The following is a 72089-nucleotide window of genomic DNA, read 5'->3' on the forward strand; positions in this document are numbered from 1 at the left end:
GATGAACATATGCAAAGAGACTCTGAGGCAGGAGCAAGCCTGCACATTAGAGAAACAGCAAGGGGGCCAATAGGTTGCAGCAGAGTGAGTGGGAAGAGAGTTTAAAACATTGTCAAGGAAAACCATCTCTGAGGCTGGGCAACAGTTGAGGATGCAGAATGTACAGAGCTTTGTAGGAAATTCTAAGTTCTATTCTTTTTTTTTTTTAAAGATTTTATTTATTTATTTGACAGAGAGAGAGCACAAGTAGGCAGAGTGGCAGGCAGATGGAGAGGGAGAAGCAGGCTCTCCCCTGGGCAGGGAGCCGGATGTGGGGCTCAATCCCAAGACCCCAGGATCATGACCTGAGCTGAAGGCAGCCGCTTAACGGACTGAGCCACCCAGGCGCCCCTCTAAGTTCTATTCTTAAATGAGAACTTTGACTTTTCCTTCAAGTATGAAACCATGAGCAGAGGAGGTTTTGAGCAGAGGAATGACTTAAACCTACTCATGTTTCAGAAGACTCATTTTGTTCTATTAAGAACAGATGGAAAGGGGCAAGGTTGAAAGTGGGGAGACCAGTAAGAAGGCTCCTGTAAGAATCTAGGTAAGAAATGATGGTAGCCTGCACCACCTGTATGGTGGGGGTCATGAGGGGCGGTCATATTCTACATGAAATTTGCAAGGTGAGCTAATAGCATTTGCTGAGTGATTGGATACAGAGTGTGGGAAAAAGAGACAGATTAAAGATAAACTCTAGGGGCGCCTGGGTGGCTCAGTCGTTAAGCATCTGCCTTTGGCTCAGGTCATGATCCCAGGGTCCTGGGATCGAGCCCGCATCGGGCTCCCTGCTCTGAGGAAGCCTGCTTCTCCCTCTCCCACTCCCCCTGCTGTGTTCCTGCTCTCGCTATCTCTCTCTCTGTCAAATAAATAAATAAAATCTTTAAAAAATAATAAAAATAAAAATAAAATAAAAATGAACTCTAAGTTTTTGGTTTGATCCTCTAGAAATATGTAGATTCAATCCACAGTGTCAGGAAAAATTGTGAGGGGCTTTGAAACAGGGGAAAAAAGGTTACAAGATTAATGAGTGTTCTGTCTAATGCACTCATTCAGGTAATTTCTGCTTTCCATTGTCTTTCAGATGTTTTACAGTGATGCAAGTTGTAGAAAACTGATAATAATGTAAGTTATTCTTGTCCATAAAAAGCCCATTGATTGTGTTGAGCAGAATGCAGTTCATTATTTTCTGTAGAAAGATCTGTTTTGCTTGTATTTGTAAATTCATTTCAGAATTTCTCATTCCCTATATATGTCTTTGCTCTTTGAATGTGTTTTTAAACCAGTTGTAACATCTTACTATTTCCCTCATAAATTAATGAGTTAAATAAAATCTTTGACATGAGTTCATTTTATATCTGTATAGGTTTTATATCATTTTTTTTTTATGATTTTCTTTTAAGGACTGAGATGGGAAAGCCTGAGGAAAAAGATATTTGGGCTATGTTAAGTTTGAGATGCCTATCCAAATGAAAATAATAAGTAGCAAGTTGTGAAACCATGTCTGCCAATCAGGGAAAAGCATGAGATCAGATAAAAGCAACATGGGATTGAATGCATATAAAGACTAAAATATTCTTCTAAGGATTAAAACTTGCTACACTTCCTGGAAAGAGGGAAGGAGAGGAAGAAGCCACAAAGGAGACAGAAGGGGCATCCACTGGGAAAGGAGGAAACCCAGGTGACAGTGGTATCCTAGAAGCCAAGGGAAAACAGGCTTTTAGGAGAAGGCCATTATCTGCAGTGTCAAATTCCCTTGACCTGTCTGATGAGGAAGGCTGAGATTTACCCGTGGAGATTTATCAACATGGAAGTCACTGACAGCCTAGACTAGAGCAGTTTTGATGGTACAGTATGAGCAGTAGTCAGAATGGAGTTCGAGAAAAAATGGAAAGGGAGAAAATGGGGATCATAAGTACAAAAACCCTGTCAAACAGTTTTGCTGAAAAGAGAAGAAAAATGGCCCTGGAGAAGGATTTTTTTTTCTTTTAAGATGGGAGAAATTTCAGCAAGCTTGTGTTTCTGAGAATGATCTAGTGGTGAGAAGAAACTGATGATGCATACGAGAGAGGGGACAATTGCTGTATCCATGCCCCTGAATAGGTAGCAAGAGATGGACACTATACATGAATGGAGAGGACAGACTTTAAATAGGAACACAGAAGTGATAACAAGAAGGAAGACAGAATAAATGGACCCAGATGCAGGAAGGTAGGTGGAAGTGGGGGTAGGTGATTCTGGAAGATTTCTTCTTTTAATCCTATTTTCTCAGTCAAATAAGAAGCAAGGTCACAGCTGAAAGTGGGAGTTAGGGAATGAAAAATTGGAGACTTGGAGACAGAAGATATGAACTAGTATGTCTTTTAGGAGAATGGAAAAATACATGAAATAAGGAAATGTGGAAGCCAATCTACTCACAGAGGTGAAGGAAGAAAAGAGCAAGCATTGATTGAGCCACTAGATCAGACTTGGATCAACTTCCTAAGACTCTTTTTCTTGAGTCTAATAATGTCTTACATTGTTTTTTAAAAAAAAGATTTATTTATTTATTTTGGGGGGGGAGGGGCAGAGGGAAAGAATCTCAAGTAGACTCCCTGCTGAATGTGGAGCCTGACCTCAGGAGCTTGAGATCATGACCCGAGCCGAAACCACTCAACCCACTAGCCACCCAGCCACTCAATGTCATATTGTTAAAGCCACTTATTTGAGTATTCAGTTATTTGCAGCCATATGCATTTTAACGACTATTCCTAAATTCCAAAATGATAAACAACATTTTAAAAGTTGACATATAACACACAGTATGTGGCTATATAAAAGGAAGATGCAGTTCCTCCTTTCTTCAAAAATAAGGTATGCAAATTAAAAAATATTAAGATTCCACTTTGGGTACATATCCAAAAAATTGAAAGAAGGGTCTCAAAGATAATTTGTACACCCATGATCATAGCATTATTCATAGATTTTAGCCAGAGTGGAAGCAAACAAAATGCCACTGACAGGTGAATAGATAAGCAAATTGTGATATATACACACAATGAAATAGTCTTTAGCCTTAAAAAGGAAGGAAATTCTGACACATACTACAATGTGGATGAACCTTGAGAACATTATGGTAAATGGAATAAGGCAAATACTGTATGATTCCACTTATACGAGTAGAATGGTGGTTGCCAGGGGTTGAGGAGAGGGAGAAATGGGGAGTTGTTTAATAAGTGTAGAGATTCAGTTTTGTAAGATGAAAAAGTTCTGGAGATTGGTTACACAACGATGTGAATATGCTTACCACCACTGAATTGTCTATTTAAACATGGTAAAGATGGTAAATTTTATGTCATGTGTATCTTAGCACAAAAAAAAAAATAAAAATGAAAAATAGTACTGAAAAGAAAGGTAAGGATAACTCACAAATAAAACCATAAAGCTTTTGAAGCATATAGTATCTATGAAAATCAAACACAATAGAACGGGATTTTTTTTTATCATCACAAGGTTTCAGTGGTTTGTTTTTTTTTTTAATCATTCAATTGTGTGAAATCACTGGAGTACTACAAGAAGCAAGTAGAACTATGAATAAGTCAACCAGAAAGCATTGCCACGGATACCAGGAAGGGGTTTTTAAAAAATATGTCAGATCTGCATAACATACAAATTAATTTTTAGAAAACAGAATTGTTTAGGAAAAAATATGGAGAGAAAGTAGAGTTGTGAAATTTTTATACATTAGGAATCTTCTGGGTGCTGACCTCAACAGCATGTCCTTTAGAATATACTAATTTTCACTTCGTAACTGGAGCTGCTTAATATTTGTTGAACACCTACTACATGCTAGGTTTTTCACATGTGGTATTTTTTCTAATCCTGGAAACAGCTTCCAAGGCATATATTATCATCTTTATTTAGAGATGGGGAAACTGAGGCTCAATAAGGTTATGTGGCATATCCTAGGACACATAGTAAGTATGTGGGAGTCCAGGATTCAACTTAGTGTTGTCTGGTTCCAGAATCTGTACTTTATCTACTAAGCCATTCTAAATGCTCATTATCAAAGTCTGATCACAGGGAATAAGGATTTATATCCCCACCCAGTGGTACAGAGTCAATGTCTCTCTTGCCCCTGCTGGAGAGGTTTTCACGGACACTTGCTAATATAGGAGATCCAGAGTTCCATAACATGATACCCAAAATGTCCTGGACATACTGAACATGACTCATTAGACCAAAAACCAGGAAATCAACTTGCACCAAAAAAGAATCAACAGACACCAACACCAGATGACACTGCTGTTGGAATTACCTCACAAGCATTTTAAAGCAGCCATTGTAAAAATGTTTCAAAGAGCAATTACAAACACACTTGAAACAAATGAAAAAACCAGAAGAACACAGCAAGACTGAAGGCATCAAGAAGAACCAAATGGAAATTTTACAACTGAAAAATACAATAACCAAAATAAAAATCTCACCAGATGGGCATAATAGAAGAAAGGAAATAACAGGGGAAAGGAGCAGTGAATCTGAAGATAGAACAATAGAGAATTTACCCATCTGAACTATAGACTGGAGGAAGGAAGGAAGGAAGGAGGGAGGAGGGAGGAGGGAGGGAGGGAAGGAAGGAAGGAAGAGAAAGAAAGAAGAAGAGAGAGGGAAAGAAAGAAAGAAGAAAGAAAGAAAGAAAGAAAGAAAGAAAGAAAGAAAGAAAGAAAGAAAGAAAGAAAGAAAGAAAGACTGCAGTCCAAGATGTAATTTGGCACCACAGAAGCTTTTTGGTATCTGAGATCACGTCTCACAGAGATGGTGCCTCATTATAAAATATCTATTCTAAATAATTCCTGCTCCAGAGCTGTTGCAATTAATTTGTTTGAAGATAATTTCTCTCATCTCGTGAAGATATGATTTCTCTATGGCAGAGATAACATAAGTGGCTTTCTTTCAAAATGATTATGAAGAGAAACAGAATGTTTAAGCTTAAAAATACTTTTAAGAAATGTGTAAAAGCAGTTTATAAATTGTACTGTGTGAGGAATGCAAGCTGTTCATGTTTTAGTCCAACCCCTTTACTCTATACATGATGAATGTGAGGACAAAAGAAAATAAGTCACTCCCTTAAGGCGAACACCTAATTAATGACAGCCTTGGCACTGGATCCTAGGTCCAACAGCAACTAGTCAATAGACCACTCTTACTAAAATAAATTTAGAAAGAGAACTTTATCCATATGAAAAGAGATATGATTTTTAGTACCACTGTTCATTGGAAGTGATGTCTAGAATTCATGAGAAGTTAATTTTTTAAAAAATCCACAGCATTGTGAAAGATGTCAATGTACTATCAAAATATACCTAAGAACCTCATAATCAAGGTACCTTGCTGCTGAGCAAAATACAAACTAATCTAGAGCAAAACTTCCCTTGCATATCAGCTAATGGGAATTACGGAATCAATGGTATGATATAGCCTCACAGAGTGTTAGTTGCTTTCCATGGATATTGTCCTCCTTCATCAAGGAAAACAGGCCTTTATAGGAACGGGAGGTTGAGGGGGAAAACAATGGGTTGCTTCAGGACCCGAAAAGAGAAGTGACTGATAAGAAAACTAGATCTCTTGCACAGGTGGGGAGGCGCATCTGTTTTGTCTCCACACAAAGAAGAAGAAACAATTTCACAATTTCAACAACTGCGTTTCAGATTTTAATTCGAGCACATTTTCCTTTACCCGATTATGCCTCCAGCACCGGTAAATGAAAACACATCACACCTCTGCTATGTCACTGCCGGGCAGCTGAGTTTCATGGTTACAGCCGCGCAAACAGTCAGGACTAATTTGTAAGAGAGATCCTGAAGGAATGCCTGTAGAGAACACAGCAAATCAGAACCGGCAAAGGAATTGCCGTAAACATCTGCATTGGGGCGCATTGCTCAGAACGCCAGCAACCACCGACCTGCCGAAGTTTGTGATCTGAGAGCCGGGGCGCACTATTTCGTTCCCCCAGATTAGAGGCCGTGGTATGCCGCCGGGATTCAACCCGGAGAGGAATCTGTTTATCCCCTCCGCTTTAAACACCAATCAAAAGCACTGTTCCTCTCTTGAAGGTGCTGAAATGCAAAGCGAGCCCCTCGCTCCTTTTCTCTCTCTTGGTGGCATTTGAAAGTGTAAAGCTTTGAATACCAATTGCTTGAACTGGACATATGTGAATCTCTTCTAATCCTACTAATCCTGTCCCCGAGTGCTTCTTTGTATGTGGAGGCAGCACACATAGATCTAAGCAAAAGTGGCCGTAATCCTGGAAATGTGGAAAAATGTCCCAGTGTGAGAGATGCAGAGAGACCTGCTGAAGAAACTATTGTGGAGTTCAAGGAAAAGCGAAAATACGAAGGCGCCCTCTCACCTTTTCTGAGCTCCCGGGAGGAGAGCAAACCCACTCAGCGGGAGTCCTCCCTTGCACACAGCCTTGGTACACTTGAGCAAACTCACAGACCCGGGACTCACCAAAGGCTGAGGAATTCACCCGGGGCTGCTTTCTGTGGCTTGAACCCAGCAGGCCAGGCCGCTGCCCCAGAGTTTCCTTTACAAGGAGCCGGCCTGTTTACGGATTTTGGAGCTGGTGCTCCCGCGGCAAACCGAGGGGGGAAGGGCGGGACCCTCTGCTGAAAACCCAAGAAATAAAAGAATCCGGCAGACGCAACCTTGTCAAGACTTTTCAAATAGAAGCAGGAGACAGACGGCAAGTTTCTAAATTACTGTTTTGCCCAGACAACTCTGCCTGAGCCCTGCCTGCAATTGTCAGAAAGAGGCACGGCAGCTTTTGAACTTTCTAAAGGAACAGTGGCCGCTTTCGCATCCTCGTGAAGAATGCGCGAATCCATCCATTCACCAATAATAACTTGTGCAAACAGACTATGTTAAAGTTTGTGGCATATTTACTTACTGATTTTTTTTTTTGCATCCAGTTATCTGGGCAGAGTGCTGATTAACAAAAAGTGTTGCATTTTTTTTTTTTTTTTTAAGAATTGTAATTTTCAGTTGTACAAACCTGGTGAGGAAGATAATGTAGATACTGCCGTTTTCACTTGCAGGAAAAGGTATTATAATTATATTAAATACAGTTCATTTATGAATGGATACTTTTTCCCCCCACTCAAAAGAACCTGAAGTATTTTAAAAGATCCATGAACAACAACAACAACAACAAAAGATCCATGAACACAACACCCCATCCAGATGGTTGTTATAATTTAAAGTTGTGTCAGGAGATGCAAATCAAACATCTTTATTTCTTCTACTTTTTAGGTTCATTTTTGTTGTTGTTCATTTGTCATTTTTTAAAAGTATTAATTGCTATGGAAAACTATGTGAAAAATTTTAGGCAGACAGTATTTTCAAAACCCAAGACCTGGTAGGGAAATGGTCTTATTATATTGAATATTGCAAGAGAGAAATCTGTGCTGTAAGTAACTGAAATAGAGTATATAGTGTTTAATGTAATACAAGCTGAAGATATATAAACAACTGCAGAGATGTCCGGCTTCTTCCACACCTGAGAAGAAAAGTTGATATAGTTTTGAATAAAAACAGTAGCTTTGGTCATGTGGTAAAAAGAAAGCCAAAACCAAAACACAAAGGAACAACCCCCCCCCCCCACCCCAAGAGACCTATCTTAAAGGTCTTACCTACTTTAACAACACTTACTATGTGTCAGGCACTATTCTAAGAGACTTATAAATGTTAACTCATTGAAGCATCATAATAGTCCCATGGGATGGTTTTGTTATTGTCTTCATTTTACAGATGAGGAAAATGGTTGGGGGAGGGGGGGCAAGTATAACCTGCCCCAGGCCTGTAGCTCCTGAGCCAACCTGCGATGCATCCAGGCTGGCTGGCTCCTGGCTTCTCCTCAGCCTCCTCGGCTTCTGACACCCCTGTTCTGAACATATTACTGTCTGTGCTGTTGGATCTAAAATGTACAACAATTGAAAAAAAACAACATAAACACTCTCAGTGCATTAGTGGTAAGATAAACAAAATCAGAATGAAGACCATGATTGTCTGCATCTCCTGGTAACAAATTCCAGTATAAATGTGAATCTCAGGGAGCTAGTATCTGTGAGATTGGCAGAAATGAACCCTAAGAAAGCTCCCCATAAAGGTGATGACATTCAAATCCTGTTTAAGTCTTCTGCATGTCCTAAAAGCCTGAGAAATATTTCTCAAATGCATAGCTTCAAAGATCTCTACAAAGTAGAACACGGAGGCATTTATTTAGACCAGATATGTGACCTTGGGAGAACAGTTTCTCCAGTGTGTGCCTCAGTTTCCTTATCTCTAAAACAATCTAGAAGGTCTGGTCTATCTCTTAAATACTTGTGATTCTGTAACTTTAAAAAATTCAGATACTCGCAACAGTAAGCCCAGTGGGGGTGGTACAAAAATAAAGGATTTACGGGCTTAGGGGACTACAAGCTAAATAGGACTGTAGGCTAAAATTCAGTTATCTACGTCAGAGACCTCTTGTGCCTGCTCACATCCTCAGCCCACGTTTTTCTGAGACTTTTGCTGTCGGTAAGGGGCTTTATACATGGGCACCTCACACCTCTCAAGTCTCATTTTTTTTTGCACCACGGCTTCTGATGCCAGACTTGGTCTTGCACATGCATTAGACCCAGAAGGGTGAGGGACTTCACAGCCCATGATCAATGACAGCCCATGACCCTGGATCTATGAGGGAGGGGAAAATAGTGGATGGTGGTGGTACAAAAATAAAGGATTTACGGGGATACATGTGCTCTTCTTCTGTTCTCCAGCAGATGCTTCTGAGGTGCATTTTATTCAGCTCTTCAGAGGGTCTTGGATGGACAAAGCCCCACAGTGGTGACCAGCTGGAAAATGTACTCTGTACTGATTTTCCTTCACTCTGCTTTTTTCTTTTTCATTCCCTTTTCCCACTTCCTGGCTTTACTTCCCCAAATACACTGTCTGTGTACAAGCCTTTATCTGCATATAATCTCTATCTTAGGCTCTGTTTTCTGCAATAATCCTGGCTAACATGTCCTCCAAAACAAATGCAATCAGACTGTATTAAAGGGTGTATGGTGTTGGGAGTTAGGGAGATGTTGCTATATTCCTTCATAAACTGGTCAGTCCCCGTGTATAACTCTGTGTTTGGAATTGCCACTACATATGAAGAAAGCACTCGCAGGCAGGACTGGCTCAGGAGGATGTAGCCAGAATATGGAAAGAACTAAAAGCTATGTCGGAGAACTCAACAGGTTGAGTCTGGAGAATAGTATTCATCAGAGAGCATAATTTATATAATTAAGTGTTGGAATAATTTTTCTGTGGTCAATGGGGGGAAGCAAAAGAAAGATAATATTAAAATAAATTTTTAACAGAAACTTGCAAAGAGCATGGATTGCTTTGTCATGTAGCGTATATTCCAATCAGAATGAACTGAAGGCCTCTTGCAAGGAGGAGGGTGGGGGCTAGCTGAACTCTCAGAATAAAGTACAGGTGGGGCACCTGGGTGGCTCAGTCCATTAAGCGTCTGCCTTTGGTTCAGGTCATGATCTCAGGGTCCTGGGATGGAGCTCCACATTGGGCTGCTCCCTGCTCAGTGGGGAGTCTGCCTCTCCCTCTCCAGACTCTGTGCTCTCTCTAGCTCTTTCTCTCTCTCTCAAGTAAATAAATAAAATCTTAAAAAAAATAATAAAGTACAGGTAGCTATCATTTGAAATCTGACTTGGCAAATGTAGATCTGTGCTGGGTTCTAACATTGTTTCATGGAACTTATATGAGATGTGTAACATTGTAGAAAATTCTGACCATGAAACAAAACAAGAAAAATTAGATTTCTGATGAGTTAAATTCATATTTGCCACAAATGTCAAAAGTGAAAAAAATGGTCAATCACAATTTATTAAGAGAATTAATGAAGAAGTTAAGCTATCTGCCAAGTACCAGACTAGAACTGAGACTCAGCTGACTGCATTGGGTGGAATTTTTGACCAGACTTCTAGAATATGGAGGAGATTATTTGAGAATTAAAGGGCGGGAAGGAACTTTCTGAAATCCACCTTGCCAACTTTTTCTCATGCGCAGGACCCTGTGTGGTATGCAGATGAAGAAAGGGACTTGGCTTGAGAACTCCACCTACAACCTCATGGATGATGACCTTGTATTAAGCTGAGGGATATTCTGTCTCTGTTAAAAGAAATGTGATAATGCTACTTTAAAAATATTTCTAATGTAAAATACTGTTTAGGGCGCCTGGGTGGCTCAGTTGGTTAAGCGACTGCCTTCGGCTCAGGTCATGATCCTGGAGTCCCGGGATCGAGTCCCGCATCGGGCTCCCTGCTCGGCAGGGAGTCTGCTTCTCCCTCTGACCCTCCTCCCTCTCATGCTCTCTCTATCTCATTCTCTCTCTCAAATAAATAAATAAAATCTTTAAAAAAAAATTAAAAAAAAAATAAAATAAAATACTGTTTAATTGGGCATTGTGCAGCCTTGGAAAAATATATAAGCGGGAAAGTGATACTGATTTTCTTATTACCACCTTCGTTGTTGATTCCTATGTGTCAAAATTGAAGCAGTCTTCCAGCTGCAATGGCTAATGAATTCCAAGATCAAACAAGATCTTGCTAATTGCTAAGTTAATGAGTCCAAGTTCACAAGCAAAGTTATGTTCATAATGACATGTTTCAAAGCATCTTGAAGCAAAATAAGATCCTGATTTGGGCTCTAATACTCTATGCTTGGCCTCTCTTAGAATACACCAAGGAAGCACGTTTTGCGTGCTGCACACTATTAAAAATGTAAAATTTAGGCAGGATGATCCCTTAGTAAATTCAAAGACTTATTACTGTTAAAAAACAAGACAGCAGGGCGCCTGGGTGGCTCAGTTGGTTGGGCGACTGCCTTCAGCTCAGGTCATGATCCTGGAGTCCCGGGATCGAGTCCCGCATCGGGCTCCCTGCTCGGCAGGGAGTCTGCTTCTCCCTCTGACCCTCCCCCCTCTCATGCTCTCTCTATCTCATTCTCTCTCTCAAATAAATAAATAAAATCTTTAAAAAAAAAAAAACAAAAAACAAGACAGCAGGCTCCAAATACTGTCATTTATGCTAAGTCCCATGTCACTAAAGTAAGACTTAGCTTAATTACAGTTTTGGCTTCTCCCAGAAATGGAATGTTAAATGAAATCAATCAGGAATCACGTTGTCAGCTCTAGAGAGGTAATCTGCCTGATAGACTCCTGCTATCCCCTAAAGAAAAGTGACCTTGCCACAACCAGTCTGCTTTTTGCTAGTACAACTCCCTTGTCCTCGCCCTTTTGCCTGTTAAAGTCTTTCATTTTGTACAGCTCCTAGGAGCTCCTTTCTGTCTCCTAGATGGGACGCTGCCCGATTCATGAAGCATTGAATAAAGCCACTAAGATCTTTAACATTTACTCCGTTGAATTTTGTTTTCTAACAGGTTTGGTGGCAGCAGTGGGCTCTGAAGGAGACTTCTGATGGCTTCAGGGACCACGAGAAACACGGGCAGGGGTACCCATAAAACCCCTTCGAGTTGTCTTTTCTACCATTTCCAAGGGCCATGGGCAAGTTCCTCTTGGTTCTGAGCCCCGCTCTCATTGCCTCAAGCTCTTGATCTAATTGGTTCTTCAGTCCAGGGCAGGTCAGCTTGAGCTAGCACCCACTTTCACCTGGAACCCAAGCCCCAGCTCTTGGTTCAGTCTCCAGTCCCACATTGGGACCTACGAGTGGTATGCACCTAAGGCCTTCTCTTGGTCAGTCCTCAGTAACATTCTTTGGTCCACAGTTCCATATTCTCTGTTATTGTTGCTTTCGTTTAATGTGCGTTTGAAGAAAAGGCTATTGCTAATTGCAATCTCAGAAGGCAAAAGCTGCAAAGTTGGTGGGCGTGGGCTGAGCACTTAAAACTGTTAGAGCACTCCCCACTTAACTCTAAGACTCCCATGTCAGGATAGGTTGGACACGGAATGTGTCAGATTGACACTGGGTCACTCGCCATCCTCAAGAAAATTTCTATGCGGTGAGGTACACTGTAAAACACCACACAGTCCCCAACCCAGTGGCACATCCCTCTTAGGTATTAATTTGGCTCCAAGGGACCCAATGCTTAACTAAAGAAATGGGGTCCTCAAGTTCCAAAAATTGAGTGGGCCATTTTCTGGCACATCTGTTTACTTTATGTCTAAGAATTGTGGTCCTAGAACCTGTAAGTATCGAAATTTGACTTTCTTTTCTGTAATTCAGGTTTTTCCCCACTTTTTTTTTTTTTGGTACCTTTCTCAAGTGAGTGTCTTTTTGATATGCATAATTGTTTATGGTAAAGTTTATACGCATGTGTGCAACAGGTATTTTCTTTTCCTCCATTAATCAGTGCATTAGAAATATTTTAAATTCAACTCTTTTGTGAAGATATGAGTTCCCAAAAGGAAGGGTAACATCAGAAGAATTGTCAGAAGCTATTTAAAGTAGCTATACAATGATCTCTATCTCTGTCTCTTTCTCCAGTTGAGTCATAGCTTTGAACTTGTTCTTTGGAAGGTAAAGGAATACAGATACATATTTTTTTAATACTGGAAAAAAAAAATCAGGTTCTTTTTTTTTTTCTTCCAAATATCTTGGACAAATCACATGTTTAAAAGTTGTTCTTGTATTTATTGGTTTTGCAAAAGAAGGCGTTGTCTTACACAGTATTTGTAATCAAAAGAAAATCATTTGTTTCAAAAAAGGCAGTTTGCAAAAAATGTTTTTGGTCTTTTATAATTCTCACTAAAAGAATATCTGGTAAATTAATAAAAATAAAGTAAGAACTTGAAAAGTGGCAAAATCTTACTAAGACAACCTAGAATTACGACGGCCATTATGGGGAATATTCCAGTTAGGCCAGATTGTTGAGTGGCTCAGTCGCTTAAGTGTCCAACTCTTGTTTTCAGCTCAGATCATGATCTCAGGGTCATAAGACTGAGCCTGTGTCAGGCTATGCACTGGGCATGGAGCCTGCTTAAGATTCTGTCTCTCCCTCTCCCTCTGCCCTTCCCCCACCTCTCTCTCTATCTCTCAAAAAAAAAAGGTGCACTTGAAAGCAGGGGTTCCCAAATCAAACAAACAAACAACAAAATGGGATACCTATTTTAATCAGCATTCAGAAGCCTCCAAAAGCTTCAAGATTTCTAAATGGCTTCATTGAAAGTTTTGTTGCAAAATGCTAATTAAAATTTAAGGACACAGAGGTACCTAAAACAAGAGACAATTAGACTGCTGTGATGCCTCCAGCTTCCCTCTACCCTCCTCTACCTCAGTATTCATGTCCTAGCAGTCCTCTATCTGAATTGCCTTTCCACTCTGAAGAGACTATTAAATAATTTCCTTTTAAAATAAGATCACTTGAGGCTGCAGGCAATCTTCAGGTATCCTTCACATCTTGGTCAAAGACCAAACCAAGGGCCATAAAGAATTTCTTAAACCCAAGGAGGATCCCTAGAAGTTTCCTGAAGAGTTTAGAATCCTTCTGCCATTGAAAAATGGCAGAAGCCGGCTAAAGGTGAGAATTCTTAGCAGAATCAGCTTGCCTGGATATCTATCTGTAGTACCTGGTAGAGAAAGAAAGATAAAATTTCATATTGTCCCTTTCTTTCCAAATTCAGGCCCATTGGTTATTGATTCTCTCCTGGGGGTACCTATCACCTTCTTGCTTGAATAGTTTTACGTCCTGAGAATCTGGCTTGGCTTTCTGCCTGCCTGGGGCAAAGCAGGTTGTTGGTTCTTGTATATTCAGGCAGCTTAACAATCAGGTTGGGGGTGTAAAACTATGTCTGGACAGAAATGTGGGTTGCACTCCATTTGTGACTGGGGTCCTACCATCTGCCAGCTCTCAGGAAAATTGTCTAACACTCTCTTTCTTTTGGCTATTTTTAGGAGTGGCTCTGGATCTTGGGAGGGTGGTATATTTTGTACCCTTTTGGGGATGCCTCTTGTGTCCAAGGGGGGATGTTCAATACTGCCAGCAATATTTACTGTTGGTCCTGGCTGAAACCTAACAAGGTATTTGAAAGGATTTTTTAAGTAGCTCTGTGGTCAGAGATTGGCCAAATTGGAAGCTGGTATTCAAAGGTTGACAGGAACTTTTTTTAAAAGGCTTTTTCCAAGCTAAATGCACACAGAGGGAAAGAAAAACTCCAAAGTCAAAGCTCTAAAACTGGTACATAGGAATCCTTTTTATTTCCATCTTAATTGACAATCTCCCTGATATAGAGAAGCAAATTGAAGATTATGTGGTTAGATGGATGGTTCTCCGCCTTGATATTATTTAGGCTGCAATCCAATTTTGTGAGGAATTAAAAGCAACTGTCCTTATCTTATGAATTTCTGCAAAGCGAGGAATGCAGCTCTAGGAACAATTCAACGTCTACCTATCCTTCCTATCAGTCCTCAAACCTCACCTATTCATTTCAAAAGGCTTATAAGTATTGTAGAAATTCTGACCTTAGGAGATAAGAGTCCTTCTTGGAGGAACTTCCATTCTTTACCTGGGTCTTTGAGATGTAAATATCTACATGGTCTTTTCCAGGAACTCGTATGAGACCATCTCTTTTGAAATGAAGACTTGAGGGAGGTAATTCTCATCAGAAGGAAAAATAAAGGGAAAGCTATTTTGGAAACTAGGTAAAGAAAACAATTCTTAAGTGTCTTCTCCACAAACATTAGTTAAAACATTTAGCCATCTGAGCAGGTAACCTTATCTTATTCCAATTGCCAGAAACACAATTTGAATCCAATTTATGTAAATAAAGAGTTTTGTATTGTTGTAACTAATTCATGGCTAAAATTTTGGAACAGAAGCTCTACGTTCTCTTTTTGTGTCTGTCTGTATGTTTATGTGTGTCTATAAATGTATGTTGTAGATATGTGATATTTTTCTACCTCTGGATGGTATTGCCAAAATTAATTTGTACGAGCTTGTTTGGTTGGTTTCAAGACAAGTGCTTATATGGATTGAGTACTCCAACATTCTCAGAAATATAGAAATGAACCCATATATTTTTCAAGTTCGTGCAATTTAGAATTAATCATTAGTAAATAAAAACTAGTTTAAGTTTGTTGGTTTAATTAAAACAGGCATGTCTTTAGAGTTATCAACATTAAATATAAGACTTTTATTCTACTGAGGCATATTATACATCAAATAAGTTCTTTATCTTTCTTTATAAAACTTGTCAGCAAGAAAAATAACTTTGGATGACGGCTTACCTTGTCTAATGTCACATGAAGTTTTCATAGGTAGTCTAAATATAATCGCTAAGAACAAGTGACTTAAATAGATGTAAGTGGGATAAGAGTTTCTAGGTGAATTTTGCAGAAATAGTTATGTTTTATGGTATGTCTGCTTAAAAAAGAGTTTCCAAAAATCTTTTCGGTTACTTGAAACTTTAGAGTTTTGCTAAGTTAACTTAAATGATGGGTAGTGATTGACTATCTAGTCATTTCCAAATAAGATAAAATCCTGAAACATTAGTTACTGAACAAAGGTTTATCTTCTTTTGGCTTCTTATTACCAATAAACTTAAGTGGGTCTCTTAGCAAACATTTTGTGCCACACTGAAAAATTTACTATGAGGGAGAATGTACCTCTAGAAATGATAAAATGTATTTATAAGTCTGACAGTCTGCAGAATGGTAGTGCAAGAGACAGTCCACAATTGCTTACTCTTTTTTTTTTAAAGATTTTATTTATTTATTTATTTGACACAGAGAGAGAGTGAGTGCAAGCAGGGGGAGCAGCAGACGGAGAGGGAGAAGCAGGCTCCCCACTGAGCAGGGAGCCTGATATGGGGCTCGATCCCAGGATGCTGGGATCATGACCTGAGCTGAAGGCAGAAGCCTAACAACTGAACCACCCAGGTGCCCCCACAGTTGCTTACTTCTTAGTATTCACTAGAATTAAGGATTCTAATCAATATATGTAATTAAAACTACTTAGAAATAATAAGGGCAAAGGGAACAAATGTATATAGAAGTAGATAAGGAAAGTAGAATGACTGATTGTTCCAAATAGAGAAAAAGAAAAAAAAACAAACAAACATAGGACTAAACTGTAGAAGTTTTATGGAAAAGGAATCTTGAGAAAGGAATTTTGGATAAGCTGGCAAAGATTGAAATTAATTACTTCAAACTTTAAAAAAAATAAGTTTCATATCAAAGTATTCTAGTACAAAATTAGAATTTGGTTTTGTCTCTATTAGAAGGACAGTTTCCTTGGACTTTCTGTATGCTTTTGATAACAGATTGCGAAAAGTTTTTTTTACCTTTTAGCTAATCTGCCTAGATAGCAAAGATTTTGTGTCTGACCAAGATACAATAAATTATCTTCATGTTGTTTTTTATCACATCTTTGATTACTTAAAACAAACAAACAAACAAAACCAAAACAAGCAAAAAAAATATCTTCTCAATATTAAAGGAGATAAATTTTTCTCACAACTATGTAAACTTCTGTACTTGCCTTTGACATTTTCTATTGCCATTTTGGTTAAGTGGATATTTTTGACAAACTTCCCCCAAATCAAATTCTAAATAAAATCTTTTTGACCTCAAATTAACTTTGGGGTTTTCTAGAGGGTCCTTGAAAAAAAAAATCTCAAGCGATTTGTTCTTTCTCCTTATAAAAAGGGAGGTATTAAATGAATTAGGCTTATTTGATATGTTAATTACATGGGAAGCATTGTCAAATAAAAAGTAACACTAAGCCTTCTTTATGTTGTATTTATATAGGTATATGTTATAAGTGTTCCAAAAATTATATGAAATTCCTGAAGTCTGATATGTACTGGTATAATGTTATCAGTCATAATTCTAATTATCTTAAAATGTTGTATATTACTGAAATAACCAAATTTCCTTATCACCAATTATACTGAACTCTCATCAGATCTTCAACTATGGGCATTTTTAAGTTTTTTGCCATTTATGGGCAGTTATTGTTCTACTCTGATGATTTGGCAAAAGTGAGACTCATGAAAAGGACCCTACCAAGAGCTCTTGATCATTGATGCTGCTGTCAAGTTACAAGGCATTGAACCTTGGACGCACAGCTTACAACTGTAAAAAGCTCCATCTAACATCTGGTCCAACTCAGCCCCCCACTTTATTGTGTCAGACTCCCTAACCCTGGGGGTTTATTTACCTATCCCTCACAATCCCTAACTCAGGGAACCTTGCTTCCAGGCTCTGCACAAAGATAGGGACACAAGACAAGAGTAATCAGAATAAAATTGTGGTCTACAAACCCTGAAATTTTACTGGCCTTTATGGCTGTCACCTTTCCAGTCCTGAGCCATAGATTCAAACAGGAATTACTGGGAGGCATTCTTGATTCAAAGTTAGCTTCCCTCTGGGAGATCACTGCTCCCCTGGCTAGGAGTATGTGCAAATAAGGCTATGATCAGGAACCTCACCTTAACTCTTGAAGATATTGCAGAATCTATTGCTAAAGCAATAACTGCCCAACAAAAATTCCTAGATACTATGACCCAAGTTGTTCTTGGGAATAAGATAGCTCTTGATTATCTTTTTAGGAGAGCAAAGATGTGTTTTTTCTATGGCTAATACCACTTGCTGCACTTGGATTGACACTTCTGGGGAAGTTGAGATTCAAAAATCACTTAACAAATCAGTTGTCTTAAGAAAGTGATTCCTTCAATGAGGTGTTTCTTTGACTTATTTGATTCTGATTGGTTTGGGTCTTGGAAGCCATGGCTCTGAAGTACACTTCAGACATTGGGAATTATTCTGCTTATAATAGTCATAGTAGTCTTTTTGGTCTGCTGAATTCTCTCAAAACCTTTAAATACGATGTTCACATCTGATAACCATCAAGCAAATGATCGCCCTAAGACTAGAACATCAGAAAGAGAATGAAGACAATGAGGACTTTAAGAATGTGAATTTGAAGTTGTGACCTGTGAATACCAAGAAAGATTCAGCAAAAAGATGTCACACCTGATTAGCAGAAACTGTGAGACCTTCAGAGGGGTAGTGGGGAGTAGCATTAATGCCTTATATTTTGATCACATCTCTCAGATTCAGAGTCTGATTAAAAGGGGGAGAATGGTTAAAAACAAGACAAAAGGCCCCAAATAGAGTCATTTATGCTAAGCCCCACATCACCAAACCTAGACTTAATTACAGTTTTGGCTTCACCCAGAAACGGAATCTTCAACCTCTCAATCAGGAATTACCTGGTTAGTGCTAGTGAGGTATCTACCTGATAGACTCTTGTTATCTCCTAAAGAAAAGTGTCCTTGCTACAGCCAATCCAGTTCTTAGTAGTATGACTGCCTTGGCCCACTCACTCTTTTCTGCCTGTAAATCTTTTATTTTGTACAGCTTTTCTATGCTCCTTTTTATCTGCTATATGGAATGCAGCCCAATTCATGAATCACTGAATAAAGCCAATAAGATCTTTAACATTTACTCATTTGAATTTTCTGTTAACATTACAAATTACCTAGAGCAGAAAACTCAGCCCATCATTACCTTTGTAAAATGGTAGAAAAATGGGCTTAATGGAAGAAAAATATGACATTTAATGAATGGAATGGAATTAAAAGCCAATGGGCATTTGTTTTCTTTTATCCATGCTCCTTACATGTAGATGGGAAAATAGCTCATGGGAAAGTTCATCCCATTGCTCCCTTTCTTGAATTTTCTTTTAGTTGCCCTTATAAGAATGTGAAAGCACTGATCCTCATCCAAGACACTTTATTGTTTTTTATCCCCTAAGCAAAACTCACCAACAATCTGAAATGGTTTAACACCCCTTGTTGCCATTATTTGGGTATTTCTGAGAATGCTAATGAACAATTCATTTTGGCACTTTAGACAAACACAATCTGGTAGTGTTATTTGGCTATTATTCACATTTGCTAATGATTGACTCTCTTGGGCTTTTATGTGCTGGAGTCCAACCCACCACGTTTTCCGGGGGCAGGGCTGAAAGCAAGTAACTAGCTCATCATAGGTGAAACTTGCACGCTTGAGGTTTAAACTGGTGGTTGCTTAGACACTACCTACTCAACACAAGACTAAATGGAACAAAATAAAGTCTGGCATGTTTGTCAGGGCCGCCATTGTGGTATTTACCAGGCATTCGTTTGTACGGAGCACTGTGTTAAATACATTACCAGGCAAGGTAAACAGACATAGTCCTTGACTTTCTGAGGTCTTATAAACTAAAAGGATAAGGGCAGTAGAGATAAACATATTAGTGATTAAAAGCAAATATGCTGTATTCACCCTTGTTCTAGTGCTCAGCAGATAGAGGTGTGAAACACTCTTAACATTAATCAAGCACCTGAAGACAGTTTCTGTTTCTCATTTTTTAAGGAAAAAGACAAAAACCAAGCATAGTTGTCCCTTCCCTCAGTTTTCTAGGTGGAAAATTGGGGCTTTATCAACTATATTTGGTTAATTCCTGGTCACGTAGTTCCAGAGACCAGCTTTATCTAGAAAAAACCAGAAATCAATGACTATAAAAGTTTATATAAGGGTGAAATTGTTGTATTATTAGTTTTGCATAAAGGGCTGCATTATCCTGACCTTTTTACTTCCTCAGAGCAGTCTCTCTGTGACCCTCCACTCCACTCCATGCTTTTCTTATTTTTCTGTCTAAGAAGAAATCTTTAAGGAATATGGAGTTTACAGACATTATATCTCAACAGTACTTTTGTGCTTTGGGTATTTGCTGCCAGAAATTATTCTTGGGAAATGATAGCTCTGAAAGGGTCAGCTGACCCTAGCCACCACCCGTCCCCATGGTGGAGTTGGGGGTGGAGAGCTCAGTGTTCCCAGATGTAGATGGATGAGCAGGGGGTTAATCCCCTCTACAAACATTATATCCTCTCCTGACCCATGTATGCATTGGAATCAAGGGTAAGAAGTTTCAGTTGAAGCTTTTCTTTCCTTCTTCGTTTGTGTACCTCTGAAAGTAAGCTACTCTCTGCTTTTCGATGAGAAGTTCCAGTCCAGCCAATGGGAAAGATACTCAGGGATTCTAGCAGGTTTCAGTACCAATTCTTCCCCAGGCAATAAGGGAGAGTCAGTTTTGTGTGGGTTTACAAGAGCCTGAAGTCTGGGATTACATAATCTTCCCCTTCTCGCTCTCTTTTAAAGACTTTGATTTAAATAAATAAAACTGATAGAGGGCCACTGGGTGGCTCAGTCATTTGAGCGTCCAGCTCTTGATTTCAGCTCAGGTCATGATCTCAGGGTTGTGAGATCAACCCCACCTGGAGCTATGGACTGGGCCCAGAGTCCACTTGAGATTCTCTCTCTCCCTCTGCCCCTCCCCCCGCTTGCACACTTTAAATAAATAAATAAATAAATAAATAAAATCATTAAAAAAACATAAGATTGATATCTGGCCTAAATAATATTACATTATATTAATTAAAATAGTAAATAAATAATAGTCTGACAGATAACTCATAAAGATACTATCTCCTGATCAAGTATGTTAGCATATTAAATTGTTGAATGCTTTTTTATTTTATCACAGATAGTGCTTTGATGGGGACAATGGAGTGAAACCCTCACAGCATTTCGAGTTTAAAAAAATCTCATTACAGGAATGACTATTATCAATTATTACAAAGCAGACCCAGTAAATTCCGCCGGCTACTCATTTTCCAAAACTTGATCACAATGCTTTCAAGTGAAAAAGAAAGGTTCTTTATCTCTAAAGCCATTCGTTTTTTACCATATTAGCACAATTTATTTGTGATGTTGTTCAGGCATTTGTGTAACGTAAACTTTCTAGCAATTCATTTATAGTTTGCAAGCCATAAACAGGCTGTTGACAGCAACTTTTGTGGCACTGGGTATGTGAAATATACATATAGAATTAGGAGATATTAATATTGTTTAAACTGTAGTATAAATTATTTAGATTTTAATGTCTTCATGTGCCATTGTAGTCACCTGAACACACTGTTAAAACACGATGAATTGGGGCACCTGGGTAGCTCAGTCGGTTAAGCGTCTGCCTTCGGCTCAGGTCATGATCTCAGGGTCCTGGGATCGAGTCCCGCATCGCGCTCCCTGCTCAGAGCAGGGAGCCTGCTTCTCCCTCTCCCACTCCCCCTGCTTGTGTTCCCTCTCTCGCTGTGTCTCTCTCTGTCAAATAAATAAAATCTTTAAAAAAAAAAACACGATGAATCCAGTGGCGTCTGGGTGGTACAGTTTGGTTAAGTGTCTGACTCTTGGTCTCGGCTCAGTTCATGATCTCAGGGTCATGAGATTGAGCGCTGGGTTGGACTTGTGCTCAGCGGGGAGTCTGCTTGAGATTCTCTCCCTCCCTATTTGCCCCTCCCCCATGCTTGTGTGCACTCTCTCTCAAATAAATAAATACAACTTTAAAAAAAACATAGTGAATCTATTGTGAGCCATGCCAACAGCTTTTTATCAACTCTGTTTTAGAGGAGGAAACTGTAACCCACCAAGTTAAGGCAGGGTACTTGGTGCAGAGAATAAAAAGCACCCACCCTGTCACAAATGAAATTAAACTGTTCACAAGTCAAGGAGAGAACTGATCCTTAAATTCTGACCCTTATAAACCGTGCTGAACCCTGGAGAGAAAAAATATTTTTGAGCAGTATTTTTTCACACCAAATAGCAAACATCACTCCATTATTCTAGAGCATTCTTCAAAGCTTTTCTTTACTTAAGGAAAAGATAAAGCAATATTTTGCATATGTAGAATACTCCCTAAATCCTTTATGAGTCCTATTAATCTCACTTCATAGGTGGAAGAGCAGATTCAGAGAAACTTGTTCATGAACTCTTCACAGCTGGTAGAGAGGCTAGAAAACATCATCACCATATTTAGTTATGGTTAAAGGGAGGTTGCTGATTTTCATTAGATTTGCAGTTTCAAGTGGAGGCATTTGCTGGTGGGATAAAGCCACTTAAGACAGTTAAGGAAAAGATGGTAGAATTGAAGGGATTCCCAGCTGCCACTTTGAATAGGGATTTCTGGAAGCTTCTCAGGCTTTGGAATATCAAATGGCACCCAAGTGAGTGGTCTCAGTCCAGTTATAGAAATGAAAGCATGGGTAGTCCTTAAGTGTTACTGAAGAATCAAATAGACACATTGGCTCACTTATATTATTTCTTGATTATAGGTTCACTTCAAATAAAAATATTTAAACTGAGGAAAATATGTGGAATACTGAATGGACTATCACACAAGACATTACAGCTCTTTCCACACCGTTTGATATTCCTAGCATCTAACGCTTATTGAGATTCTCTCTGTCCAGGTCAAAAGAGTAAAAAAGATAGCTCTTAATGATCACAGCTGCTAGATTTTTTAATTGCTAATGTTCTAGAAATAATAGGCGAAATCTTTTGCTTGCAAGTAGTTCCCTCAGTATTTTCCAAATGAAAAAGTTTTCATTTGACCCACCTATCACAAACCAGTTATAGGATTTAGCCTTGGAAAAGTGTCTAACTTTCAAAGCTTGTTATTCAAGAACTTTTAGGAGATCACTGTGAATGTTTTGAAGTAATTGTGAATGTTCTGATTTAAATTTTTAATTTATTTTTTTATTTAAATTCAATTAGCCAACATATAGTACATTATTAGTCTCAGATGTAGTGTTTAAAAAGAAACATGGTACCCATGAGCTGAGACAACAAACCTTCTCACTTAGTTGAAAAAAGCACTAACGAAGTGCATTCCAGAAAGGGTATTCACTGAGACACCTTCTTTCCAATTCTGCCTGCTATTGAGTCTCTACAGGGTATTTCAAGAGGCTCTAAAATGATTTTGTCATCTAACCTCTGGAGCTGACCAGTTACCACTGGAACTCCTGTTCCGGTCAGAGTAAAGTCAGAAAAAATAATTATGCAGGGCCAAACTGCTAGGAGGGATGTTAGGGACAGTGTCGATTCGCAATAGAACATTGATATCACAATAAGAATACTGCAATGGATAGTAACATAACCCCAGCCACTGGTCTATACTAGGAATCTGCCCACATCAGCCTTAAATTACACCCTACTCATCTTTTTAAGTCACATGGATGCTGGCGTCTTTTTTTTCCCCCCCTTTGTGGCTATTTTCTAGATTTCCCTAGATTTAGAGTCTTTCAGTTCTGTCTCCATCCAGCTTTGATATTTTTGTGTGTTTGGTGTACCCCCCAATGAACTCTAATTATGTGAAAGAGAAGGCCAGTGGTGGCTGTGTGGATTTTTTTCCTCCCACTCCCCTCCTTTTTTGTCATTCCTTTTAGCCAAGGAGATGGAAGAGGGAGGAGAGAGAGAGACAGAGAGACAGAGAGATTAAGATGTAAACTGGGTAGATAAGCTGTGACTGGTTTATTACCAGCTCTGAATGAGGGTATAGGATCTAAAGGCAGCCCCACTTAATTAGAGCCAGAGAAAGGCTGGTGGGGGATCTGGTGTGACTGTGTGCCACTCTGAGAAAGGGTGTTTCAGTAATTACACATTAACACTGTTCACTGAGTAGAAGGTAGTAGATTAAAAAAATGCAGATGGTTCTGCAGCCCAGTAAAATGAGAACCACTCTTGATCCTGTCAAAAGAACATTTTGAATCCAAGGGGCTTCATGGGAGCTAAAGAAAGAGTTTTGTGGTTGAGTGCTATGGTGTGGACTTTTAATCATTAAACCCTTTCATAGTGGTAAAATGAACACTCATTGTCATGGCCACACCAATGAGGCCATCTGACTTGGAGAAAAGGGAAGATTTTGCTATGGGGGAGGGCACTAAAAGAAGGGGACAGGCAGGCAGCCCTGTGGCATTCACAAGGTTACCGCAGTGTGTTGAAAAAAGAGAAAAGACAGCCCAGGTTAATTTATTCACCTGGGCAACACTCTCTTACAAGCTGAGTGCGCCCAGCGCAATGAACATCAGTTATTTTACAGATGGTCCGTTCCTCTGTTTTGTTTCCGTACACTGTTTTACTGGATTAGTTTAGTTTTTACTGTATTAAAGTGAAGGTTACTTAGGAAAGCTGATTGGAAATAGCATTTTATTCTTTTTTTTTTTTTTAGAGGCGGGGGAGGAGCAGAGGGAGAGAGAAAATCTCAAGCAGGTTCCATGCCCAGCGAGGAGCCCGATCTCACAACCCTGCGATCATGACCTGAGCTGAAATGAAGGTTGGATGCTTAACTGACTGAGCCACCCAGGCGTCCTGGAAATGGCATTTTATTTTTAATCACTTTTCTACAGCTGTGGTAGAGCCATTAGCATGACCAGGAGGACAGAATTGCACTGTCCCCTCTCCCGAAGTTAGACTATCTGGTCTGAGCCAGGTGATGAGATTTATGAAGACATGGCCTCTAACTCCATTCCTGGAAAGGAGCCTGCATTTTGGATGACCTTATCATTATTAGCTCACAACCATTTTTTTTTTCTTGAACATTTCCCATGACTTTGAAGTTCCACTGTTCTTTTCTGCTACAGTTTTCTATCGAGACAAACACCTTCTAATATAGTGTTTTTTCTCTTTCATCTTCCCCACTTGAAACCGTGCACCCATTAAACACCAGCTTCCCAGTCCCCTCTCCCTGCAGCCCCCAGCAACCACCCTTCTACTTTCTGTCTCTACAAATTTGATGACTCCAGAATGGGAGAGAAATTCTAACCAACTAAAGTTCACAGAATATGGTTAGTCATCTGGGTTTAAGGCTTTCACCTTGTCCTCAATGGGAAGAAGTTGGAAATAAATATCAGAAACATTCTGCCACAACTAAACTGTGTTGCCTGCTCTGTGACGTCACCAGGGACCAGGGCAGCTCCGCCTTCCTGGAGAAGCACACCCCGCCACACTGCTAGGGCTTTCTTGCAGCTACTAAACACTCACCTCCAACGAGCCTTTCATGTGGCCCAGCAATTCTTTGCTTCTTTAGGCAACTCACTACTCAGATCTTTCTCAGCTACTGTTACATTCTTTCTCTACTATCCTCAGATCCCCAATACTTTCTTCTCATCCTCAATCCTGGCTTATGTCACTGACATAAAACGCAGCATTCAGAAAGGAAGGTCCAAAAGCTTCCACCATAAAATCTACCCATTCACTTGCCTCTGGGCTCTGGGCCCACAACTCTACCCTCATCCCTCTTGTTACTAAGGGTAAACCCTCTCTGCTCCGACCTCAGACCAACACCACTGCAGGGGAACAGCCCCCATCTCATCTTCCGTACATAGAAAATTGCTCTTTGGTCTTCTCCCCTCTCCCTTAACCCTTGTTTTTCTCTCTACTGAATCACTCTATGAGCATGCAAACATGTTATTTCTCCTTTTTAAAAAAACAATTCTCTTTTGACCTACACTCCTTCCTTTGGTTATTGCCAGATATTTTTCATTTCTTTGATAGCAAAAAAACTTGAAAGAGTGACCTGTAGTTACTGTATTCACTTTCTATCCTCTTACATTGATATCTTTCTTGAGCACACTCCAGTTAAGTTTTCAGAACTTCACCAAAACTACATTTACATGGATAAATCCAATGGCGCATTCTCAGTTTTACCTTATCTGACCCCATCAGCAGCCTTTGACCAAGCTCGTCACCCTGCCTTCATTGAACCTTCTGCATGTGGCTTCCAGGACACCACACTCTCCTGGTTTTCCTCCCACATTACTGGTCGCTCCTTCTTAGATCATTCCCCTGGTTCCTATTCACCACTGCTCCCTCTGAAATTTGGAGCAGGCTGGTCTCATTCCAGGGACGACTCCTGTAGTCTATGAGAGCTCATCCCCCTCAGCGAGCTCAGCCTGACTCTTGGCCTTTCAACCACAGAGCTGCATGTCTAACTTCCTATTTGACATGCCCCCCTGGAGGTGTAATAGACATGGCTAATTTAATATGCACCAAGCACAGTTTTTTTTTTTTAGATTTATTTATTTTAGAGAGACAGAGAGAGAGAGCATAAGTGGGGGAAGGGGCAGAGGGAGAGACAATCTCAAGCAGACTCCCTGCTGAGTGTGGAGCCTGATGCGAGGCTTGATCCCAGGGACCTGAGATTATGACCTGAGCCTGAGCCGCAACCAGGAGTCAGACAGACACTCAACTGACTGAGCCACCTAGGTGCCCCACACCAAACACAGTTTTTGAATTCAACCTCAAACCTGCTCATGCCTTTCTTAGCCATGCACTTCTCAACTAAGGGAAATGGCTACTTCTCACATGATAGAAACTTTATTCCTCTAGCTACTTAGCCTCAAAACTTGGAGTCATTATTGATTTCTGTCTTCCTTGCAGGCCTTACAGGACACTTTCGCTCCTGATGTTTTGTATTCTCCTTCTCTGATTTTTTTTTCTCCTTTTATAATTATGACAATCTTGTAGAGTATAGATTTCCTTATTTATCAGGTTCATAAGCATCTCCCCTACCCAAACGTCAGCATGAGGACAGAAATTTTTGGCTGTCTGCTTCACTGCGGTATCCTCAGCATCAAATATTCATAATAACAAATACTCATTTTTAACGTGTATACTATTGGCCAGTTTACCAGTCACTTTAAGCACCACTTCAGATTCTCCAGTCCCAACTTGCCTCATGTTCCAGTTGCTGCAGCAGCCCCACATACATGTGGGCTCTGGCTTCACAGTTGTGCAAACTAACAGTGCCTCCCTCACCTCACATCTGATCTCATGCACCTTTTGCTTCCCAGCCCAAGGTTCCCCTCTAGGTCCAAAGTATGAGTCACCCAAATACTTCTCTTGGTGCTCATGCATGCACCACCCATGAGCACATTCTTGAAACACCAGGAGATGAAAGCCATCAGGTTATCCCCCTCCTTTTCCCCCAAGGGCAGACTGTCTAAATGTAGGTTCTATCGCTTCTCAGAGGATGATCTCATGAGACCGAGCAGTTAGTTTCACTTAGCACTGAACAACTCAATAGTTCAGCCTTGTATTCTGCTTCCCTATGATTGAATTCTCTAATAAAGTTATGGCACAGATGTCTTTCTTCAACCTCTTCTCTCTGGGGGAACCGAGGTAAAAGTCTGGGTAGCAGGAGTGACCCTAGAAAACAGATGCTCAGAATGAGATATTGAACTGAATTGTTTGCCAGGTTGACAGCCATAAGGACCCCTTGTTGGGGTTACTTGAGGTAGTGATAACACCTGGCCATAATTAAAGCTTTCCTCTGGAGTTAATTAGGATGAGGCAGGGATGGAAGGTGATGGGTTGAGATGTGCACTGGCTTTAGAATTTGTTTACATGGGAGAATGCTAATTATATGAATTGTGGAATGAGCTGGCTTTTGTTAACATTACTGGGAACTTTGGAGAAAGAAAATGATGGGCTCAGAGCACCTACTGCCAACTCAAAGCTTGACATGAGATCCAGAGGACTTCTATGGAAGCATTTAAGGAGACACTCATTTTCTGCAGTGACAGAGATGGCTGTGGTGAAAATGAGGCCTAGGCTATCATTGTAAGTGTGGGAGAGCTGCAGAGAAGACAAAATGGGCAGCCTGGACAGATTTCCTATGTCAAAGTTGGAGTCTTTATAAGAAAAGAATGGGATCTTGAAATCTTGAATAGGGACATTTATTTGGACAAGCCTGAGCATAATAAACCCCCAGTTTCCACTGTAACTTCAAAACTGCCTCTTGCTTGGATGCAAAGATGGACTTGATACCTTATAGGTACTTCATAAAATAATGCTTGATCTTCTCAAGATCTTCACCTGCCATATGACTCATTGCCTTTAGGCCTATAGCCAGGGCCAGGTCTCCAGGTGGCCTGAGCAGAGTAGGTCAGTACTTATTCAAGAAGAAAATAGCTTAAATATCAAAAGAATTGCAAGATTTGGCTAATAACACCTGTAAGCACTGGAGGACTACAAGTGAGAAAGGATCCTGAGGGTTTTGGACCAAGAAAATGGGGGAGGACTCTGTATAAAGGTTAGACCGTAAAAATTTATTAGCATGAAGGTATTAACCCATGACTCAAGTTTCAATATTTTTAAAAGGCATGAAGCCGATCCTAATGATTTGTAGTATTAAATTCTTGAAGTTTAGAGAAAATAACAATGTGCTATTAATGAAGGAGAGGTGCTTAAACTTTCTTATAGTCTTATAATAATGAGGATGGATCAGAAGACTGGAGGAGGTAGGTATGTCAAAGTGGATTTATTATGTATGTCTGAGAATTCATCACTTAACTGTTCCCTAGGAGTACCCAAAATATATTCCCTTTCCTAAGGCAATAAGGAATGTGCTGCTGAGGGGGATGCTGGCAACTTTGAGAAGCTCATTGATGCCTCTCATCTGTAGGATATGGTTGATGGTGGGAGCCGAACTGGACTGTCTATTAACAATGAGGATGACAGATACTAGAATGCCAGAAACCATTCAGAGGGGAGGTAGATATAATCACCAGAGAGGGCAGCAAGACTCGAGTGAAAATGAGGTATTCTTACCGCAAAGGAACAGTGGCCATGAATAATAAATCATGGTGTTTTTAAGAATGAGATAGATAGAATGCTGAATAGGGTGTTGCTTGACTTGGAAAAATGAGAGAGATAGAGTTAGAGATAGTTATAGTCCTATAGGCAGAGACAGAAGGAACAAGGAGATGTCAGACAATGAATCGAAAATTGAAATCCCTCACCAATCTTCCAGATAGGAGCTAGTTCTCAGATCCAGACCTCATCAATTGAAAAGGAGTCTGGGTCCCCTTTAGGAAAGAGCCTTGCAGTGCTATTATAAGCATATGTGGTAAATATTGTTTCATCTTTTGTCAGAATAACTGGATATTGAAGAAAAGGGGAATACTCACATTTTCAAGGATTTCTGATGAGAGGTCAGAAATGACACTAATTCCAAAAAAATGTCATCCAGTCAGAGGGGTGGAGGCCAGGAATTTGACCCAAGTTTACTTCACAGTAAGTACAATGTGCCTACTAAGTGATGGAAGTTGGTTGCTACTGTGACAAATACCTAAACAATGTGGATTGCACTGTAATTGGACAATGGATAGAGACTGGAAGACTTTTGAGAAGCATGATAGAAAAAACTTAGGTTACCTTGAAGAGACTGTTGGTAGAAATATGGATGTCTAAGGTGTTTCTGATGAGTGATCAGAAGGAAATGAAAAACATGTTCTTAGAAACTAGAAGAAAAAGGATCCATGTTAAGTAGTGTCAGAAAAAATAGCTGAATCCACTGTGGCCTACAGTTGTATGGAAAGCAGAACTTGTGCACGATGAGCTTGTGTATTTACCTAAAGAATTTAATCTTTTTTTTTAGGATTTTTTTTAAAGATTTTATATATTTATTTGTCAGAGAGAGAAAGAGCACAAGCAGGGGGAGTGGCATGCAGAGAGAGAAGCAGGCTGTGCACCGAGCAAGGAACCCAATGTGGGACTCAATTCCAGGACCCTAGGATCATGACCTGAACCAAAGGCAGATGCTTAACCGACTGAGCCACCCAGGTGTCCCTACCTGACAAACTTTCTAAGCAGAATGTTAAACATGCAGCTTCATTTCCTCTTGCTTCCTGTAGCAAAGTGCAAGAGGAAAAAGATGAGTTGAGTGAAGAATTGTTCAAAGAAAAGAAACAAGGACTTGATGCTAAAATTAGGAGATTCACAGCTAGAGAAGCATGCTCTGAAGAGGAAGCTAAGCGTGGTATTGGACAATCATTAGCTAGTACTTTGAAAGGATAAAAAGTTCAGAGCATTCCCTTGCACACAGGGTCCTTGAAGAGATTAAGCATTTCACTCATGGATTCCTTAAACCACCTCAGCAGAAGCCAGAAAGAGAGCTGAGATAATCCTGAGAAGACCTGTGGAAGACCCTGTTATCTAATGATGTAAGTTCTCATGACATATATGGAAGTCCTGAAAGGTTTTGAGAATATTAAATTAGCAGAAACACTGCCAGCTGGGATGGAGAGGAACAGAGATGGACGAAATAAGAGATGAATGACTCTGAGGGCAGATCCATGGACCCAGATGGTAGATCTGCAGGTACAGAGGCTGGATCCTTGGACATAGAGGAGATATGTGGGCATAAAGGGTTATATCCAGGTCTGGAAACCTGGTGGTATTTGCCCTGCTGGATTTAAAAATTTCTTGAGACTAGTGACTCCCTTCTTCCTTTCATACTCTCCCTTTTAGAATGAGAATGTCCACAGCTGTTATCATATATCTGCCCCACCATGGTGTTTTGGAGGCAGATTACTTGGTTTCAGCTTCCCAGTCCACAGATAGAGAAGAATGTTACTCCAGGATGGATCATACCTAGACTCTCACCTATAGTCCAATTCAAATGATGAGATCTGGGACTTTTGAAATGGTGGTATTTAGATGAGATTTTTGGCTTGGGGTGATGCTGTAACAGGCTGAAGACTTTTGTGGATTTGGAGATAGCATAAATGTCCTTTTCATGAGGGATGGACATAAAACTTTGGGGGCACCTAGAGATAATATCAGGTCCTAATCCATGGAACCTGTAGATGTTATCTTATAAGAAAATAGATTAAAAAAGGAAATAAAAAGAAAAGAAAATGGGGTATTGGCATATGTGATTAAGTTAAAGATGTTGACATAGGAAGATTATCCTAGATTATTTGGGTGGCCCCTAAATCCAATCACAAGAGAAAGTAGAGGGAGATTACATTCAGAAAAGGAGGCAATGTGATTAGAGGTAGGGACTGGAATGATGTAGCCACCGGTCATGGAATGTTTGCAACCACCTTGTCCCCTTCAAAACTCAAGCAGATCATAGCAAATGATGGTGGATTACTTTGGGTGGTAGCCCCAATCGTAGTTGCCATCCCAAATGTAATGTTTTTACAGCAGTAGATCAACACAGCTTGTTGATCTGCTGAATGCATAATTTTTTATTTTATCAATAGGGAGGACCAAAAGAAGTTGGCCGTTTCTTGGTAATGACAGTAGTATTTGTTCACTCTCTTTCCTCAGGGCTATGTTAACTCTCCTACTTGCTGTTATGATTTAGTCTTCAGGGACCCTAATCCTTTACAGTCCACATAATATCATGCTAGTCCATTATACTGATGACATATTGCAAATTGGACTTGTTAGGAAGGAAGTGGTTAATGCCATGAATATATTAGTAAAGTGCTATAGGATAGAAGATAAATCTGATGAAGATTCAGGGACCTGACATATAGTATGTTTAGTGGTCCAGGGATCTTAGACATACTAGGACAATTCCTCTAAGATAAAAGATTAGCTATTGAATGTCATATCTCCTACCACTAAGAAAGAGGATTGCACTTACTTGATTCACATCTTTAAATTTTAGAGGCAGTACATCCCATTTGGGGAATTTAGTTAGCTCACGTTAAATTTCCTCATATTACAGTTGCCTCTTGCAAAAAAAAATCTAACAATATTAATGGTGGACAATACAAGATATTAATCTCTTACATTTCCTTGATGAGAGCATAAATCAATAGGCGATTTGAAAAGCTATTTGCCATTATTTTATAAAGTTGAAATTCACATATCCTTTGACTTGGCATTTTCTCTTCTAGTAAGCTGTCACACACACCTGGAAACGTAGAAATCTATTCATAATGGCAAAACAAAGAGATTATACAAATTAATAGTGGCATAGTTATACAATGTAATATATAAGTCAAATGAATGATTTATAGCATTGCAACACTATGGATTAACTTAAGCAACATAACATTGAGTAAAAAAGTAGGTTTCCAGAGATGACACACAGTGTAATAAAGTTAAAAGTCTACATTTTAGGAATATTTAGAGGCATGCTATGATGATGAAAATGGGGATGATGACGGTGGTAGTGGTGAGGATGATGATGATAGAAATGTAGTATGATTTTTTTTGAAGATTTATTTATTTATTTGAGAGAGAGAGAGAGAAGGTGCATGAGCGTGGGGGAGGGGCAGTGGGGGAGGGAGGGAGAGAACCTCAAGCAGACTCCGCACTGAGGACAGAGCCCCATGCAGGGCTGGATCTCACAACCATGAGGTCATGACCTGAGCCAAAACCAAGAGTCAGACGCTTAACCGACTGAGCCACCCAGGTGCCCTGAAATGTGGCATGATTATTAAAATCACTCAAGGTTGACATGGCTTGAGGGAGGCAGAAAGATAGGATGAAGAACTACATTGGTAATAGAAGTTTTTAACAAAATTCTAGTTCCCATGGTGGGTGGTAAGTTCACGGTATTTATTATATTATTAAATACAAATAAACAAATATACAAATAAAAGAGAGCCTTGCATGTGTCAATGATGAGAGTATGTTATGAACCAAATATTGTGATCACTACAGTTCTATGTAAAACAAAGTCACTTCTTTGGATTAAGCTATTCTGTCTACAGAAACTCCCATTAAAAACTAAGTATCGGGTGCCTGGGTGACTCAGTTGGTTAAGCGTCTGCCTTCGATCAGGTCATGATCCCAGGGTCCTGGGATTGAGTCCCACATCAGGCTCCTTGTTCAGCAGGGAGTCTGCTTCTCCCTCTGCCTGCCATTCCCCCTGCTTGTGTTCTCGTTCTCTGGCTCTCTCTCAAGTAAATAAATAAGATTAAAAAAAAATAAAAACTAAGTAACCTGAGGACTTCTTCAGGGAGAAGTTTCTGTGGAGGAAAGAGAGGAGGGGGTAGTGAGCGGGAAAGGAAAGAGATTTCAGAAAAAGTGTGCAAAGTCACTTTTCCTTCATTTCAAATTGTAGCCATATCTAGCTTTGTTCCTACACATTTGGCTCTCAGTCAGTCACTTACTTACACAAGATAGGAGTTCACAATCTAAACAAAGTGTAGTGGTAAGATTCCAGGGTTCGATCTGAATGATGGTGAGCACATATCAGGACTCTAAACTTGACCTGCCACACTTAGGGAAGAAGATAGATGAATGTAATATATTCCACAGAGAAAATACTACCCAGTTTGTTGACAAGAATCATTCTTTTCGCTGCCTCTGAAAGACAAGGGAACACATTTATGCACTTGTCTCCCGAACTTTAATTTAAATAATTAGCCCTAAATTTTTTTTTTAAAATTCAATTGGGACAAATTTTCTTTTCATTTCATGTCTCCTTAAAATTAATATTCTATCCTTGATGCCACAAACTTCCGTGTAGTCCTTTTATCCTTTTCTTTTTTTCATGTATTATTCAAAGTTGGGAGTAGGTCAGTCTCCAATAAGTAGATTTTGGAGAGCAAAATCTCCACAAAACATAAAGGTTTTGTTGTCCCCATACTAAATAAAAGGTTTGGAGAACTATATATCATTTTAAAAGAACAAAAACCCAACATTTGAAATAAAACAAACAATAAAAACACTCCACCAAAACAAGCTGTTCTGAAACGGTCTTAGACCATATTCACTTTAAGGAAGTAAAAATGTCAACGTCAGTTAAGAAATAGTGTGTTTATGTCTGGGTCATGTTTGTAACAGTCAACAGTTAGGATTTTCTGAAGCCTTTGAGAATTTGGTTCTTTTTGCAGTGGGGCTGTGTGTCACATTTAACGTTCTTCTTCGACCTGCAGAAATACGAACAAAAGGATGAAATCCCTTTACTTGTTGCACTTTATTCTCTTGTCACAGTTAAAGCAATATTTATTTTCCTCCTCCCCGCGTCTTACGGGCCTATAGTAAATCAAAAAAGTAAACTCTCAGGTTCATTGTGTGAGGGGCTTACTTCTAGGCTTCTACAGTTGCCACAGTAACTAATTAGAAATTTGCATCTCTAAGAGAATTATTTAATGCTGATGTGTAAGCCCTTTTATTCTTTGGAGCTTGGCCTTTTGCTAGGAAGCTCCTGGTAGATGTTGGGCCTCGAGGTCATACTGTACAAGCTCTGAACGTAGGTGGCCCCGGTTTCCCCTTTTTATCTGGATGATTCATACCCAGTGAAGAAAATGTCTTGCCAGGTCTTTGTTGAATGGTGGGCATCTGAAAAGCAACACTTGATTCATTTAGGCACATTTGTTTTCACCTGTAACTTCTTCTCCATTGCTCATTAGCTAACTCTTGTGTAATTGAGTCACGCATGTTAAACTAGTAGAGCTGAGTTATGCCCACCAACCCACCAACAGGAATCCCTCCGTCGATTCGTCCTGAAGCCTAAGAAGACAATGTCGCTGGAAAGCAAAGCATTTTGCAGGCTTGGACAATGGGTCATAGTAACATGAAGGTGAACATTTCTCCCTGAAGAGTTGCTTCTTTTCAAAGGTTTCAACCTGGTGTTCCCCCAGTGTAGAAAGAAAAGGGAAGCCCCCCCGTGGTGCAAAGACAGAGTCCAAAGGGAAGGGACTGGGGACTCCCTGACAACTTGTGCTGAATCCCAGATGTGGCTGACTGCATTTAGAGCTGTCCTTCTGTGTTGCTGACACATGTGGGAGGCAGGAACAGGGACGGAAGGAGAAAAGAAAGGTTCCTGACCAAACTAGTCCTATCAAAATAGGGGAGCCCCTGAGTTTATTGCAGCCAAAGGACAGAACTATATATGTCCCAAGACAATGACCAAGTCTGTGATCAAGAGCAGATGCAGCATATTCATGTTCCTCACAGCATTATTTGCAATAAGCAAAATGTGGAAGCAATCCAAGTGTCCACCAGTGGATGAATGGACAGACCAAATATATAAATACATACAGTAAAATCTTATTCAGCCTTAACAAGGGAGGAAATTCTAACACATCCTATGATTGTGGATGGATCATGAGGACATCATGCTAAGGAAAATAAACCAGTCATGAAAGGACAAATCCTACATGAGTCTACTTACGTGATGTATCTAGATGCTACAGACCGAATATTTGTATTCCCCCACCCCAAGATCATATGTTGAAACCTGATTCTCAGTGAGATTTGGAGGTCAGGTCTTTGGGAAGTAAATAGGTCATGAGGGTAGATCTCATGAAGGGATTAGGACCCTTATAAAAAAGACTCCAGAGGGATCCTTCCCCTTTCCACTACACAGAGACACAGTGAGAAACTGGCTGTCTATGAACAAAGAAGGGGGCTCTCACCAGACACCGAATCTGCAGGCACCTTAATCTTGGAATTCCCAGCCTCCAGAACTTTAAGAAATAATTTTTTGTTTTTTATAAGACACTCAGTCTATGGTATTTGTTTTAGGAAATTGAACTAAGGCTCTAGAGTAGTCAAATTTATAGAAACAGAAAATAAAATGGTGGTTGGCAGGGGCTGGGGTGGCCGTGGGGAGTAGAAAGTGGGAAATAGTTTAATCGGTAAAGAGTTTCATTTTTGTCAGATGAAAGAGTTCTGGAGATTGGTGGCACAACAATATGAATATGCTTAATATGACTGAACTGTACACTTAAAAATGGTTGAGATGGTAATTTTATGCTATGTGTTTACCACAATTAAAAAAAAAAAACAGACTAGATTCAATAGAAGGATGGATAGAGCTCCCTTGTGAAGCGGATAAAAGGAAGATGGTCACTCTTAGGTCCTTTGAAGAGAGAGCGATCAGGTTCCTTCATATAGCAGGGCCACAAAGGGACTGACTTCCCTGTGGACAGGCAGAAGGGGCACCATGCTGATGGAGGCGACAACCTTGAATCTCCACCATCACCAGCCTGGGCACAGCACCTGTACATCTAAGGAAAGGAACACTTGAAATGTAATCTTGCACAAGTTCTGGAGGCAGGAGGAATTAATCTAGTTAATAATTATGCCTTAAGTTTTGATCAAATAAAATGTCTTTTCATTAAAAAAATGAACAGAAAATACTATCATCTGAGTAATTTTCTGTGTTTTTTTTCCTATCTGGCTTCTACTTCTTTGGTTTATGGGAGCCATTTCTCTGTTAAGAAGTTTGAATAAGCTGTCAATTTTACATGTAAAATAATCTTCCCTCAATTTTGCTGCGTTTATAAGGCATTGTCTGATGACTTCAGAAATTAAGTCTTTAGTTCGAATAGGTTTTTCTTGAAGTTAGGAGCTACAGGTATCTTTCGAAATGAGTGATTTTGAATTACCTTTTTAGCCATAGGTCCTAGCATATTGGCGTTATGCTTTAAAAATCAATATATTTGACTTTGTCCAACCAGAATTATATCTATTTTTAACTGAACTCTTGCCATGAATCTACATTTCAAATTAATTTATGTAGAACACCAGTAACGTTGCCACTTGATTTTTGTGCTCATTTCTAGAACACTCAAATGTTTGAATAGTAAGTAACTTATTAGGCTTATTAGAACATTTTCTGAAAACATGAAATGTTTCCATGAAAAAACAAAGAGATATATTGCATATGTCTCTATAGCACATATTTTATTTAAAAAAATAGTGAAATAATTTTAAAGGCTGCTTTTAAGACGTGGCCCTCCATGCTATGCTTGGTGGAAATGTTCTCATTTCACAGCAGACCATAAGGTTGCAATTAGTGTACCAATCATGGGCTAGTAAGTGGAAAGCTATTGCCTCAGGAAATGGATCAGTTTCTCCAGGCTCAAACACCCCCATGTTGAGAGCCCCTCAGGTAGGAAGAAGGAAGCAAATACATGTAACTAAGGCTTAAAAGTGTAGATAAAACCTGTAATGTCAGGGCGCCTGGGTGGCTCAGTCAGTTAAGTATCTGCCTTTGGCTCAGATCATGATCCCAGGGTTCTGGGATTGAGCCCCAAGGGCTCCCTGCTCAGTGGGGAATCTGCTTCTCCCTCTCCCTCTGCGCTTCCCCCCTTCGTATGTGCTCTCTCTCTCTCTCTCTCTGCTTTTTTTCTTTCTCAAATAAATAAAAAATCTTCAAAAAAACCCCTGGAATGTCAAAATCAAAAACATAAAAATTATTAAATACATTGCTACAAATAAAGCCAACAGAAATGTGCTAAAATGTTTTCTAAGGATGTTATTCATTCATTCATTCATTCATTCATTCATTCATTCATTCATTCAGTTAGTCCCACCTACACCCATTGGAACCGCCGCCATGACAGTCCTAGTGCTCCCCATCCAGTATCATTCCCTTTTGTGAACATATGGAACAGGTTTCCTCTTAGAGCATCTTTCCTTTTAGAGAGTTTGCCACACTCTGTTTCATACTCCTGTTCTGTGCTAAGTTTTGTTCCTTATTGTATCATTCACAGGACTTGACACAGTTCCTTCCATGCTTGATATCTATCTATTGGATTGTGTTTGTTGTTCTGAAAGGCTTTAGAGAGTGTTTACTATGTTCATTGCTAGACGGAAGGCCTGACACATCTGTAATTATTTTTATTGACAATTAAAGATTTTGTTTCCAGAAAATAAAGTCATTTAAAAACTGTTCTGAATTTTTGATTCAGAAAGGTTGGCCAAACCATCTGGAATTCAAAGCAATAAATGTTTAGAAAGTAAATTTGAGAACATGAGGGAAAGTCCAGCTTGGGATATGTCCGCTAACGCAGCACAGCAAGGCAAAGCAAAACAAAACAAGGCTCAACTAAAACTAGATTTGTAAAAACTAAAGAATGTACTATCTTCTATGTTGCTACAGCAAATTTCTGGCAGAAAAAAAAAAAATGATCTTCCTGTCAGTGATTGTGGGGAAAAAAGGCATCCTTATACATTACTGGTGGGAGAATAAATGTACAATCTTTAAGCTAGGGAATTTGATTTTATCCATCAAAATTACAAGTGCACATACCTTCCAACCCAGTGCTTTTGTTCCTAAGAATTTAACCTACAGATATATTCACTCAGCTACAGAATGACATAGACACAAAGCTCCTCTTTGTTTTGTTGTTTCTAGTAGCAGAAGTTGAAAACAATCCAAAAATCTATCAGTAGGGGATTGGTTATAAATTAGGTTACACACACACACACACACACCCACACACAGGAATATTATGCAGCTGTTAAAAATAATTGGATATTGACATGTTTATTGTTAAGTAAACAAGTAAAGCCACCAAGTGCAGAATAATGTATACTGTGTGCTCTCATTTGTGTAAAAAGAAAGAAACATAGGAATCTGTTTGAACATGAGTTTGAACATGAATAAAATATTTCTGAAAGAAAACGCAAGAAATTGCGTGCATTGGTTACCTCTGGAGAGAACTGGGTGATGGGTACATAGGGGAAGAGGGCAGACATTTACTCTATTAACAATAGTACTTTATTGAGGTGAAATTCATATAACATAGAACGAACCATTTTAAAGTGCACAATTCCGTGGCATTTGTGTGTTCACAATGTGTAACTCTTACCGCTATCTAGCTTCAAAACATGTCCACCTCTCCAAGTGAAACCCCTGACCCATTAACCAGCTTCTCCTGGTCACCCCTTCCTTGGCTCCTAGCAACCCCTATCCTCTTTCTGTCTCTATGGATTTATCTCTTCTGGATATTTCATATCAATGAATCATACACTATGTGTCCTTTGTGTCTGGCTTCTTTTACTTAGCAGAATGTTTTCGAGGTTCCTTTTTCCTTTTCTTTTCTTTCTTTCTTTCTTTTCTTTTTTTTTTTGCATGCTTGAAATGTGAAATTTGTTGAGGTATTATGTATTCAAAAACTAAAAAATTAAAAATAAAACTGTTTTCTTGCTGCACACCACGGGAACTAAAGTAAAGATCTTCAGCCTAAATCGGGAATGGATATTCTGACCAAGACTTATAAAGAGAGAAAAATACCCTTTCCTGCAACATCTCATAATCCGTTTCCAATCTGAGCCCTCTCTGATTACCATAACAATACACTGGGGGTGTTATTTAGAGAATTCAGTTTTGCCTCGAGTGACCTTTGTCATTAACTTGCAGATATTTGTCTAGAGCAATGAACTCCTCTTATTTTATTGTGAACCTCAGTAGCTTGTGAAATTCTGCCCATAAGCCAAGGGCCCCTATCCCCCTTGGTACCAGTGCTAGCTCTTGATTCCATCACCTTATACAGAATATAGTAGATCAGGAAAGTATCACTGTTACATGAATCCCTCCTAGCAAACCATCGGGGGCTCAGATAAAGAGATTTTTGTCATCGATAAGGAGAAGAGGAAATCCAGGGGAACAATGCCATAACTGAACAGCTTTTGCTTTAAGCCCTATCATTTAAATGGCAATTCCAGAAGAATTCCTCAATTCCAATTGCAGACTTTTTTAATACCTTGAAGACTGGAATGGGAACACACTTTAGAAGCCCTCCAGGCTGATCTTTAATTACTCCTATGGGAATTTGCTCTAATAGTGACAGTTGATCATTGAGTAGATACTTGTATGTTTTCTGTGACAGGGAGCTCACAATGCAAAAGTTACTGTACTAGACTGATATCATTCCAGCCTGGAGTAACCAACTCATGATGATTTGCTTGAGGCTTTCCTGGTCTTAGTACTGGAAGTTCCATGTCCTGGAGAATCCCTCAGTCCAGGGCTAACTTGAGTGGCTGGTCACTCTGTTCCAGCCACCCACAATAATGCTGGGTAGGTACTATGGTAGAACTAAGCTATGAAGGATGGATTGGTTTTCCAAAGTCAGGGAGGGAGCACAAAAGAAGGACAATAAACTCTGTATTAACCCATACAACACGATCTCTGATCAATGTATAATTTCTAATGCATTCTTGTGATTTTCCATCAGAATTTTGGATCCCTAGCTTGGAACCATAGTTGTTATGCATCTGTGAACCCTGACATTTATTAGCAGGGTTGTAACAAAATCAAAGACATCTTCTAGGATTATTTATCTTGGGGTAACGAGTATGATTATTATGAGAATGCCTGGAGTCAAGAAAACCAGTGGGGGGTTGGGGAGGCAGACCCGAAGTGGTTGGGGCTGAGGGGATAAAGACAAAGAAGAGATTTAGGGAAACCAAGTAGGAACTGGGTGCCCTTTGGGCTGAGGAGTAGGAAAGAGAGGGAGGAACTGCAGGCCACCCAAGGCACTCGTTCTCACACTTGGATGCATATGAGAATCACCTGGGAGGGTTTTTAAAAAACACTGATGCCTGGCCCTCCCTTCCCATGAGATTATGATTTCATCAGCTTGTGGGGGATCAGATAGGAGTATTGTAACAAGCCCCCTAAGTGATTCTTTTGTGCAGTAAGGATTGGAACCCAATGATTTAAAGCTTCCAGGGTGGTTTATTGGGCTTTTATAAGATGTTTTTCTTCTTGAAAGACCCAACTACACGTTTTGTTGTTGACACTTTAATCCTCCAGGAACGCCCACAGTTTCAGAGAAGGTGAGGGGAATTCAAGCTGGTTCTGGAAGAGTAAATGTTTTAAAGTACTGACTCTTTGTAATATGTCGTGTCTTGAGACTCTGCCATCCTCCTCCAAAATGATCTAGTGATTGAACACGAAATGAGCAAACCAGTTTACATGTGTGATCTCATTGAATGTCTCCTCTTAACCACCCTACAAGGTATGATTTGAAGGGGGCAGAGTAAGAATAAGACCCTGGGTCTGGTCCCCGTCACTATACCTCTAGCTAGCTACCCGAGTCTGCTCATTCCAGGAGTTCAGGGCAGGTCAAGGTGGAAGGAAAGGTCCACAGCTTCTAACATCTGAATAAGTCAGCAGGACTGAGCCCCTCCTCAACCAGAAGACATTTGTTAAATGTCTCATATTCAAGTTCCTACAAAGAAGCTACAAGCCACACAGCAAAAACATTAGTGAATTTCTATTTAGGTGGATAAAAAAAGGCATTTTTCTAGATGATTGGCCTAGTACATGTAAAATCAGGAACAACAGAAGGGGTGGTGACTATTTCAGATTCTCAAAGAATTTTGAAGTAGGAAGTTTAAGTCTGAAAGAGTAATTGTGTATGTGTGTGTTTGTGGGGGAGGATTTCTCTCTTATACAATGGCCTACGCATGTTAAATATCCACATTTCTAATTTTAGCAATAATAACAAAGTTACTGTTTTAAAGCTACATTGCTCTGCTGCAATGAAGTTCTGGATCTGACGGAATTTGAAAACACTGGACAAGCACAAGGTGAGCTAAAGATAAAAGACGTGAAAGTGGTTAGAAAAATACAGTCCACTGGGGAGTTATTATCATGATTTCAGAATCCAGAATCTTGGATTTCTCCTTGTGGGTCCTTAGTGAAACACACAGAGAAAATTTCCAAAGGTGATTTGAATTTCCCAGATTATAGCATTTGATTTGATCGTGGGCATTTCCTATTGAGCTACAACGTTCTGCAAAGCAAGGATCCAGGTTTTGCCCCGATCCCACAACTCTGAACCTGCCCCATCCGCACCGCGCCACGCCCCACCCCGGCAGCCGAGTCAGGCCATCCTCCGTGTGCATTCCTTTTTCTACCGCAAAGAATTCCAGTTTGGCTTTTTCAACGTTACGCTCTTCTTCTGTGATGATTTCTTTTTTGAAAACTTCAGGAGCCTTAATGAACCCGCGGAGGCACTGCAATATTAATGCGAGGCAAATGTAAAAATAAATAATAAAATAAAATAAAATAAAATAAAATAAAATAAAATAAAATAAAATAAAATAAAATAAAAAACAAGCACGGCGATAAGACAAAAGCCAACTCCAGTACCACCCACTTTGTGTGTGGAAAAGACATACTGCTCCTCCTTATAAATAAGGGGTTTGCAATGTGCCGTGCCTTTTCTGGAGGGGAGGGGGGCGCTTATTGATGCTGCATCTGTTTTGTCAGGGCGTCAGCTAATGGAGAAAGTTAATTGTGTTGGTTGTAAGGCCACCTGTCACACACATGCCTCATTTCCATACTAATGGTCCAGCAGTGGCAGGCAGTGCGCTCTCTGCAGTAACGGCTACTGTCTCTTTGGAAACGTGGGCCAAATGCGCCTATGCAGCAACTGCAGGCCTGTATGCGGATGCCGCTAGGGCTCAGATTAACCCCCTACTGGCGGATCCAAACTGGATTTGCAGTGAAACTGGGGATGCTGTAAATGCTGCTGGGGGCGGGGGGCGCGAGGACCGAGTCCCTGGTGCACCTGCTGGGAGAGGCAGCTTTCGGACTTCAGTGTTTTAGAGAATAAACATCTGTACAGCCAATTCACCCCACATTCGGGGAGAAAGAGAGAGAGAGAACGGACATGCTCCATACTCAACTTCTCCTTTAAGAACAGCCTCTATCATTATTTCGTTGTTGTATCTGGTCTTTTTCTATAAGCATTTTTCACCACCTTCCTTTGCCTTTTTTTTTTTTTTTTTTAACTTGCCCTTTTGAATCGGTTTGTATCCCTAGGAAAACTGGCAGGTTTCTATCCGCTAAATTGACAAGGCACAGGTCGGTTTTAGAGCTCCGAGGAATCAGTTTCCGGTTCTGTCGCCTAAATTATGGAAAGTGGCGTTGACTCCTGACCAGAAAGGATTGCACTCTGGACAGTACTTCATCCAGCAGCACTTTTTTACAAATCGTCTGAATCTCAGGCATAGTTGAGGAATCAATGCCCTGGAGAAGAGCTTGATGAATATTTTAGTGGGAAACTATTAGATGCAATTTGAGAGAGGTGACTATCCCCTCAATGAGGAAGCCCGTAAAATTGAGAGCCATTTCTTCCCAGCTCCTAATCCCGAGGATGCAGGAAATACCAGGTTCAGTTTCCTTGGGATCCTTTTGTATATGGCTTTCTGTGACCTTACGCAGCTCTCATAAAGGGATTTGGGGCTGATCACCAAATGCTGCAGCACCGACTGCTCTTAGAGAGATGGGGAACACTTGGGCCAGGCTGCTTCCAGTTTTTAATGGCCAATTTTAGTTGAATTGATGATTATTTTAGGCTGGATTATCTCTATTCTTGTATCAACATAAATTTTAGAATAGATGTCACAGTCATTTGGAGGAAGCTCAAAGTCAGACAGGTAATGGTTCTGGCCGCATAGCAAGTGAAACGTCCTGAGCTCTGACTTGTCTCTGGGATGTGTGCTGTCAGAGTCACTCAGCTAGATAAGGCTGTGCTGCCTTTGGGGAGCGCCCCGGATGGCACCGGGGAGACCAGGTCCTGGAGGCTGCAGGGTTTTATGGGTGCCCAGTTTCCAAAAGGTAAAAGGGTACAGAAACCCCTATGGGTCAGTTCCCTTGCTGATCTTTGTTAGGTCTGGATTTGGCAACGTGCCACAGAGTTTCCCAAGGCAATAAAGAAGAAGGGTGTTTGGTCACAACGGGGACCCAGCACAAATGGAAAATCTTCGTGGGGGAGCCACTATAAATTCAGGGTCTGCAACCTCCATCAGGCATTGATGCTGCCCAGAAGTCCTTCTGCACATCCCGAGTTGACACCTCTGGATCCTCATCATAGCTGGGCAAGTTTTTATCATTTTCCTACAGCTCCTCCACTCAGAAGACAACTGCATTTTGAATTTTACAGAGAAAACAGGGTTCCAATGTAAAACTCTCTCCCAACTTTTGGCTCCAAGTGACACCTATATCCACAGTGATCTGTATGTCAGTCCTTCCACCTTAGTAAAAAAAGTGACTTGCTTTCTTCTTCTCCCCACCCTCCTCCTCCTCTTTTTCCTCTCCCACCTTCTCCTCTCTTCTTTCTCCCACCCTCACCCCCCATCCATGCATAAGTGAGCATATGCAGGTGTTTGCCTCATGACAGGTCAGCCCAAGGGTGGATATCAGCACGCTTGAGAAAGTATGGGTTTGGTAAACTACAGTCCCTCAAAAATTGACGAGAGATATATAAATACATTAGCAATTATAGTTGTCTGACCCATGTCACATCCAGCATCCGAGGAATGTAAGAGAGGGATGTGTAATCAGACTGAGGGCCAGGGAAGAGTTCTTGAACAAGGTAAGATTTGGGTAAGTCCTGAAAAATTTGAGGTAAATAAAAAAAAAAGGAGAGATGAACATTTCAAACAGATGAAATAGCATGTTATGAAAAGATTTCATCTGTGCCAGGATCTGAGAGCACTGTAGTTTGGTGGCAGATAGGAAAGCCTGTGTGGGAGAGTAGATGTAGAGAGAGGTTACCAAGGGCCAGTCATGAAAAGCCACATGCCATAAATCAATAGGCTTGAATTTCACCCTATGCTATGGAGTCATGGAGAAATTTGAAGTAGGGAAATGAAGTGGTAGCAATGTGGAGGGTGAGGAGGGAGCAAGGCAGCAGTTAGAGGATGAGTCATTGCAGCGTCCAGAGTTTTGAAAAGACTGGCTGCAGGAGAAGAGGAGGAGAAAAGGGATATAGAGCAGTGCACCTGCCAGGCCTTGGTGACTGGCTAGATGGTGGGGGGAGAAGGTAGGAAGCTGAGAAGGCGACTTGAGTGGCTGGGTGGATGGTGTTAGCATTGCCAGACTACCGGAGGCAGAACAGAAATTAAGGGAAAGAGGCTTAGTGCCCTGTGGCCCACGTTGAGCCTGAAGGACAGGTGAGTGAATCTGTTCAGCAAAATGACTGTCACATGAGCAGAGTGGCCTGGCCTGGGAATTCCCTGGAATGGTGGTGATCGAAGCCATTGCAGGTGGGACACAAGTGTGTGGCCTAAGGTGTGCTGGGGGCCAAGGATAGCTCTGGTGAACACTGATGGTGATGGAGTAAGGGGCAAATGAAGAGATCACCAGAGAGAACCAGATGGAGCAGCAAGAGAGGGCCCAGGAAGATCAGAAGGAAGAGCTTCCTAGAGGCAAAGGCACAGAAAATTTTGAGAGGCAGATAATAGCCAACAGTGTCAAATGTTATGCAGAGTTTAAGTGAAATAAAAACCTGCAGGTGACCCATGCATTTGTCAACAGGTAGCCAATGATGTCTGTCTCCTGCCAGTGTCATGTGGGCATGATGTTTTGCAGAGGCTGGTTGTTGGGGAAAGGGAAGGGAGGACAGGAAATGACAGACCTGACTCTGCAGAGTCTAGCACAGTGCCTGGCACCTGGCTGTTGCTCAGTAAATTTGTTGGATCAATTACCAAATGAATCTCTATAGAACCACCATCCTCTCAGTCATCTGACACTCCCAAGTCCAGATTTTTATGTAAATATTACAGTAAATTCCTTGTGTGAAGAAATGAGATTGTTTTCTATGGAATGTTGTACAAATACATGAACAAGAGAGATTGAGAAAATTCGTCATTGAAAGAAAGGAAAGTGCAAATACTCATTCCTTATGAAATAATTGCTATGTTGTTACCATTGTAAGAATTATATAGTATATAAGTATTGGGATGGTTTATTCAAGGACTAGAAGTTCAATCTCATATATGGTCAACACACAGAATTGTTTTAAGTTCTTTATTTTTGCTTCTTCGTTTTTCTTTGTCATATAGCATAATTGTTCTCATTTCATGAGAGTAAAGAAAAAGCTTTTCCAGGTTATTAATGCTCTTTTCAAATGTAATCAACACTTCTTTCCCCTCCTCTGATATATATACCTTTAGTTAATATTTGACATTTTTATTTTTTATTTTATTTTTTTATTTTTTAAAATATTTTATTTTAAAGTAATCTCTACATCCACTGCTGGTCTCGAACTCACAACCCTGAGACCAAGAGTCATGTGCTCTTTCTACTGAGCCCTCCAGGTGCCCCAATATTTGATATCTTTAAGTAAAATGTTGGTACTGGTCATGTAGTAAACACTCAGTAAGCATTTTATTGAGTTTATTGAGCTAGCTTTGATTCTGAGCAACTATCACACTGAATGAATCCCCTCAAAAAATATATATTTTTAAAAGAAAGTACCCAAAAACCAAGAGGTATGTGCAAAATGACACATGCACAAAGTTACTCATTGCAGTATTGTTACAACAAAAGATTAGAAATAGCCTAAATGGTGGTGCCTGGGTGGATCAGTAGGTTAAGCGTCTGACTCTTGGTTTCGACTCAGGTCGTGATCTTAGGGTCGTGAGATCGAGCCCCGTGTGAGGCTCCAAACTCAGTGAAGAGTCTACTTGATATTCTCTCTCTCTGCCCTTCCCCCTGCTCATTCTTTCTCTCTCTCAAATAAATAAATAAATCTTAAAAAAAAAAAAAAAGAAATACCCTAAATGTCCATCAATAGGGGACTGGTGGTGTAGATTATGCTCATCTCTTCATTAGAATACTGTGCACAGTTTGCAGTGAACTATCTGTGTTCTGCAAAGCCCTGAAAGATATTTTATTACATGAATATAGCAAGAAAGAGAGTAGCGTATATAGTATGACATCATTTGTGTCATATAAATATAAATATAAACATATATATATATACATATATGTATGTGCACAGATGTTTTGCAAATTAATAGATTGTCTCTGGAAAGTAAGAAAATCTAACAGTGTTTTCCTCTCAGGTGGGGAACGGGATGTCTGAGGACAACGTGGTGGGGAGATTTATTTTTCACTCCATACCAGTTATATATGTTTTGAATTTTTGCCATGAACATGTATAATCTGCTGCAAAGATGAAGTAAAGATTTTTTTTAAAAGATTTTATTTATTTATTTGACAGAGAGATAGAGAGAGAGCACAAGTAGGCAGAGAGGCAGGCAGAGGGAGAGGGAGAAACAGACTTTCCACTGAGCAGGGAGCCCAACATGGGGCTCGATCCCAGGACCATGGGATCATGACCTGAGCCGAAGGCAGCCGCTTAACCGACTGAGGCACCCAGGAGCCCCTGAAGTAAAGATTTTTAAAAGAATGAACGGTAGTTCTGGTGTTGGGAGCAGGAGGGGTAAAGTATCCATATCGAACGTTCGCCATGTGGAAGACACTGAGCTAATCGCTCTATGCATGTTAGTACTGTGTTGGTTCCACATGCAGTACCATGACGGGGGTTAAGTGAATTTCTCAAGGACCCACAGCTAATGTGAGAGGGAGGCCATAATATCCCAGTAAATTTTTTACAACCAAAGCAGAGTATAGTTCTGTCATGACTGTTGGTTAATATTTTGGTTTATAATAAAAAGTCAGACAAAAGTGAAACATATTAGACACGTGTAGGAACTTCACTTGTTCCATCAGTCTCTCGAGCCATCTTTTTGCTGAAGTGGATGATATTTTTTGAATACTGGAAGTATGTGTTCTCAATTTTTTGTGCTATTCACGATGTAACAGCTACAGACATGGCATGCTTTTGTGTATAATCCTCATTATTAATGTTTTCTTTATTACATTTTTTGAGTCTGGCAACTAATATGCAATAAATCAAGCCCCAATTCGTGGTGTTTTCTTATTTCCATTGTATAAGTACTTTCTCCATGACTGATTTCAAGCTACCAACTCACAGAGTGTGGAGTTGAAAAGACACGCACAATAACACACCATGATACAGTATTTCTGTCCCATTGGCACAAGATGCAAATAACCTTAAGAGCACAGGTAATAGTAATATAATTGGGAAGTGATAACTTTTAAGTTTATATCACTATTGTTCTTTTTTTTTTTTTTTTTTAAGTAGGCTTCATGCCCAGTGTTGAGTCAAATTGGGGGCTTGAACTCAAAACCCTGAGATCTAGACCTGAGCTGAGTTCAAGAGTTGGATGCTTAACCGACTGAACCACCCAGGCACCCATGTTGCCTTTGTTCTTAACACAGTGTATTTACTTATAAGTCTATAGAATTGATTTTTTAAAAATAAAGTCCATGTTTAACAACTGGCTTCCAAGTTCCTGAAAATTTAACAACTGGTTCTCATAAAGCCAGTACAAATCAGGTCCAACACACCAGTGGGTGGAGGCAGAATTTAACCTAGATCTTCCTGATTTCATAGACTGGGCTTTTAGTCATTCTGCTACCTCCTTCCATTTGCTAAACAGTTATTGAGCCCACTCATATGCCAGGCTTGATGCCACTGACTAGAGATGCAGCAAAACATTGGCTCTGCCCTCAAGGAGATGACCACATAACCAAAGAGAAAGATATTAATCAAAGAATCACAAATAAATTTAAAAATTTGCCTGTGACAATTGGAGTGTATTAGCAGATCACAAGAGGATTCAACCCAACAAGGAAGGTAAGCAAGACTTCTCTGAGGAAGGGACGCTCTACTGAGATCTGGAGGAGGAATTAGAATTAAATAGGAAAGAGGGGAGCAGAGAACATTCCAGATAATGGGAAATGGCATAAGCAAAGCCCTGTGGCAGAATAAGCACAGCAAGTATATGGTCATCAAAGAAGACCAATGTGGCTAGAGCAGAGGAACAAATCAGAGCTGGTGTGGGGTGGGAGTGGGCTGAAGATAGAGCAGTTGGCAGGGGGAAGACTACACAAAACCCTATAGGCCTTGTTACAGAGTGTTCTCTTTAAATTAAAAATCATGGGAAGCCAGGTAGTGGCTGACAAGTTGAGGTGGTAGTGCTGTCATGAAACTATTTATATTTTGAAAAGATTCATGTCCTGCCTTGTGTTGGATAAATTGGAGCCAGACTTGAAGGGAACCCAGTGAGGAGGGTCTTCTGTAATCCAGGTAAGAAAAACTGGTCTCTTGGAATGCAGTGGTGTCAGTGAGGATAGAGAGAAATATAAAAATTTGAGAGAAGCTTAGAAGGTAAGACTGTTAAGACTAATGATGGTTTGAGACTTAGAGTGGGACAAGTTGGGGAGACACGTACCAGGATTTCTGTCTTGGTAGTGCCATTCAGTGAGATTGGGATTTGGGGGAAGCCAGTTTTGAAAGTTTGGATGTGAGTAGATCCTAAGTTCAATGTTGGTCATGTTGAGTTTGAGATGTTTTTGCAACTTCCAGGGAACTGTGGATACACGCTAGAATTATCCACAATTAGGAGACAGCTGAAACCTTGTGTATAAGTGACAATACTGGAAAGAAAGGGACCAGAACTGGAACAGAGGGGACCTAGAACACACATCATGGTTCTCCTCCATTAGAGATTGGTACTTATAAGTCTATAGAGATTCTATAGACTTATAAGTAAATACATAAGTAAATACATTGTGTTAAGTCACCATGGAAACCATTTTAAAGAAAGCACTTTATTTAATCCTCACAACAACACATATAATAACTTTTTCTTTTCTCATTTAATGAAAGAGAAAACAAGCTTGGAAAGAGCACACGTGTGCCCAAGGTTGCACAACTACTGACTGGCAAAGCTTGGAATCTGATCCAGGTTTAACGGATATAAAATCTCTACTCTGACCCTCTATGCAACATAGCTTCCTAGTTGTTTGTTTATGAACTTTCCTTGAGTTTAAGACTGTGCTTTGTTCTCTGTAAGCACTCTCAGCACTTTGGTTTAAAAAAAAAAAAGTGTTGTTGATTTTTTTTTTTCTCTCTTTTAAGTAAGGGAGTGAATGTCCAACTTCCAGCCATTATGATGGTTCAGAGGCCCAAAAAGTGGAGGATTTGGATTAATCAGGAATAGCAGCAACTGTTGGTGAGAGTCTGCTGTGGCATTAAATGCATTTTCCAAATTTCTTATGATGATCCTGTTAGGTGTTGTCTTAGTTTGTTCAGGCTGCTGTAACAAAATACTACAGATTGGGTGGCTTATGAACAGAAGAAATGTATTGCTCACAGTTCTGGAGGCTGGAAGTCTGAGATCAGGGTGCCAACATGGTTGGGTGAGAGTCTTCTTCTGGGTCATGGATGTCTTGCTGTGTCCTCATGTGGGGTTAAGGGCAAGCTAGATCTCTGAAGTCTCTTACATAAAGGTATTAATCCTAATAATGAGGGCTCCACCCTCCAGACCTAAGCACATCCCAGGACCCCACCTCCAAATGCCATCACTTTGGGGATTTGGATTTCAACATGACTTTGGGGGACATGCAAACCATAGCAGGTGTCATTAGACTCAATCCCCATATGAGGAAAACAGAGGTTCTGAGAGGCAAGTGAGCAGAAGAGATTCCCCTCAGGTCTCTGATCACCTCCGCTGCTCCAGGCTGCCACTCTCTTCAATTTCCTGTTGATTATACCTGAGGAATGTGAGAAAAGTACACCCTCTTTATCATTGTTTGTCTCTCCCTCACTTCGCAAGTTACCAAGCTACCTAGAACAAAACTAGGCACATAAGTCACACCACCTTTGTTGTCTCCTTCCCCTAGAGCTGTTCAAAAAAGAGAACCCACACTGGGGAAGTGGCTGAGTGAGTGAGTTGGGGAAGGAAGATCAGAGCCCATGGAAGGAAGCCCATAGCAAACTGGTAGGTCAGGCTTCTAATAACAGGGAAAGGGGTTCAAAACACAAACCATAATATAATATTTACTGTGCTCATATTTTTCTTTTGCTAGAATTATTCTACTTCATGAGCTACTGTGAGAATGGATCTTGTAACCCTGAGTGTGTTTAGCCTGCTCCTAGGGAATTTGAAGAGATCTACTAATTCATCATAAAAGCAGCTACATACAACATTTGTAATAAAAAGTCAAAAACACTTTTTTATTTCTCTTCTGAGAGAACACAAAGTGCTTACCTAACCTGGTTATTAAAGTAAAAAAAATAGCATAATTTTTGTTTACTGAGTAAGCATTGTTTTCCTGCTTCTCCAGATTCATTCCGCCAGGTTTCTCCATCTAGAATTGCTCTTCACCTCCACTCTCCAGCTTGTGGTGGGATCAAGGGAAGCCCTGGTCCTGACCTGTGGTAGGGACTTGGAGCAATGTCTGATACAGGATTGTGTTTTGCTGCACCTGCGGAGAAAATGAAGACTGTTTTTCCTGTTCCTTGTGAGCAAAAACATCAGGTCTAAGCAGTACAGAAGAAAGCAAGTGAATGAATGGCAGATCAAATCAAAGGCCAAGTAGCCAAGGGCCGCACCCTAGGACTAGCCTCATGGAGAGTCCCAGTTCTCAAGAAAATAGTGTTCAGGAGAATAGGACCCTTGGTATGCAGTATGAATCTTGTGGGGTTGAGGAGGGAGTTGTATGGACGGAGTAGGCTGAGATTGGGTCTTGTCTCAGAATAAATCATTAGAATTGGAATAGCAAAGCCAAGAGGCCCAGGAGGAGTTTGACAACACATTTCCTGAGGCAACATGATTTTTCTGTGTCTCAAATATCTTTGTACCAAACTGAAGCCCTCCAAGTATATACAGCCATTTCTCCCAGCCACATGTGTTTTCTCATTAGTCATGCAGAAAGTATTTACATTCTACTTGTGAAATTGTATTCAACAGTATGGCCCTAATAGTGTTTTCTCACCGACAGTTGAATAAAAAAAAATTCTAATGGGCCTTCATGTGTGATTTCTTACATCTTCAGAAGTCAAGAATGCAGATAGGACAAATAATTTGGCTGTTATGAGCACAGGTCCTAGGATCAGCTAATCTGCTATGATGCTTTCAACCATGCACTCAACTAAGTATTGAAACCTCAACTTTGGCTACTAATCTATAAGGTTGTTGAGAGGATTAGGTGAAATGGCATATGCGCATTTTTTATTTATTTTGAGAGAGAGTGCGTGTGAGCAGGGTGAAAGGCAGAGGGAGAGGGAGAGAGAGAATCTCAAGCAGACTCCTCACTGAGCACAGAACCTGAGGTGGGGCTCGATCCCATGACCCCAAAATCATGACCTGAGCTGAAATCAAGAGTCAGACACTTAACAGACTAAGCTGCCCAGGTGCCAGCCCATGCACCTATTTTAGCACAATTCCAGACTCCATAAATTTTAGGTTCATTGTTATTCACCTAGGACTCAAGGCAAGGTCTTTGAAAATGTAGAAGCTGAAAGTACAGAGTTAATATTTCCCTTTTCCTGTTTATTTGAGGAAGGTATATGGACTTTCCGGGTCATCATCACATGCTCTCACTGATAAAATTTCCCTCATTATCATTAAGTAATTAGGTTTTGTCTTTGAAAATCTACATAATTGATTCTCATAACTGATTTAATTTGTTTGAAAATTTGCTTCTACTAATTGATACTCAATTTGAAACTCTTGGATGTGTTCTAAGTGGATATAGTATATGAACAATATGTGCTCTTTCCTTTTACAGGTACAATATTCATCCCCTGCTTGAATTTTATTCCTTCTGTATCAGCATGAGGCTCACTAGATCTATTTTTATTCAGTAAATATTTACGGAGTGCTCATTATGTGCTTGCTTTGTTAGGTACTGAAGGAAATCATGGGATGGTTATCAGACTTGGCATATAAAAATATTGTATGAGACATAATTATATTTAAAAAGAACTTGTTATTTGAAATTCAAATCTACCTAGGCTCTGCTTCTTATTTGGTAACTCTCAGCTATGGGGCTTGTTTTCATATGGTTTTTCACTGAGTGAGGGATATTGTTGAGAATTCCTCCTGTGATCACCACACAGTGTGGTGGAAGCTATGAGAAAGTCCAGGTGCAGAAATGTAACCCAGAGAAAGTGGCATCTAAGCTGAGCTGTGAAGGATGACTAGGACCTAACTCAGCAGGTGTTTTGCTTGGGAAAGTGCTTCAGGCAGAAGGATCAAACTGTTGGAGGGTCTGAGGCAGAAACCAGCTTGAAGAGTTGTCAGACTGCTGCATAATTTAATAATTCACATAGACACAGATATAGGAGAAGTGGAGGGGGAAGAATTCCTTGTGAGGCTCAGATGCACCTCCAGTCCCTGATTCCTGAGTTATCACCCTATTTTCCCAGACATCTCCTCCTTTTACTTAAGCTAACCTGAATGCCTTATAATTATTTACAAGTAATAATAGCTTTAATTAAAACAAGTAAGCACTCAGTAAATCCTAAAGGAGTGAGCATAAGTGGAGGCTCTGATCTTCTTTTGGGAGGGGGGTGAGGAAGAGTAATTAGATTATACAGTTGACTTATGATGAGAAAATCTCATACTACCAACATTTCCCTTGAAAAATCTCTTAGATTGCCCACCAACGCTTACATCAAGAACCATTCAAGAGGGGAGCCAGATCAAGAGAGGAGACACATTGCTTCCCTCCTGTTGGTCCCAGGGCATGGGCTCTGTGATTTGAGTGCTAGGTGACTAGCAGCTCTCACTCTTGCTCCTTCTATTAGCTAATTGTGTATTGCTGAATTTGTGTCAGATGTATTTGTATAAGTTGAATGAGAATTCATTGATAGTGGATGAAGATTATTGTGGTCACCATGGAAACAGAATGGACTCCCATACACACCCAAATTTGGTTCAGATGTCAAGACTGATAATGACACATATGCACCAAGGGAGTCTGAAAAGGTTTATGACTCACATAGTAAGGCTTTCTAGGGAAAGCAGGGCATGCTCCCAAGCAGGTCCGGAAATGGCTTCAGAGAGCCGTGAAAGTTACACTGGCTTGGCTCCCACTGTGGTTAGGAGGTGGGGCTGGGTGAGGGTTCCTGGTCACAGCCAGGGCTTGTGTAATTTGAACTTACCGGGGCCAACGGAGGGAGCACCCAGGCTTGCTCATCAGGTTGTCTAGTTAAGGGTCAAGAGAGGAAGAGGGAGGCTTAGGGCTTGACAATTGTCTGCACACATAAAAAACGCGGTCAGACTCTTTATTACAAGGTGATTTTTCTGCTTCTGATTGATGACAGTTTTGTATATCAATGCATAATTTTACACTAACTTCTACATTAGCTGCATCAAATGGGGTCTGACAGGAAAGAGGTAGCCCATGTAAAGAGGATAATTTGAGGGGTGTTTAGTAAAGGGGCAATGAGCAAAAGTGTAGGTAAGGTATAAGAAAACAACAAGGAATACTGTAATATCCCAATTGATAAATTGGTCGAAGAAATTGTTCTCTGGTTCCCCACACTCCTTAGACCTATTGCCCTTACCGGGAGTGTGGGGAACAAGGGAACAATTTCTTTGACCAAAGTGTCATACAAAAATACCATATGCAGTTTCTGGTGTTTTAAATGAGTGATTTTCATTGCACATATAATAACAGCAATTTGGAACATGCAAAGAAACATGTTCTATGCTCCCTTTCTCCCTCTCTCTTAATTTAATGTTAGAAGTTCAGAGAAAACAAGAAGCAGGACAGGACAACATGCAAACTCATATGGTAGCATGCACCAAAGCTTTGGACATAGTGATAGCTTAATAAATGTTTACTCATCAAATGATTGGCAGAATAAACAGCAGAAAATCTCCTGTGAGTAATGTGACAAATAAGATCGATAGTTGCAGGCACTGTCTTCAATGATTAAGGGGTTTGTCTCTTCGATATCAAAATTTAATTCCTTTGTCAAAGGATCCTCTCTATTTGCCACACACCCTAGGCTAATTAATTCCTATATTTGGGAGTGAGTACATGCAGCACATAAGTACTGAGGCTATTTAGGCCATAAAGCAGTTGTGTGGTGTTGTCTACCTCAATTCCTACTCTTCTCCTATAGCGTCAAAATTTAATGTCGGCACAAATTGAAAACAACATAGCAGCTTTTCTGAAATTTATGCATCCTAAAATGCATTTGCATTTTTGAATACTTACTTTTGGCCTTTGTTTTCATGCAATTTTGTTTATATCACTAGAAATAGGGCAATGTGACTTTTTGTTCCTTTTATGACTCCAGTCTGATGCCCAAAGGGATGAAGTCAAAATCATTAAGCAAATGGCAGAAAGCAATCAATGTTCTCAAATAAAAGGTCACACAATAGGGACAGAAGCAAGAGAAGTACAAAAAACCACTCATTGCTTTGGCTTGAAAATCTTCAAATTGTCATCAATCTACAAGTAAACCACTGAAATGAGAACCATGGCTGTATTTGTAGTTATGACATTTTCATTGAGCAATGGACTGTGATTTTTTGATATATACCCATTTGAAAATCCCTTTGCGTGTGTGTGTGTGTTTTGAAGAGTAGGGAAAAATAGTGGGTGAGGATGAGCTTTCCTTTTTATGTTGACCAGCAAAAATTCCACAACTATGAAAGCCCAGTCTTCTCTCCTAGTGCATGTTAATAAACTAGAATCAGTGCCAAAGGGAGCTTTTTTTCTCAGAGTGTGCTCTGGGAAGAGAAGAAAAAAATGTGTGTAAAGGTGTGTGCCGGGAGCCAGGGACCTTCCAATAACTTCAGGACAAAGCATTTAATGGCTTCCTTAGTTTTCAAGATGGCGATCACAGGCGTATTTGGTATGGATTTTTTACCCTGAATCTGGCAAGCAGCCTAACTAAATGAAGCCTCTCAGTGCACTGATGTTTATAGTACTCGATTAGTGTCAGATCAGAACGAAATAAATATATGTAGCAATGCCTTTTTCAGAGGCAGTTGCCACTGAATGTGTTGACACAAAATGTTTGCTTTCTGTTACATTCATATCGGACTCTTGAAAATACCCTTAAGTCAAATGCAACACTGAGTGGAAAACTGCACCCAGCACACCTCAAATACTAACGTCGCCTGGGAAATTGCACATGATAAACACTCATATATGGTGGCTGCCAGTATGTAGGATCCCCTGATGCAGAAGGTTGGGGGTAATCCTAAGAATAGTCTCTTATCTTAAATTATTGGATTTCTCCCAATAATTTTTACATTTTTTTCTGTTAGGGATAATTTGATGAAAAAAATAGAAATGGATTCCCAGGTTACCATTTTATTTTTTTAAGATTTTATTTATTTATTTGAGAGAGAGAGAGATAGCGAGCGAGAGAGAGAACAAACGGGGGAGAGGGAGAAGCAGGCTCCCTGCTGAGCCGGGAGACCGATGCGGCACTGGATCCCAGGACCCCAGGATCATGACCCAAGCCAAAGGCAGCCGCTTAGCCAACTGAGCCACCAGGCACCGCCTCCCCCACCCCCCAGGTTACAATTTTGAAAGCATTCTCCTCTTCCTACCTTATAGAAATAAAATTTTACCTATTTAACAGATACAAAGTCATTGTTTTAAAAGCTCAGAAACATACATTATGAACAATTTTGATGTTTTTCATTCATATTTTTATTCTTTTTTAAGAATAAAATTAGGATATTTAGTATTTTATTAATTAAAAGATGAATAGCTCTGCTTCCTCTTCTCCCTACTCTACACACACACACACACACACAGTGCACAAACGGGCTAGAGACAGTACTGTTTAGGGTGTGTGAAGTTGATATCTGATAAGGGCTGACTTCAGTCTGTTCCTCATTACAGTTGACTGCTGGCTTATGCAGAACAGAGGCCCATAAAAAATTAACTCCCAGTAAGCAGAGCCTATAATTTTAAACAAGCAGATTCCTTCCTGGAATAAACTTAGAGAGTTCAGATTAAGGAGACATTATGCTGTTCTTATGGATTGTGGGAGTCTCTAATAACACACTTGGTATGGTCCCCTGAGAGGTTTCCTGAGTTCTCTTTTCTCCTTTCTTCCCATCCCAATCTTATAGAGACTGTAGTCTGAATGGGACAATCTGTCACACAGTTTCGATTTGATTTTTGCAGAAAAGGGAGAAAAACTGCCGTCATTATTTTGCTCCTTTTTCTATTCTGATGTTCAGGAGGAAAGACCTAAAAGTTATCTGACAGAATTAGGAAAGAGCAGGGCACAGAGTATCTAAAAACCAGCGAGGTATAATTATAACCTCATAATGTCTCTTATAGTTGGAAAAAATAAGTGGGGATAAAGGAAGTGTCAACTGGTAAGAGTTGATTATAGAGGACAGGCCATAAATCTTTGTGCAACTCTCCTTTTCCTTTATGTTATTTGAAGATGTTTTAAGTACAGATAATATTTAAATGAAGTTAATTAGTATTTGGTCAATATTTATACTGTCCTGTAAATGTCAAAAAAGTTAAAAATTACTTTAGACGTACTTTTAATCTCATCTCTCAATTATTTACACCTGAACCTACAGATGACCTAAAAAGTCTCCACTGACACTTGCTGGTAGTCTTTGGAATTGCAGAAAGAGTGGATAAGAGAAGTTAACTGCTGGAAGACATGACTTGCAAATTCTAATCCACTTCAATGAGCGCAATCATGGTAAATTCTTCTCATTCCACAGCATGCAAGATTATCTGAACAGTGTCTTTGTTGTTATTAAGGACACTTAACTGGTTATTTTCAATATTTTTTAGTATTTAGTGTGCACCACAACTGTATTAGATGCTAGGGTTGTAGAGATGAAGCATACAATCAGGGCACTAACATTCTCTGGGGCAGAAGACAAATACACTCTTACAGCACAGTGTGTTCTTCATTATGATAGAGTTACGAACTGATTCTTTACATTGATTCAATGACCAAATGCTAACTGAACACCTAACTGTCTGTGCCTTGCACTACTCTGGGAACTGTGGAATGAACAAAGACCCCTTGTATGTAGTAAGTCCTGGGAAAGGAAAACCTTAATGTTGAACATTTAGAATGGGTACAGCAGATCTCTAGCATTTATTCATCTGGCTTAACTGAAGCTTTATGTGTGTTGATTACTAACTCCCCATTTCCACCTCCCCTAAGGCCCAGACAACCACTAGTCCGCTCTTTGATCCTATGAATTTGGCTTTTAGGTATCTTATGTAAGTAGAATTATGTAACATTTGTCTTTCTGTGACTGGTTTATTTCATTTAGCACAGTATCCTCAGGTTTCTTCCATGTTGTTGCATTTTGCACATTTTTTCTTTTTTAAGGCTGAATAGCATTCCATTTTGCATATACCACTTTTTTATTAATTTTTTTAATCCATTCATCTGTTGATGGATATTTATTTTTTTTTAAGATTTTATTTATTTATTTGACACAGAGAGAGAGAGAGAGAGAGCGCACAAGCAATGGGAGTGGCAGGCAGAGGCAGAGGGAGAAGCAGGCTCCCCGCAGAGCAGGGAAGCCTGATGTGGGACTCGATCCTAGGACCCCGGGATCACGACCTGAGCTGAAGGCAGTCGCTTAACCAACTGAGCCACCCAGGCACCCTGTTGATGGATATTTAAATTTTTCCCACAGCTTGGCTATTGTGAAAAGTGCTAGAGTGAACATAGAAATGCTAATACGTCTTCAAGGTCCTGATTTTCATTTTTCTTTAAATAAATACCCAGAAGTGAAATTACTGGATCATATGGTAGTTCTATTTTTAATTTTTTGAGGAAATGCCATACTGTTTTCCATACTGCAGAAAAAAGGTTTTTGTTTTTTGTTTTTTTATAAAATTCAACACCCTTTCACGATAATAACTCTCAACAAACTAGGAATAGAAGAAGATTACCTCGACATAATAACGGTTGTACGTGAAAAGCCCACAGCTTACATCATACTCAGTGGTAAAAAAAAATCTAAAAGCTTTTCCTTTAAGATCAGGAACAAGGCAAGGATGCCCACTCTCCCCACTCCTATTTAACATACCACTGGAAGTCCTAGACAGAACAATTTGGCATGAAAAAAAAGAAATAAATGGCACCCAAATAGAAAAGAAAGAAAGAAAATGACTCCTGTTTGCAGAGGACATGATCTTATTTATAGAAAACCCTAAAGACTCCATAAGAAAACTGCTGGAACTGATAAACAGATTCAGTAAAGTTTCAGGATAGAAAATCAAATCAGTTGTGTGTCTATATACTAACAAAAGAACTTTTTGAAAAAGAAATTAGGAAAACAATCCTATTTGCAATTGCACCAAAAATAATTAAAATACTTAGGAATAAACTTAACTAAGGACCTGGGTACTTAATCTTGGTTTACAGAATCTGGAAGTCTGACTGGCGAAGGTGCCATGTGAACTAATATTTGAAGGATGAACGGGAGGTAGGTCTGGGGATAAGGGATAGAGAAAGGAGCATATACAAAGGTCCTGAAGCATAGATAGTCAAGGAATTCAGAGAAATTTAGTGAATGGAGCATAGAGCAAGTGTTGACAAACTATTTTTGTTAAGGACCAGATAGTTAATATTTTGGGTTTGTGGGCCAAGAGGCAACGTCCTAAACTCTTCCAGCAACTATTCTCGCTAAAAGGCTAATCATCTTGCCTTTTTGTTTGTTTGTTTGTTTGTTTGTTTGTTTGTTTTTGGCCTAAGGGTCATATTTGTTGACCCCCTAGTACAGAGTGAAAGGAGTTTTAAGAGTCTGGGCTTACAGTAGATACGGGAGGATAAAGGAGGCACACATTACCAGTTGCTTTATAAACAAGGCTAAAGGGTTTAGACCGTATCTTGAGGGCACTGGGGGACCATTAGACTTACGTGGGAGAGGGCCTTTGGAAGATCACTCAGGGAATGGACTTGTGGACAGTGTCTTGGACAGGTCAAGAGATCAGGAGACTATTGCAGGAATCCAGGCATGATAAAGACTTGATTTAGGGAACTAGCTGTTAGTTTAGAGAATAGAAAATTTATTTGAAATGAGGCATAATTTATAAGATTTGGTGACTGATCAGACATATGAGCTAAAGAGGAAGGGGAATTGAATTCTTTTTGGTTTGAGTAAATGATATTAATGTTCACTGAACTAGGAGACCCAGCAGGAAAAAGCTTATAGGGAGAAGCTATACAGTAATAATTTCCATTTTTCAGTGCACTAAGTTTAAGATCCGTATGAGGGATCCAAGAAGAGCTGCCCTATAGTAATGATAATAATCATTATAATGGTAGGAAATATTTACTAAGGGCTTATCAAGTACCAAGCACTGTTCTTAAGTGCTTACTTGAATTAACTCCTTTTTTCCTCACAATAAACCTAGAGGTAGGAATTACTATTATCCCCATTTTATATATGGGAGAACTGAGGCACAGAGAAGTGAAGTAACTTGCCCAAGTTGGAAAATTGTAACCAAGAAGATATTTGAAAGATATCAGCATATATATTTTGCTCAAGGCTGTGGGAGTTAGTGAGAACACTCAGGGGCAGTGTAGGAAGTCAGAAAAGATGAGATGTCCTGGGACCACATCTTGAGGACCACCAACATGGAAAGGAAGGAAGGGAAAGTGGAACCCCAAGTCTAAGTTTGACCAGCTAGAGAGTCAGTAGGTGCCACAGGCACCATGAGAGAGGAATATCGTGAAGAGGGAAGGCCCAGGAGAGACATGTGCAGCTAAGTAGGTAAGTTAGGAATACATAAGGAGTTAGCCACGTGCAGTTTACTAATGGCCCTAGCTAAAGAAATTTCACTTGAGGTGATTAGGTTAGAGCATTACAGACTGTTAACAAAGTTAAAACAAGAAGTGCAGTTAGATGGGAGAAATAAGATGGGGCAGAGGACAAGGATTTTCCCATCAAGATGGAAGATTCATGGACTAGATGGGCAGTGCTGAGAAAGAAAGATGGCCAAACTCCCATCATCCCTGCTGCATATGGAATGGAGAGAAATGTGCACCTTCTCTGTGAAAGGGTAGCAGGAGAACACTCTTCCCTGGGGTGAGCCAGAGTTCTTTTGAGGCAAGGGGTAGAGTGAGCTTCCAGTGAAGAACTTGAGGGTGAATGTGAATCTGTTATTCCACAGGCAGGATGGTAGATTTGGGGACAGAAGAATGGAGAAGGAAGTTGGTTCAGGAGAAAAGAAGGGGATTTATGCAGGAGGGGATTGATATCCAAGGAGCTTAGATCGTGGGTGCTGATCAAGGAAAATGGCGATATATGTGAAGCATGGTGAATTTGACTGGACAGAAAAAGGTTTAAATAATTAGACCTAGGGGCACCTGGGTGGCTCAGTTGGTTAAGTGTGTGCCTTGCGCTCAGGTCATGATCCCAAGCATCCTGGAATAGAGTCTCATGTCAGGCTCCACAGGGAGCCTGCTTCTCCCTCTCCCTCTGGTGCTCCCCTAGCTTGTGCTCTCTCTCACTCTCTCTCTCACTCTCTCTCTCTCTCTCAGATAAATAAATAAAATCTTAAAAAAAAATAATTAGCCCTAGCAGTATCCTAATGAAAGTCTTGGAGTTAGAAGTAGAAGGCCATCCATGCCTCTTGGGAGTGAGCCTTGGCCTGGTGAGTTACCTATCCAAGGGGCTCATCCCACCTCGTCCAGGTAGGAGGAGCCAGTGATGGGCGGGGCTGAGGCTTGGGTGAGGTGAAGTACTGTCATTGGATTACTGGTGGGGACCCGCAAGCCCACTTACCCCACGTGCTCAGCACTGCAGGCCAGCGTGTGCAATTCAACCACTGGGTCAACAGAGAAGCATCTGCACCCTCCTCATAAACAGTAAATAGTTGTGATTTAGTGTGGACCAAGAGGCCAGACACTGCAATTGGAAGTTACTGGAGAAATTGAGACCCCTAGGTCCTTCAGCATTTCATCTGCAATTTCATTGTCTCTCCAGGATAACACGAGGCACTTCACAGCTGTCAACTTCCCTTCATTGTGAAGCCATGGGAGTCTCAAAGTCCTGGGTTGACAGCCCGAGCAGTCCTTGGGCAGTGACTGATTGGCCCGCGTGGCTAAAGGAAACCCCTTAGGAGGCTTTTCTGGAAAGACCCTCCTTCCTCAGCATCCTTGATCTACAGGTGCTTGACCTGGAATGGGTTCTCAAAGCTGGAAGTGGACCTGTGGATGCTTTTCTAGTGCATCTCAAGCTCTCATTTGTATCCTTTTGGGGGCTCCCTCGAAGGCACACAAACATCTGCATTCCCTACACTATGGAGGCAACACAATGCTTTAAAGCCTCTCAGAAAACCTACAGGACAGTTAATATGATTTAAGCCTATATTTAAATTTTATGAGACTCATTTTCAAGGCTAATAACCCAGTTTACTGTGCACAATATCAAATGCAAATTTTATTACTGACTTGGTAAAAACCAAGACGATCGTCATTAGCATATCTCCCTACATCACCCTTTTTAGCCAAAAGGTGCACCAGGAGTAACAGTGGGGGTTTTTATATGTGTTGTAAATTACAGTTACTATCTCATTAGATAAACACATTTAAAATCAGGTTATCATTCACTTATATATCAGAAAGTTGTTTGTTCAATTGCAGCTAGTCTCATATTCTAACATATGGTGCATGAAATTCTTAGACTAATAAAATTTCAAGGTACAGGGAGCTGGTGTCTTGGAAAAAACTGTTTCCGCTCCACGAATGGGTCGATATAATCTGTAATTGCTTTGAAACAATTATGCAGCAGGCTGTTTTGTACTCAATAGTATTTACATCCTTGGTTTTATTAGCAACAAAATGTGAGTGGAACTTGTGAAAGAGAAATTAATTTTTCCACTAAAAGATGTAAACTTTTAAATGAAGGCTCCAGCAGATTGAGGGAACTAAAAACGTGGGATCGGTTGGTTCCTGATTTCTTCACTTTCTTTTTATTGTGACGCTTCCCATTTCTCATTAACATACCAGAACCTTTTATGCCATTATAAAAAACAAAACAGAAAAAGCCTCGCAACTTCCAGACTTCTAACTTAAAGTTATGTTTTTAAAGATGCGCAGTGTTCTAGAGCTAATAGTCAAAAACGGATTGGCCCTGGAAGGCTTACTTTGTACTGCTTTTGCAAAGAAGAAAGGTACAGGTAATATATAAATGTATATATTCTTTTATGTAAACTGAGTACACATCTCAAAACAAGCAAAAAAGACCAATAGCCTTTGAACCTATACTCGTTATGGACGATGCATGAAATAATAATCTTTGTGTTAAATCATTTCTGTAAAGTTCGTGGAGTCTTGGAACTGTCTTGCCCATGCTGCGTGTTAGAAAGAGCTTTGAACTTGGGCTCACTCATGCCAAACTCACTGAGTTTTTGGGAGAATTAAATTAGCTGCAGTTTTAATCAAAGAGCTTTCTAAGCACTAAAGCACGACACAATGTCAGTCACCACAAATGATTCCTCATTTTTTTCTTGAAGCCTTGTCCAGGCTAATAAGGAAGCACAGTACTGCAGGGTCTCTGTTTCATCTGGTCTTTCCAGGTGGATCTTTATCTTTGTCCCATAATCTCTTTCTGGACATTTACTGTGACAGAAGGTCCCATTCTGACTTTTCCATCTGCATTACACGTTTGGTCCGATGGTATTTCGTACTGAGTAGAACACGAACTTTTTTAATAACTTATTTTTTTCTTATGTATAATGCATGCTCATTGTAGAAAACTTAGGAGACAGAAGAAAAAGAAAAAAAACTATAAGTCCACACCCTAGTGTTAGCTGATTTTGAAATATTTGATATAGTTTGATTTTTTATTGGTTTATCTATAATACACATATGCTCATGTTTTATATAATTAAAATCACACTCTACTTAGTAATATAGCTTGCCCTTTTCACTTAAAATTATATAATGAACATTTTGATATGTTATCTGAAGTTGTTTGAAAAGATTAGTTTTTAACAACTGCGTACTATGAACAAAGAAAGTATAAAAAGTTGCCTCAAACTTTTTATGTTACATGGAAATCAATGTAATTCAATTATAATTAGAAATTTTCAACATTAGAATTTTATTATGAAAATATTTAAGTTAGAGACTATCTTTTAAGATGCCCACCCTCACAATTCAATTATTTTATATCTTTGTCAAAAAAAAAACCCCAACAAAATGAAAAAACAAACCAAAAAAAAAACCAAGTCACATTTGGAGAGTCTTCCCTCCATTTCCCTCCCGGAACTTGTTTATAGAGATTGCAGTTGTTCTGTTTTCCTGACCCCAAGACCAGAACACCTCTCCCCAGGAAGGTGTCTATTTGAGGGGTGTAGTTTTCTGAGGGCCTAATTTGTAGTTTTCTGAAGGTAATGACTAGAGAGGCACATTAACCAAGCTGGTAAAATTAACTACATCCATCCCAGCAGACCACAGGACTTCTCATGCTTGATCAATGTGATAAGACTTGAAGTTCTTGGTTTTCATTTTCTCACCATGACACAGAACTTGTTCCCCCAGGACTGAATTTTTCCATTTGAAGTAACACGGAAGCTAATACTAAGACGCTTGGGTAGACGTAGCCCATTGCCTAAACATATGCAGTTAAAAAACAAAAAAGTTTAATGGTTTATCTGCCCTTTAGTGTAAAAACAGAGAAATTACACATCACATATTATGCAAAGATGCAACCACCTCTTTCTTAATTATGAAGAGATCAACCTCATTTTTCTAATTGTAACGAGAATCACTATTTAAAACAACGAATGCAGATGAAAGCAATAGTAAGGGGCACCAAAGACCCCCAAAGTCAACAGAACCTTATTTCCGGACGTCAACTTCGGTCCTAGGTATATGCCTTTTTGTCATATAGCAGGATTTGTGCTTTGATTTTTTTAAAAATGAGATCTTCGTACTCCTAATTCGGGTCTTCTCTGTGCTTTTGTTGCTCCTTAAGTGTAACTACGGCATCTTTATGTGTTCTTCTGATCCATCACTAAGCTATCACTTGATATATTGTTACCTATCCTTTGCCACATATGTATAAATATGAAAATCGTCATCAACTGGTTAATGACCTGGTAAACTTTAACAGAGCAATTTCCAGAAAGAATAACTGAAACACCAGAAAATTTTCTTTTACTAATTAATAGAACTTACCCTAATTAATATCATCCAGTTAAAGTTTTTACAAAGATGCCAAATAGAACTAAATATTTATATTATGTGATAGGAGATATGGTTCTCATTTGTAAGCCACCAAACAAATATATTACACCATTTTAACGCAGAAAGAACTTTCAATAATAACAGGACATTTCTCCCTTTCTGTTATGGCTGTGGAGAGCTGATCAGTGTTTAACAACTGGGGGAAAGAACCCTGATTTTAAGCCTCTGCTGATTTCTGTGGTGGAGCTCTTCCGCCATGACTGATTCAAGTCACCAATTGACTGCACTATATGCGAAGTTGGGAAGACTCGCAAAGTCCCTTCAAGCCAGTTTAAGTTAGCTCCCGAAGACTACAGCATTATGAGTTTTACATAGTGTGAACAAAAAAAAAGAAAAGAAAAGAAAAAGAGAGAGAATGAGATAAAGAAAAACCCTCTGTTTTTGGTTCATTTACATTTACCCCATGACTTAGACCCCACTAAGCTCTTATTTACTTTGATTATCTCATATTTACTTTAAAACTTTCATAAAAAGCAGTTCATCTGAAAGGGCTTTCTTACATCAGCAAGGGCATGCCTAGTGATGAGTCAGGGAAGGAGCGTCAGTAAAGTGTGATCCTATAATGTGTGAGATTGTACAGTTTGCAAAACGTGAGACTCAGAATCATCCTCGAAACTCGAACGCGCACTGTGAAGATTAACAGGAAAACATGTTCAGTTTGTTCTTCCATTGTGTCTATGGTTTCAAAAAATTTGTTCCAGTGGATTTGTACTTAGTAACAAAATGACTTTCGCACGTCTCTTTCAGGGGCTGCAGTGTCAGTAAGGGAACAAATTTGTGGTTGTGTTGAAGCTATTGCCCGTCTCCTCCTAGCAGCTTCCCTCTTTGGAGCTTCTCTTCACTTGGGAAAGGTAGACCCTGAATTCCCTGTGTCTGCAAACACTTGTCTTCCGCAGGACGTTGGTCAGTTCCCTGGACGGTGACGTCAACACCCACATTACTGCTGGGATCTGTCCTGAGTAATGTAATGTCGTGGCTGTGTGCATGTGTGTAGTGTGTGTGTATTCATATTTTTGGCCAGTCCTCAGAAGATCTGACTTAGATATAAACAAATATAATTTTCATACATACATATAAAATCACATATATATGAATATATATCAACAAACACAATTATATATAATTATATAATTTTCACATATGTACAATACTATAGACACTTTTCAATACAATTTTAATACAATTTTATGTGAAGTTTTGTACAGTTTTTATATATTGACACAGATGCATGTATGTCTATAGTATATGTACTTGGCAGAGGAATGGTTTTCATTATTTTTTTTTTCCATATTTGATGGGAAAAGGAGAGAATATGATCTGACCCAGAGACTTTAAAATTTCAGCTCATTTGCGATGGTTAATTCCTCCTCCAGATGGTCTCCTGGGAAGTCTTCTGTGCCCAGCGGTGCCAGGCAGCCAGGACACCCAGGTCCCTACCCAGTTCTCTGGGGCTTGTCAGGGAAGGGCTGCCATCCCTGCTTCTGTCCCCTCTGATTGGCTGATCTTCTGACTCCCACAAGAGACAGGCGTCTTTCCAAGAGGAAGCTGTCAGCCCCTCTCCCCTCCAATCCTGCTCTGGAGATCCTAGTGTCTCTCTGCTTCACCTCACACTGCCTCTATTTTTTTCCTCTTTATATTATTCTCTGAATCCACCTTTTTGTAATCTCTTTCCTTTTTTTGCTTTTTTCTCTTCTTAGGATCACTCTTTGATCCTCTTATGTCTTACAGATTTATAATTTTTATCCCTACATGACTGCTGTTTAATTTTCCGTCTTTAACCTGTAATCTCATTTACTTTAAATTTTCACTGTATTTGGGCCTTATAGCTCAGTCTTTCATCTTTTTTTTTTTTTAAGATTTTATTTATTTATTTGACACAGAGAGAGGACAAGCAGAGGGAAGCAGCAGAGGGAGAGGGAAAAACAGACTCCCTGCAGAGCAGGGAGCCCGATGCGGGGCTCTATCCCAGGACCCTGGGATCATGACCTGAGCCGAAGGCAGACACTTAATGACTGAGCCACCCAGGCGCCCCTCAGTCTTTCATCTTTTATACTTTCAACTTTTATCTCATTGGCTTTCGTGTTTGCTTTTAAATCTCATCAATTTTATTTTACTTTTTAGGCTCAACCTTAGCTTGGAGAGATTTTAACAATAGGAGCAATAACCAAAAAAAACTAATTCTTTCTCATTTGATGATTTGGTTTGATAATGAGAAGAAAGAGTTATGGCTACAGGGATAGTGGAAATGTAGAATCATCCACTGGCCAAACAGAGGAGGCTGTGACCTCCTCCCTCAGGCTGCCCCTGCAACCAGCCCCTTAGTCAGCTAAGGTTGGCTGGTAGACCTGGGAGCCATGGGTTAACTATGTGCAGGGCTATAATTGAATCTCTAGAAAGAGCACATTTGATTTATTGAAGTGGTATTGCTTCCTTATATCTTAAACAAGGGGTCAGCAAACTGTGGCTGCTGGACCAAATCTAGCCCACTTTTCGTAAGGAAAGTTATTGGCACACAGCCATGCCCACTGGCTTACCTATTGTCCCTGGGTGCTTTTGTGCTGCAACAACAGAGTAGAATAGTTGCAACAGAGATTAAAATATTACCTATCTGGCCACTTACAGAAAAAAAAATTGATGACCCCTATATTAAACCATGCAGTCATTATCCAAGGATCATCAATACAAGGCTTAGAGACCAGAAATTAACAGATGTGGTCCATGAATTCAAAGAATTCACTGTCAGGTGGGATACAGAAAACTGAACATGTGTGCGTGATACAGGGGGCTGTGTGAAAAGGACGATGGGTCTTTGGGGTCAGAAAAGACATTTCAGGGGAGAACTAGGTTCAGAACTACAGGTAACTGGGAGTCAGGCAGAATGCTGGGAGTCAGGCAAAATGCTGGGAGTGTGGTGGGAAGAGGATGTGGTTGATGCAGAACCTTCCAGGCACAGAAAACCCACGTGCCTTGGCCCAGAGACAAAAAGAACATGGCTTGTTTGAAGAAGTGGGAAAAGCTCAGTTTTGCTGCAGCACAAGGGGGAGAGGGAAGAGAATCAGGTCCAAGTGGCACCTGAGCCTGAGGAGTGAGGACCTTGACAGCTCATGTGACGAATGTGGATTTTATACTGAGGAAAATGGGGGAGCCATAGAAGGTATTAAGACAGAGGAGTTAAAAAACAAAACAAAATGAAACAAACAAAACCAGGAGTGACTAAATGGGATTTCCATTTTAGATATCATGTGAGCTGGAAAATAATATTTTGTACATATTGAAACTGACCCAAGAGGAGGTACTTGTGTTTACAAGATGGCCTTGAGCCATGCTTCGCTGGAAGGTGGCACTCGGAGGGTGTGGCTGTCAGCTGCAAGCTCCAGAGAAGAGTTTTTTCAAAACCAGAGAGGGGACTGGTGGGAACAGGGAAAGTAGAAGGGAGGAGAGGATCAGATGAGGCTCCGCTGATGGGCCAAGGCCTGGTGAGACTCCCCAGTTGGGTCACCAAAGGACACCTCAGGACTGTGGAAGCCTTCTTGGTGTTGAACTTCCCTATGAAGTTGTTGGCTTTTCTGTGTGGTAAACCCCTCCCTTCTCTGCCCCTCTCCCCAGTCTTCAGTAAAATCTACTGTGTCTGTAAATTCTGGGGGAAGAGTTACTTTATGAAGAAAGGGCCAAGTTTTACCAATGGATTCTGCTTTCTCCAATGAGAACTCTTGTAAACTTTTTAGTTGTCACTCTGGTCCCTGAGCCCCTCCTATGGTTCAGGCTGGGAGAGAAAAGTCTTCAGACATCCCTATTTCCAGAGTTAGGTGAAAAACAGTCTACTCTGAGCCTGACAAAACTTATTTGGGCATGTTCAGTCTTATCACATGACTGGATACATATTTTGAGGGACGTAGAGTCACAAGATACAGCCACAGGTTGCAACTTATATATATATATATATATATATATATATATATATATATATATATATATATGGCTGGTCATGTGCAGTATATGTAATTTCCCAGCTTTGCCAATCAAGGCATATTTTCCTTTGATTTTGAGAGTCCAGACCATTGAGTCATTGGGAACTCTTCCATCATATAATCAAGCACTGCTTTCTTATTGGAAAGTTGAATAAAAAGGTAAATAAAGTATACTCATGACATCATGAATGTCACCAGTATTGTTACCAAGACAATTCAAGCACTGCTTGGAATAGAGCTCTCTTACCTTTGTTTATTTGTTCATTTTATTAATTCTTTTACACAGAGTACTCTAGTTTGTACCTGGAATATAGATTCTCCATTTTAAAAAAGAAGCAGCTCTTTTTTTTTTTTTTGAAACAAGTACTCTCCTATATGCCTGATGAAATATAAATTTTACAAAGCAACTTAGCAAAAAGAAAAAAAAAGATCTTTAAAGTGCTCATTCTCTTTGACCTAGTAACTCACTTCTAGAATTCTTTGAGACTCTATCCTAAGGAAATAATCAGGAAAGCAGTTACATAATTACGTTAAAAATAACCAAAACATTATTTATAAGTACTGATACTTGGAAACAACCTGAGTTTTCAAAAGTGGGGAATTAAAAAATAAATTATGGTCTGTGTCAATGATAGATTATTTTGTACCCATTTAAAATGCTTTAAAAAATAATCACAGAGAGAAAGGCATATATTTTGTGGAAGTGATAGCAAACAAAAACACACAATATCATGCTTTATGGACTCTAAAACTTCATTGATGGTAAGAATAAGCAAGGGAGTTTCCTTAGAGTTGTGGATTTTGTGCCTTAGTCACCACTCTTAAAAGAATAAGATGGCCACCAGCTAACCTATTTCTTTTACACTTAGTACTATGTCATTACAGTCTGTCATCAACTTTTCTAGCAAAGCCCCCTTCCTGTATCTGCCATGTAGACAGTCCTTGAAACATTTCAGGGCATCTGAAGACTGTGGTGTCACTGCCTCATCCTTGTGGCATTCCAAAACAGCCCCCCATAACCACACCTTCATTCAGCAATGTCTGTTGTGCACCCCACTCTCAGTCCGCCCGAGGCCAAAAGTGAGGCTAAAACCAGGAATAAGACTTCCTTGACCTTTCCAATCTAGGTGGGAAAGACAGGGAAAGAGAGCCTTGTTCTCTAGTGGCTGGTAATTTCACCAAGAAAACAGATAACAACCAGCTCAATGACAAGGCAATTACAGTGTGATTAAGAAACGGTAAAAGTGCCATAAGCAGTGCATGTCACAGGAGTCTGAGGATGGGGAACATGAGTCCGGGTTAAAGCAACTTGAAATACAATCATTGATTTAGTGGCCTTTAAGTGGACCATACAGGATGCATAGATACTCCGATTTAGAGAGAGGAAAAGAGAAGAACACTGCAGTTTGGGGAACAACAAAAAGAAGTGACAAGTTTCTACAGACAGAAACTCGACACCTGGGCACTCTTCAACTTTGTTCCTTCAAGGCTCACCTCACCTTCATTCCCTGGAGACTTTACCACCTGTGTAATGTTACCAACTAATTTATTGCCCTGTCCGAAAGCAGCATGAATTCCTGACTTTTTGACCAAACTTTCACTCTATAAGGAGGGAAATTTCAAGACTCTAGAAAATAGGTCACATCATCTTGGAGATTTGCCCCCGTTTTCATCCTCCTTCCTCTTCACTGGACCTCCACAGAGAGGCTCCACGGTGAGGCACAGCAATGCAGTGTGAGGGAGCTAACACTCAGTACTTTCATCCCGCAAGGACCCTACCAGGGGTTGATGATATCACCGCTCCCCATTTCAGGACACTGAGATCTGATAAAGTAAGTTGTCAACCACTACATGATATAGCTAGGTCTTGAACTTGGTCCAGCTCAGGGACTTGTTCTCAGGGATTTCTGTACAAAGCTGGACGTGAGTAGTCTACTCATCCTGGGTCTCTCCTTTCTGCATGATGCATTTTTTTCAATTTAAATTTTTTATATATTTATAAGGAATACTTTTTATATTTATAAAGTTAACATTAACTTTTAATATACCTGCAGGAAAGTATATTACCATACGTGAACTGATCAATTTTTATAAACAGCATACATATGTAACACAGGGAACCAGCATTTAAAAGAAACAAAACCACCAATGTCCTGGAAATGGTCCTTGTGCATACTTCCAGACTACACCTACCCAGGGAAAACCAGGATTCTGATTTCTAAGAGCGTAAATGAGTTTTGTCCGTTTTTTATAGGTTATATAATTTCAAATCATACAATATATAATCTTGTGTCTGACTTCTTTTGTTCCATAAAATCTATAAATTTCCTTTTAAGCCCTGCCTTAGCTGCATCTTGCAAATTTTAAGATGTTCTGTTTTTGTTAGACTTTAGCTAAAAAATATTCAAAATTTCCCTTGGCATTTCTTCCTTGCCCCATGAGTAATTTAGAAATATGTTCTTTAGGGGCACCTGGATGGCTTAGTCTGTTAAATGTCTGACTCTTGATTTCAGCTCAAGTCATGATCTCAGGGTTGTGAGATAGAGCCCCAAGAAAGGCTCCATAGTGGGTGTGGAGCCTGCTTAGGATCTTCTCTTTCCCTCTCCCCTACCCCCCTCCTCAAGAAATATACTCTTTAATTTTCAAATGTTTGGGGGTTTTACATGTATCTTTTGATTATTGATTTCTAGTTTAATTCCACTGTGGTCAGAAAACATACCCTCGTATGATTTTAATCTTTTAAAATTTATTGAGACTTGTTTTATGGACCAGAATATGGTCTATCTTGATGAATGTCCCATGTGTACTTGAGAAAAAGGTATATCCTACAGTGATTGGAAGAAGTGTTCTAACAATGCTAATTGGGGAAGATTGATTGTTATTCAAATCTTATATCCTAGCTGATTTTAAATTGCTTAGACCTAAATCCACTTGTTCAAACAATTATAGAAAGAGAAATGCACTATATTGTAGATTTGCCTCATACTCTTTTTAGCTTGTGTTTTTTGCTCCATGTATTTTAAAGCTCTTTTTTTTAGATGCATACTCATTTTGGATTACTGTCTTCTTGTGGAATACTATAAACTATCTTTCCTTGCCTCTGCTAACATTTCTTGCTTTGAAGTCTACTTTGATATTAATATAACCACTCCAGCCTCTCAACGATTAGTGTTGCATTGTATATCTTTTTCCATCCTTTCTTCTCCTTTTCTATCTTTGTCTTCATATTTAAATTGTGTCTCTTCTAATCAACATATAATTGTGCCTTGCTTTTTTTTTTTAATTTTAAGAAGAAAAGGATTTAATGTAGAGAACTAGGTACTTATAAAATCATTGAAAGAAAGCAGGAATCAGAAACTGTTAAGTTTACTCATAGACTGCCATGGTCACAACCCAAAGGTCAGAAATCTGTAGACACAATGGGTACAAGTACCTCTCAGCAGCCCAAGCTGGTGACTAGGCCGCGAACATGTAGATACCATGTCTTTAAGAGCTTGCTTCTAGGGCGCCTGGGTGGCTCAGTTGGTTAAGCGACTGCCTTCGGCTCAGGTCATGATCCTGGAGTCCCGGGATCAAGTCCCACATAGGGCTCCCTACTCGGCAGGGAGTCTGCTTCTCCCTCTGACCTTCCTCCCTCTCATGCTCTCTGTCTCTCATTCTCTCTCTCTCAAATAAATAAATAAAATCTTTTAAAAAAAAAAAGAACTTGCTTCTAGGTGTCACCACCTAAAATCAACAGCAAGATGGTAACTGAGACTCAACTTCAATATCCTCATCTTGCTACTGCAAGTAGTTGCAAAACCTACTGCAAA

Source organism: Mirounga angustirostris, unplaced genomic scaffold (genome assembly GCF_029215605.1).
Source record: "Mirounga angustirostris isolate CCGP_5_RB_7025 unplaced genomic scaffold, mMirAng1.0.hap1 SCAF_8, whole genome shotgun sequence".
In the NCBI taxonomy this organism is placed as follows: domain Eukaryota; kingdom Metazoa; phylum Chordata; class Mammalia; order Carnivora; family Phocidae; genus Mirounga; species Mirounga angustirostris.